At 45.7% G+C, this 70,389-nt stretch overlaps 4 protein-coding genes across 5 annotated transcripts; 1 reads left to right on the forward strand and 3 right to left on the reverse strand.

Annotated features, from left to right (window-relative positions):
- Positions 1 to 4,136: 4,136 nt before the first annotated feature.
- PGBD1 (piggyBac transposable element derived 1) lies at positions 4,137 to 33,550 on the reverse strand. 2 transcript variants are annotated; one of them, XM_030316864.2, is made up of 5 exons: positions 33,428 to 33,550; positions 28,955 to 29,355; positions 27,455 to 27,611; positions 9,415 to 9,511; positions 4,137 to 5,956 (listed from the first exon to the last, which is right to left on the reverse strand). In XM_030316864.2, exons 2-5 carry the CDS (start codon positions 29,339 to 29,341, stop codon positions 4,405 to 4,407), a joined length of 2,193 nt encoding a protein of 730 aa, XP_030172724.1. In that variant the 5' UTR covers positions 29,342 to 29,355; positions 33,428 to 33,550; the 3' UTR covers positions 4,137 to 4,404. The 2 variants fall into 2 exon arrangements, with proteins under 2 accessions (XP_030172724.1, XP_030172725.1); XM_030316865.2 differs by having other exon boundaries at positions 33,300 to 33,430.
- A 6,085-nt stretch (positions 33,551 to 39,635) lies between these two features.
- On the reverse strand, positions 39,636 to 47,231 carry ZSCAN26 (zinc finger and SCAN domain containing 26). Its single transcript, XM_030316886.1, has 4 exons — positions 47,078 to 47,231; positions 44,672 to 45,151; positions 44,232 to 44,349; positions 39,636 to 40,956 (listed from the first exon to the last, which is right to left on the reverse strand). Exons 1-4 carry the CDS (start codon positions 47,150 to 47,152, stop codon positions 40,055 to 40,057), a joined length of 1,575 nt encoding a protein of 524 aa, XP_030172746.1. The 5' UTR covers positions 47,153 to 47,231; the 3' UTR covers positions 39,636 to 40,054.
- Positions 47,232 to 54,567: 7,336 nt separating this feature from the next.
- NKAPL (NFKB activating protein like) lies at positions 54,568 to 55,773 on the reverse strand. Its single transcript, XM_030316915.1, has one exon. It carries the CDS (start codon positions 55,771 to 55,773, stop codon positions 54,568 to 54,570), a length of 1,206 nt encoding a protein of 401 aa, XP_030172775.1.
- A 6,602-nt stretch (positions 55,774 to 62,375) lies between these two features.
- LOC115514839 (zinc finger protein with KRAB and SCAN domains 4-like) lies at positions 62,376 to 69,696 on the forward strand. Its single transcript, XM_030317030.1, has 5 exons — positions 62,376 to 63,033; positions 64,754 to 64,901; positions 65,960 to 66,042; positions 67,018 to 67,141; positions 68,053 to 69,696. The coding sequence occupies exons 1-5, from the start codon at positions 62,608 to 62,610 to the stop codon at positions 68,913 to 68,915; spliced, it is 1,644 nt and encodes a 547-aa protein (XP_030172890.1). The 5' UTR covers positions 62,376 to 62,607; the 3' UTR covers positions 68,916 to 69,696.
- Positions 69,697 to 70,389: the final 693 nt, after the last annotated feature.

The following is a 70,389-nucleotide window of genomic DNA, read 5'->3' on the forward strand; positions in this document are numbered from 1 at the left end:
TTCAAATTTTCTGTTTCTTCTTGATACAGCTTTGGGATGTTACATGTTTTTAGGAGTTCATGCATTTCTTCTAGGTTGTCCAACTTGGCATGTAATTTTTCATCATATTCTCTTAATCCTTTGTATTACTGTGGTATCGGGTGTCAGCTATCTTTTTTCTGATTGTGTTTGAGTCATTTTAGGAGTCTGGTTTAAGGTTTATCGATTTTTGTTGATCATTTCAAAGAAACCATCTCCTGGTTTCATTGATCTGTTTTGGTTTTTTTATAGTTTTAATTTTTTTTTTTTTATTAAGTAGTCTTCATGTTCAGTGCAGAGCCCAACACAGGGCCTGAACTCACAACCCTGAGATCAGTCCCTGAGCTGAAATCGAGTCAGATGCCTAGTCTACTGACCCACCTAGGTGCCCCTGCTGTAATCTTTCTTACCTTTCTTCTACTGATGTTGGAATTGGCTGGTTTTTTTTTTTTTCTTCTTCTTCTTCTGGCTCCCTTAGGTGTAAGGTTAAATGGTTTTTGAGATTTTACTTTTGGTTGTAGGCTTGTATTGCTATAAACAAACCGCTTGTGCATTTCAAAGATTTTTGTCCTAAATGTTTTTATTTTCATTTGTTTCCATGCTTTTAAAAAAAATTTCCTCCATGATTGCTTGTGTGACCCATTCATTGTTTAGTAGCATGTTATTTAACCTTCTTTTATAGGTGTTCTTTCCAGATTTTTTTCATGGTTGATTTCTAGTTCCTCAGCATTGTGATGGGGGTGCAGGAAATGCATAGTATGACTTTGGTCTATTTGAATTTGTTGAAATTTGTGATCTATTTCGAATAGTGTTCTGTGTGCACTTGAGAATAAGTGCATTCTGCTGTTTTAGGATGGAATGTTGTAAATGTATTTGTTAGATCCATCTGATCCAATGTGTCGTTCAAAGCCACTTTTTCCTTGATGTTCTGTTTGGATGATCCATTGGTGTATAGGGAGTAATAAAGTCCCCTATTAGTATATTACTATGGCTACTTCCTTTATGTTTGTTACTAGCTTCTCTGTTTTGGTGATTATGATTATATAGTGTCCTTTCTTCTTGTAACAATCTGTATTTTAACACCTATCCCTTTCAGTTAGCGTTCTTGTATTTGGGGGGTAAATACCCCATAGTGCAATCCTTGAATCATAGGGCAGTTCTGTTTTTAATATTTTGAGGAACCACCGTGCTTGTTTTTCATAATGGCTGCACCAACTTGCATTCCCAGAAACAGCGCAAGAGGGTTCCTTTTTCTCCACTTCGGCAAGGACACTTATTTTGTGTTAATTTCTTGTTAATTTTAACCATTTTGAAAGGTGTTAGGTGATACCCCATTGTACTTTTGATTTGCATTTCCCTGATGGTGACTGATGTTGAGCCTCTTTTCATGTTACTGTTGACCATCTCGATGTCTTTTTTGGAGAAATGCCTGTTCGTGCCTTCGGTTTCTGTTTCATGGTGTTTGTTTTGGTCTTCTGCTTATTAGAGTATTTGTTTTGTTGGTCTTGAGTTGTAGAAGTTCTTTATATATTTTGGATAGGTCATTTGCAAATATCTTCTCCAATTTAGTAGGTTGCCTTTAAGTTTTGTTTTCTTTGCTGTGCCGAAGCTTTTAATTTTGATGTAGTCCCAATAGTTTGTTTTTGCTTTTATTTCCCTTGCTCTGGAGAACAATGCTGCTATGGTCAGTGTCCGAGAAATTACTGCCTGTGTGCTCCTTTAAGATTTTTAGGGTTTTAGGTCTCACGTTTGGGTCTTTAATCCATTTTTGAGTTTATTTTTGTGTATGGTCCTCCAGGGGCACCTGGCTGGCTCAGTTGGTAGAGTATGTGGCTCTTGATTCTGAGTTTGAGCTCCACATTGGGTGTAGAGGTTACTTTAAAATAAAATCATGGGGCACCTGGGTGGCTCAGCTGGTTGAGTACCCTAATCTTTTTAAAAAAAAATTTTTTTAATTTTATTTTTGAGAGGCAGAGACAGAGCACATGTGGGGGAGGGGCAGCGAGAGAGAGGGAGACACAGAATCCAAAGCAGGCTCCAGGCTCTGAGCTGTCAGCAGAGCCAGATGCGGGGCCTGAACTCACAAACCATGAGATCATGACCTGAGCTGAAGTCGGATGCTCAACTGACTGAGCCACCCAGGCACCCCAAGTACCCTACTCTTGACTTAGGCTCAGGTTAGGACTCCACAGTTGTGGGATCAAGTGCCACATTGGGTTCTGCACTAAGAAAACCTTTAAAAATATTTTAAGTAACGTCTACACCCAACATGGGGCTTGAACTCACAACTCCAAGATCAAGAGCAATACGCTCTATCAACCTAAGCCAGCCAGGCATCCCCAAAATAAAATTTAATTTTTTTAATTTTTAAAAAATTTATATCCAACTTAGCATATATCACAACAGTGATTTCAGGAGTAGATTCCTTAGACTGCTTTAGCTATTTGAGGTCTTTTATTTAGAAAATCTTAGGTTTTTTTTCTAGTTCTGGAAAACGCTATTCATATTTTGGTAAGGATTGCATGAAATCTATAGATTGCTTTGGATATTTATAGATGTTTTAACAGTATTTGTTCTTCCAACCCATGAGCATGGAATATCTTCCATTTGTGTAGTCTTCAATTTCTTTCATCAATGTTCTGTAATTTGCAGAGTACACGTCGTTCACTTCCTTGGTTAAATTTGTTACCTACGTATTATTTTTGGTGCAACTGTAAATAGGACTATTTCTTTCTGCTAGCTCATTGTAAGTGTATAGAAATGCAGTAGATTTCTGTGTATTGATTTTTGTATATTGCTTCCTTACATATTATCAGTTCTAGTAGGTTTTGGTGGAGTCTTTAGGGTTTTCCATACATAGGGTCATGTCCTGTGCAAACAGTGAGTGTTTTACTAATTCCTTACCAATATGGATACCATGGATACCTCTTATTTATGTCATGTAGTTGTTCTGGCTAGGACTTCTCAGTGCTATTTTGAATAAAAGGGGTGATAGCAGACCTCCTTGTCTTGCTCCTGATCTGAGGAGAAAAGCTCTGTTTTTCATATTATGTTGGCTATGGATTTTTCATATAAGGCCTTAATTATGCTGAGGTATATTCCCTCTAGACCTGCTTTGCAGAGGGTTATCATGAATCAGCCAATGTACTTTGTCAAATGCTTTTTCTACATCTATTGAAACAGTCACCTGGTTTTTATCCTTTCTTTTATTGTGATGTATCACATTGTTTTGTGAATACTTGACCACACTTGCATCCTGGGAATTAATCCTGCTTGTATAGTAGTGTATGATTTTTTAAAATCTGTTGGATTCAGTTTGCTAATATTTTCTTGAGGATTTTTGTGTCTGTGTTCATCAGATATTGGCCCTTAGTTTTTTTGTTTTTTTGTTGTTTTTTTTTTGGTGGTGTCTTTATCTGGTTTTGGCATCAGGGTAATGCTGGCCTCATAAAATTAATTTGGAAGTTTTCTTCCTATTCTATTTTTGGAATATTTTGGGAAGAGTGGGTATTAATTCTTCTTTAAATGTCTGGTAGAATTTTCCTGTGAAGAACTTTCCTGTGAAGTTGTGTGGCCCTGGACTTTTGTTTTCTGGGAGTTTTTTGATTACTTATTCAATTTCATTTCTGGTGACTGGTCTGTTCAAATTTTCTACTCTTTTGCTTTGGGAGGCTAGGTTTCTAGGAATTTATCCATTTCTTCTAAGTTGTCCAGTTTATTGGCACATATGTTTTCCCCAACTGATTTTAACAGGGGCTTTATGTCAGCTTTACTCCTAACTTCTTTTCCTGACGGTGCTGTCATTACCTGATTTGCTTCCTATGTCATCACTTTTCTCAGTTTTCAAAGGCACTGCTTCACTTCCAGTTTTTCCTCTGTAGCACTCTTCTTCAGCATGCTTGCCCGGCCCTTCTCTCCTATGCACCATCTGATCCAGTTTTATACTAAAGCTGAGGTCTTCAGCCTCTTATCACCTAAGGTTTTAAGATCATCTGTACATCATGAGCCCCGCCTTAATTTTTCAATTGTAGATTCAGCATCAGTCTTTGGATATTATGGCATTGCCTGAATTAAAAAAAAAAAACAAAAAAAAACAAAAATAAAACCTCCACAAAGAATTAAAGAGACACAATTTCCTTCTTTCAATGCACAAATTAATCCAAGTTATTTCCCACATGTTTCACCAAAATTAGTCATAGAAAAAGCTGTAGCACTCAGTCAATACAATTTTTTAAATTACTTCTTTGAAACTTTACATAGGTCATAGATACGACTTTTTAAAACGTTAATTTCATTACATCAGGTTTGCTTTGGAAGGGTACACAATCTGATATATACCTGTGATTTTATCTTGTTAATACTAGCATTATGCGCATTTTATCTGCCTTAATCTGATAGATTAGCATTGTTCTCCAAGTAGAAATGTGCAACATATCTCCGAAAATCCAAGAGGTCTAGAGAGGTATCTGGGTTACAGGCTCTGTGTAGCTGCCATGCATTGTTCATGGCTACGTCAATTATGTAGCTCACTAAAATTGAGTACCATTTTTTGCTTCTTATTCTCACCCTGTATTTGGAAATGATTTCATCCATTTTAGCTACACCTTCCTTGCATTCATCATACAATTTCACTATAGACGGTTGAGCTATCTGATGGATCTCCTCATCATCGGCACAACTTAGCTCACTGGCCGGTTCTATGCCTACGGCATTGGAGCACAGACTGATGATGCCATCTCCATGCCAACGACACAAAATTATCTCCTCATTTTCTTCGACTTGGAAATCGAAATACCCCTTCTTCATTTTTTTCATATGTTCTACATTCATAAGGGGACATTTTTCAGTCCTGTTCTCACGAATTGTTCCTGTTGCCCTCACTCCTTTCTTCTTCAAGGCTGACACCAATTTGACACTTGTAAAGAAGCTATCAAAACACAGGTGATAGGGATATTGGCCTCTCTCTAAAAGGACATCAGCAAAATGCATCACTAGATTTCCACCTAAACCAAGGTTAAGATCCTTATCCACCATCACAGATGATTCTTCTTGATGGGGCTCAAACCAAACCAGATAACCCTGTGTGGTTGTGCCACACCAAATTTTATAGCCAATTCTAATAGGTTTCCCATTCAGGAATTGGTCGCTATCAAAGCATTCACACATTGTCTTATCAAAATAATAGTGTTCTTCAAGGGGAGCATAGAGGAGGAAATTTCTATTCATTTGCTTTATGAGAGGCCTCAACTTTGTAAACTTATCTTTTTGATCTAGGTGGTTGTTATCTGCAAAATGTAGGTATGAGAAAATCAATTCAAATCTGTCCCTTCTAATTGCATCCTTGACTAGGTTCTGATCGGTATCAGAGATTTCCCAATACATCCCCCTTCTGGGACGCCTCACAAATCCACTCAAAAGCAAGATCCCAAACAGACACCTTATTTCCTGAACTGTGACTTCCAAGTTGACATTTTTCTGAGATGCATAATTATTGGTTTCATTGACAATCAAGCTGAATGTTTCGTCATCAAAAAATAATTCAAAGAGTTCCACTGGGTTCAACTTTTCACTTTTGAGATTCAAAAGTCCAGAATCCAGTGCTGACCAGCTTGGAAAGTTGGGTTTAAGATCTCTTTTGGTCCAATTCTTCTCTGGGACGTTTGATATCTTTAGCCTTTTTGGAGCAGGGTGGGCCTCAGGCTTGTTCTCTTCTTCTACATCTGAGTCACCAGAAAATGCAAGGCCTTGGAGCAGTTCACTCACTCGAGCTTTGTCCTTTTTTCTCCCTTTTCGGGTAATGTCTCCTGCAGCGTATTCCAAGGAGGAGATGTGCATTCGGGCCCACAAGTCACCTGGGTGACGGTCCTTCAGGGTGTTCATATGTACAACTGTCCTGTCAGTACAGACTGAGGTACCAGGTGGCTGGAGCATACAATCTCTGGAAATGAAAGAATTACCATATTATAAAATTCTTAGTCTTCCTCACCATGACATCATGAATCTGGTGACACCTAAGTATTCTTCTGCAAAGACTACCCCCTTCTCACTCCTAGGACTTTGGCCAGACCTAACACTGGGGGCCTCCCTCCCAGTAGCTGTTGAGTCTGAAACAAGGAACTGGGCAGCTGAGGGCAGTGCCTCCCCCATCTTCAGGAGCGAGTGGCAAACATCCCATGTTCCTTTGGGCCCAAGTTGAATCACCCCGGCCTCTACAGTGGGAGATGGGCCGAGTCCTCTGCTTCAGGGCTTCCCTGTCCAATTGAGCTTCCGTCAGTAACGAAGCTGAGGTTTTCCAGAATCCTTTTACTCCTGTAGCTCTATCAATTGACTCTAAACCTGGACCAGGAAGGAGGTCATTTACTGGGCTCCTTCACACCTCTCACAGGATTTCTGAACACGGAAGGATCTACATTCATCTGGTGGACACTCTGCTCTGGGGAGAAACTCAAACTTCCTGCCTTTGAACTGATTTTTATGGGGTTACAAGGAAGCAAGCTAAAGTTACCAAGATGAAACCAACAGGACATTAAACAGTCTAGTTCTAAAAGACTGAAGGGCAAAAAGCAGTGAAGGGAATAGAATTCACACTACATGTATTGACTCATTTCCTTAAAGCCTTCATCATCCGAGGTGTCTCCAGTGTGCTTGTCTGGCCCATTCAACACACCACCCATCCTAAGGTTCCCAAATACTCTCAACTGCAGGGACCCTCCTCGGCCCTGTTGTCATGCTCAATCGCTGCCCTCCCATCTCACCAACTCCTCCCTTCCCTCCCTACTTGTGGACCTCATGATCCATCACAGCAGCCCCTCTCAGGCCAGGATCATCAACCCCCTGCTGTGGTGTCCCTCCTCTAGCCCCAGACCAGCAAAACTTCACCCAGTGGAGACCCTGGCTGGTTCTTCTCAATCCACACCCCAGAGCGAGCAGGGCCGCAGATATCCCACGAGGGACACTGACGCTCCTTCCCTCTTGCCCCTTTATCCCCTTTCCCCACACTCCACATCTTGGTATCCGCAAACAGAGCCTTGTTTCCTACTCCAAAGAGGACCATTTCTCAGGCAGAAACCTGCTCATTGAGACGGTCTGCCTTCCATGGATCCTGTAGCTCCTCCCAGTCTTCTCCAACCCTGTCTGGGCACAGGCACATTCACTTCTCTGTCTGCTTCCTCTCCATCTCGTCTGCATCTAGCAAATTCCTGCCTGGTGCCCGAGTCTTGTTTCAGAGGTCAGTGCTCTGGGACGCCTCCTCCAGCATCCCAGGTCTCGTCCGGGTGCCTCTCCATACCCACAGCACAGGCACATGTCCCGCTGCACTGTGGTTCTGTCTGCTCCGCTGTGCCCTCACATGACCCACTGCAGGTGGGGGTCTCTGTCACACAGGCCTCTGAATACAAGTGATAAAATGCTTCTTGAATGAGTGGAAGAAAAAAATATCTAAGTTGGAAACTTCTAAAGATGTGCCTGGAAAATGGTCTTGTCAACCAAACTCTCTTGACCTCTCCTATCAGTTCATCCTGGATTCTCCAAACCAAGTTCTTGATGCATACCTCTGTCTAGTTCAGCTTGACCTGTGACACCCAGAGAAAGCTTCCCTAATTGTCTGCTTCATGACAGTGGCAGAGTCGGGGACTTTCCTGCCAATGCCCCTTGCCCTCTTCCCTTTAGCCAGTCAGAGACCCCGTTCTGGGGGCAGCAGTGCGTCCAGGTAAAGGCATGAATTGGTCTAAGCCAGGCATAGTAATGCCATTCCCCTTTCCTTGGTACCCCCCGTCCCCAGCCTCTCTTATAGCCAGAGGTGGTCACAGAAGTCCATTTCTGCCCGTGAGGAACGGGGGAGGGGGGGGGAGACCTCTCCTTTCGTGGTGCCAGGAACAAACAAGGGGAAAGATGCCCTCCTACCTCCTTTCTGTACTCGAGCTGCAGGGACCGTCATGGTCCTCGGTCAGAAACCAGCACACTAAGGACGGTAGAACAAGAGACCAAGAGCCTGGATCCTTCGGTTTGAGAACTGAGTAATGACAAATGCTGGAAGGGTGTGAACCCTCTACTGAGCCGAGTACAGGTGGGGTGTTCTTCTCAGAAGTCAAGTCGGCAATACCGAGCTAACTTTAGTAAAACACACGCTACGACTCGGAATTCTGTTCCTAGGTGTTTGTCCCAAAGAAGTTCTCGCACAGGGGGCACGTAGAGGCTGTTCCGTGCAGCAGTGTCCCTGCTGACGGGGACCTGGAAGCAGCTGGGTGACCATCTCTGGGGAAGCTGACAGGCCATAGATGTACGTTACAGATAGTATGTGGCAGCTGTAGGTAAAGGAGTAGATGTGTGCAGATAGCTCCTAAAACGTTATGCTGAGTGACAGAATATTCACAATACTATTTAAGTAGTTTAAAACATTCACATCAAAGTGCGTATTTTTTACAAACAAATATTGATAATGGGTACACATTATGGCCCTAAATGGTAGAAGAAGGAAAGGAGAGTTAGTAGTGGGGGGAAAAGTGGGAAACAAAGTGTGTAAGTGTGTGTGTGTGGCTGGGCAGGGGTAGTGGTGGGGAGATGCTGAGTCAGTTTCTGTTCACTGAAGTTAAATGTCTGACAGGCACAATATATTCCTATTTTGCAGTTAGAATGGTCACAAAACGTTTCTGGTAGAGCTTGGTTCGGACCTCAAAAGCTTTATGAAAAATTTCACTTTTCTTAAGCTTTAAGACGTTTCCATTTTCACTAAGATTTAGCCCCATTTCCCTGAGATGAGCAAGTGTCCCCCCACCCCAGGCTTCAAGCTAATTGTCCCATGATGTTTTCTTCCTCCTCTGTGCTCATCTCGGAGGAGCCAATGGCCTCACCCAAATCCAACCCCCTGCCTTTGATCAGGTCCTTCCCTCTCTGCTTTAGGAGTATCTGTGCTACATCTCCTTCCCTTTCCCCTTTCCTCCACATCCAAGGCTTATTAAGTACCTACTTAATTAAAGAAATCTTTAATTTCTGCTTCATCAGCTACTTTCCTGGTAGTTCTTGTTCAGGACTCTCCCAGTGCTCTTGTTTCTCCACTGCCATGATAGCCCTCACTCTTGTCTGAATTCTCTTCCTTTCCTGGCTTCTCTTCTCTGTAGCTCCACCAAGACAGAAGGGAACCCAGGGAAAGGTGGCCAGGCAGGGTAAACAGAGTCAGGATAGGATTCCTGGGGGCAACTGTGTACCAACCGAAGGTTTTGTATAATGAGGATACTGACCGGTCCCCTTCCTGGCCCGGGGCCTCCTACCATTCCTGAAGTGAGAGTAGTTCTCTTCCCGTATTCTTCCAGGGAAGCAGCTTTGACCAACTAGGTTCTCTGGTCATTCCAATTTGTTCTTACAGCTGCAGGATCAGTTCCACTTAACATGGACACTCACCTGTTGGGTGCTCCTGAGGCCTCAGCACCTTGCTGTATTTCTTCAAAAGTTTCTTGCTTTGCATTAAACAATCCATCTTTACTTACAGCTTCTTCAGCTAAAATAAGAATATAAATGTCATCATCTGCATTTTTCCCCCTCAATTCAATATCCAGAGGGAATAGGATTTTCAAATTAAAATAATCATCAGGTGCCCCAGAAGTGCCATCACAGCCAGTCCTACAAAGTGTGGCACAGCATGGTTAGCTGGAGAGAATGTCTAACAAAGCAAAGCAAATTTAGAGAAAATTCTACATGGACAATAGTATTCTCAGAGTGAAGAGAACTTCCTCCGATATGAAGAAGGGATCACGCAGAGGAGTTTGTGAGACTTCCAGACATGAAGAGCTGTCTGAAGACAATTACATGGAACCCTTTATAGGGAAGAAAATGGGAAGCAAAGCAGGACTCGTGAGAAATGATCAGAAGATAACAAGAATCATTAAGCTGACTGATGGGGAGGGATGCAAAATGGTAAAGACGGAGAAGTGTGCAGGCAGAAGCGGAAGGGAACGCAAGGGTCTGGAGGGAATGTGGGCTCCCCAGGGCCAGGTCAGAGTTAATGATGGGACAGGGGAGCAGCCCGAGGCTGTCACTACTTATCAGATGGAAGTCTGTAGCCTTCTGAGCTGAGTTCCCATAGAGGAGCTCTCTCTCCTCTGAGCCAGACTCAGAAGTGGCCATTCTGGGAAATCGGCAAAGGACAGCCTCTTGGGCTCTTCACTGTGGTAAGGACAGGGGTCCAGTTGTGAAGGGTGGTGGCTTCCACACTGTAGACCAGTGGTGCCAAGACAGGGACCATCCTTGCCTCTCTCCTGGGCTGTGGGGGTCGGCAGCAGTCCAGAGGGTTCTCTGGCTGGGAAGTCCCTTGTTCTGATCTCTGCCTTCACATTATAAGGACACCAGTCACCAGCCCTGGGGCCCTCCCAGATCCTGTACAACCTCATCTTCACTTACTTATACCCACAGAGTGTCTTTCAAAATCAGACCACACTCATAGGTACCTACAGTTAGGGACGCAGATCTTACATTGTTGAAAATCCTGTAAGTTTTACTTCCTATACAATTCTTTTCATAAGAGTAAATTAAGAACAGAAGACTCTGGGTTCAACAGGATCAGGAACCAGTTAGAATCCGCAGTAAGGGACCAAGTGAGGAGAGGACTCCACAGGCACATGTTTTGAGAAAACCGAGGTAGCAACACAGGACTTAAATTTTAACTAAATGACTAGGAAAATGATTGAACCACTGTGAGATCAAGGAAAAAAAGGGTCATCTGTGGTAATGTGAAGTTTTGCTAAGGACAGAATTCCCATTACCATCGTAACTGTGAGGTCTGTGCAGGAACACCAAGAATATAAAGGAGTGTGAGGAGGAACCTCCCAAAATAAAGCATCAGGCCCTGAGCCTCAAAGGAGTGGAGGCACGGTCTGCGACCAGGCATCTCCCTGCCCTCCCTCCCTCCCCACACGGTACAGAATTAGGCAACAGCCGGTCATTGAAACGAGCCCCTGCGCGAGGCATGCGTGGTCTGCTCTCGTCACAAGGGGAACGCAGGGGGCCGGTGCCGCCCCAGAAGCTCCCACAGGTGAGGACTGCTACCCACGTGCCCGTGAGCTGGGAGGAGACAGGAGTCCCGCGTGAGACCTGACAGCCTTGACGAGCGCCTTTTGTGGGGGCCTGGCCTGCACACCTTCTGTATATTGAACATCCCCCATCGCTGTGTCCACTTTGCCAGGGAGCCCACCATTCTAAAACTTCAGGGCCTGCCATCCACACAACTGAGTGCTTATGAACTGGTCAAGTGCTTTACGGTGATGCACTGGTACTTATCAGAGGAGGGAGAAGCTAGTGCTAAAGGAGAAATTAAGCTGAGAACAGATACAAGGCCAGGGGGAAACAGGAAAGTAGAAAAGAGGAAGAGTTGTGGTGACAGGGAAATAAAGACCCCCCCCCCCCCCCCGCCAGACACAAATACAAGTGACATTAGACGTGAGGTAAAAATGTTAGGAATGTGCCACATAGGAGCTGATTCCAGAACGACCGACAATAAGTGGGGGCACCTGAGGTGGGGGGGGGGGGCCTCAGCCAGTTAAGCGTCCGACTCTTGATCTTGGTGCGGGTCATAGGATCCAGCCCCGGGTCGGGCTCTGTGCTGGGCCTGGAGCCTGCTTGAAATCGTCCCTCTCCCCGACTCTTACACACCCTCTCACATAAAAGTAAGCTACACTACCCATGAAACTAATGTAACATTGCATGTTAACTATGCTGGAGGTAAAATTAAAATAAATAAAAAATTTCAAAGTCATGTAAAGTCAGGGGCACCTGGCTGGCTCAGTTGATAGAGTATGTGACTCTTAATCTCAAGGTCATGAGTTCAGAGCCTACTTAAAATAAAAATTCTAAAATAAAGGCACATAAAGCCAAACAGACCTTTGTTGATTGACTGCTTAATCAATGACCCATTAATTAACTTGCCCAGGTCCCACCGTTGGCAGATGGCAGAGCTGGAATTCAGACCTCCACCTATCCTCCTTCTTGTCTTTCTGGAATGTTTTCCTCCTGTCCTGGAGCCTGGGGACAGAATGCTTCTCTCATCTGAAGGATGCCGGGAATGAAAGTAGGCTGTGGGCTGCACGTGGCTCTCCCAGACCCTCCGTTCACATCACATCGTGCTGTCTGGTCTTGACCTTGATGGACAATCCTAAGGCCTTGGCTGCTGGGGCAACCACACCACTGAGGCAGGCACAACTCCAGCCTGCTCAGTTGAGAGAGTGAAGGATTCCAGTTTGGAGGCTAAGGCCTAAACCACTGCCCTTTAATGAAGGCAGGGATCACACCATTCCAATGCCGATATATTGTACCACAATGTGAAACCCTTGACCACTATCTCCTCCTAACTGCTCTGCTGCCTCAGCATCTAAGTTCAAGATAACAGAAAATTGGATTCCTTGGGTAATGCAAGAGGCAATTTTGCAAATCATCCTGAGCTAAGAAGAGGCACCAGAATACTACAAAATCAGTTACTGCCTACTGAGATTCTGTGGTCAAGTTCTGTATTTAAGGTTCACACCTGAATACTGACAGTAAGAAGAGGTGTGTCTAAAAATTCTCAGAGGAGGCACAGTTCCCTCTTTCAACCATCTGACCATCGTTTGGGTGCACGGGAGGGAGGGAAGGAAGGGTGGAATTTTCTGGTAAAGACAGCTAAGAACTATGTGAGTATGGGGGCTATGTCATCTGACAATGAGGCCATAGAATTGGCAGGCAGAGAACAGGACACAGGCAAGAAAGAACTGAAGGCCACGAACCAGTCCTATGTGGCCCCCAAAGGAATGAAGAGACAAACTCAGCAGAAGCCAGAACACTCATCAGCATCAGCTATTAACTGAGCTTCGACTATATGCACAGCAGTGGGCCTGGAGCAAAGGAGGTACAAGCTAAGGAGTTTGCTCTCGGTGGGTTGGGTTTACAGACTGACCAGAGAAAGAGAATGCAGACAAACTGGGTTTGCTGGCAAAAGAACGGGGTTAGACTGCTGGGAAGATGGCACTCACCTCGTTTCTCGGACACAACTACCTGACACTCACCAGAGTGTAAATGCCCCAGAAAGCAACCCGAAGGCTGGCAGAACAGAGCCCCAACTCAATGTAAAGAAGAGGACACATCAAAGAAGGTAGAAAGGGCGAAGATACAGTGAGGAGCTAATACCCACAGGACTCTCCCCGGGGTGGGGGCATCTGCAGGCACAGGGAGGGTAGACAATCACAGGGTTGCCCATGTGGGAAGATGAAGCCTCATAACATTTGGCTTTGAAAACCAGAGGGGCCGAATTTCAAGATTCTTACAACCAGCAGAACTTAAAATCTGGAATTTTAAAAATCACCGGGCTTGGGGCACTTAAGTGGCTCAATCGGTTGGTTCATCATCCAACTTCAGCTTGGGTCGTGACCTCATGGTTTGTGGGTTCAAGTCCTGCGTCAAGCTCTCTGCTGTCAGTGCTGAGCCGGTTTCTGATCCTCTGTCTCCATCTCTCTCTCTGCCCCTGCCCCACTTGTATCCCTGCCTTCTCTCTTTCAGAAATAAACATTTAAGAAAAAAATCACCAGACTCCGCTCTGGGAAAGAATGGAGGCCAAGAGAAAACTAAGTCCCTGCCCTTAAAGAGACGACACAACAGCCCATGGAGATTCAGCATAGAAGCAGCAGTTGGAAAAACACCTGGGGCCTATGGGAGGCAGAGTTCTTTGCTAAGCTCAGAGCATGTCTGCAGGGACAGAACCCTGGAAGACCACCCCCCAGGGACAAAGGAGCCAGCAGGTGCCATTTCTCTCCCCCAGCCCCCAGGATAGACACATGGAGACCTGCGGGAGCCAGTGCAGCAGTAACAGTCACTACCTAACTTACTTACACCTCACCCTGCACTTTGGGGGATGTGACCCCTCCAACCAGGCCTGCTCCAGCACCGTGGGTACCCTCCCCAGAGGACCGTCGAAAACCTTGCTAACACCACCTCTCCCCAACTCGCAAATGTGATGGATCCGCCTCTTCCGACCCAGCTGGCCTCAGTCCCCGTTCACAGAGGGCTGTGCAGAAAACCTTAGTAAAGCTGCACCTTGGGGATCCACCCCTCCACTGCACTTGTGGCCAGAGCCCGTCCAAACCGGGGCCACAGGCATGGCAGCATGCAAGCAGCCCAAGTGAGCCACCGCCACGCCAGAGTGACTCCTGCTCCAGGGAGAGGAGAAGAGAGTCCTACGTACCACTCCGGGTATAGCCCCAGCAGTGGGCCGGGGGCAGAGAGCTGGTCTGGTCTGGCTGCAGGCCCCACCACCAACGAAAAGTTTCTCAGGTGACAACACAGGGAAAGTGCCCAACAGTTTCCTGCTACTGCATCTCTGGCAAACACCTGGTCTGACTCCGTTCGTGCTCGATGCAGTCGCAAGCTGCTTCACTAACACCACAGGGATCCCAGAAGGAGTAGGGAGAGAAAGAGGGAAGAAAATTTACTTGAAGAAATAATAGCTGCAGACTTCCTAAACGCAGGGAAGGAAAAAGAAATCCAGATCCGGGAGGCAAGAGATTCGCCCCAAAAACTCAACCAAGGAGGTCCACATCAAGACACATGATAAATAAAACGGCAAAAGGTCACGGTAAGGAGAGTTTTAAAAGCAAGAGGGTCAGCTGGGAAGACGGCACAGGAGACGGACCTTACGCTCGCCACGCCCCACATGAATAACTAGAGAATATCCACATCAGTGTATATAACCTGGAAGTTACCTGAAGACTGACAGAACAAACTCACAACTAAAGACCCAGAAGAGAGCACGCTGAAGAAGGCAGGAAGGGCAAGGATGCGGTCTGAGAGAGAAACAGACCAGACCATGGCCGTCCGTGGTGGGGAGGGAGCTGGTGGCAAGATGATGGGCAAAAACAGGCCTTCACACAGGGAGTCCACAAAAGAGAGGGCAAATTCCCATAACATCTGCCTCTGAAAGTGAGAGGGGCCAAATTTCTTGAGTTCTTATAACCAGTGGGACTCACATCCTGGAATTTTAAAAATTGGCGGGCTCAGTTCTGGGAGAGCCCGAAGGTATTAAGACAAGTCCCCACCCTTAGCGTGACAAACAGCCCGTGCAGGTACAGCATGGAGCGAACAGTCTGAAAAATGGCAGGGGCAGACAGGAGAGTGGTTTGCTCAACTCGGAACATGGCATGGAGAGACAGGGGTTGTAGGGAGACCCCTCCAGGAACAAAGGAGCTGGCAGGTGTCACTTATCTCCCTCACCCCCAGCATAAAAAGCAGCCACCTGAGGAACCAGCTCAGCTCCGACACTCTAAACATGACTTCCTTCCACCAAGCCCCCACCCCTGCACGTGGTCAGAGCTGCCCTTTCTAGTCCTCCTCAGATTAGTCTCTGCACCCAGGGCCTCGGCCCGCAGAAGAGCTGCACAAACCCTGCCAACACATCTCCTGACAGTGCACTTTGTAGGACCTCAGTTCCGGCAGCGACCAGGGCAGGTCACCTTTCACAAGGGACCTTTCACACCCCTTATTAAAACACACCCCACTCCCACTAGGGACTAAACAATGCACAGAAGAGGCGAAGAGAAGCTCTGCAGACAACTGGCTCACGGAAAAACAGGCCAAGATTCAAAAGCAGAACACACACAAGAGACATAGAAAACACTCCCTGGAGCACCAGGCCTAGGAACAGGGGACACTGCAGGGCAGGGCACTACAGGACCTCTTCTTCACAAGTCTCTTATCCTTAGGAGCAAGAAAAGTAGCTAACTTTCCTATCACACAGAAACACAGAGAACTGGAAAAAATGAGGCGAGAAATACGTCCCGAACAAAAGAACAAGACCAATCCACAGCAAGAGACCTAAGTGAAATGGATATAAGTAATATGCCTGATAGAGATTTTAATAATCTTAAAGATACTCACTGAACTTGAAAAAAAAAGTGGAGGAGATCAGTGAGACCCTTAACAGAATGGCAAAAAAGAACCAATCAGAGATCAAGAACACAATTCATGAAATTAAAAATACACTTGAAGGACAAATAATCCAATGAAGAAATGGGCAAAAGACACGAATAGACACTTCTCCAAAGAAGATATCCAGATAGCTAATAGACACATGGAAAAAATGCTCAACGTCACTCATCATCAGGGAAATACAAATCAAAACCACAATGAGATACCACCTCACACCTGTCGGAATGGCTAACATTAACAACTCAGGGAACAACAGATGTTGGCGAGGATGCGGAGAGAGAGGAACCCTTTTGCACTGCTGGTGGGAATGCAAGCTGGTGCAGCCACTCTGGAAAACCGTATGGAGGTTCCTCAAAAAATTAAAAATAGAACTACCCTACAACTCAGCAATTGCACTACTAGGTATTTATACAAGGGATACAAGTGTGCTGTTTCGAAGGGACACAGGCACCCCAATGTTTATAGCAGCGATGTTGACAATAGCCAAAGTATGGAAAGAGCCCAAATGTTCGACAGATGAATGGATAAAGATGATGTGGTATATATAATGCAGTATTACCCAGCAATCGAAAAGAATGAAATCTTGCCATTTGCAATAACATGGATAGAACTAGAGGGTATTATGCTAAGCGAAATTAGAGAAAGACAAATACCATATTGACTTCACTCATGTGGAATTTAAGATACAAACAGATGAACATAAGGGAAGGGAAGCAACGTAATATAAAAACAGGGAGGGGGACAAAACATAAGAGACTCAAATACAGAGAACAAACAGGGTTGTTGGAGGGGTTGTGGGAGGAGAGATGGGCTAAATGGGTAAGGGGCACTAAGGAATCTACTCCTGAAATCATTGTTGCACTTTAAGCTAACTAACTTGGATGTAAATTTAAAATTAATTAATTTTTAAAAAATAAGCACATTGTGAAGAAAAAAATACACTTGAAGGAATAAATAGCAGGCTAGTCGAAAAAGAGGAATGAATTAACAAACTGTAAGACAGAATAATGGGAAGTAACCAAACTGAGAAACGGAGAAGCAAATTATGCAAATTAAGAATCCTTAAGGAATTCAGTGGTTCTACCAAGCCTAACATTCATATTATAGGGATCTCAGAAGAAGAGATAGAAAGGAGGGAGGGCTGCCTGGGTAGTTCAGTCAGTTGAGAATCCAACTCTTGATTGCAGCTCAGGTCATGATCTCATGGTGTGCAGGCCTGAGCCCCTTGTGGGGCTCCGTGCTGACAGTGGGGAACCTGCTTGGGATTCTCTGTCTCTGCCCCTCCCTCTCCCCTGCTCATGCTCTCTTAAATAAGTAAACGTTTAAAAAAAGGAGGGGGGAGAAAATTGACTTGAAAAATAACTGAGGGGTGTCTCAGTGTCTCAGTCAGCTAACCACCCAACTCTTGATTTCGGCTTGGATCGTGATCTCATGGTCGTGGGATCAAGCCCTGCATTGGGCTCCATGCTGGGCATGGAGCCTGCTTGGGATTCTTTCTCTCCCTAGCCCTCTGCCCCTCCCCAACTCGTTCTCTCTCTCTCAAAAAAAAAAAAAGCTGAAAACATCTCTAATTTGGAGAAGGAAACATATCCAGATAGATTCAGGAGGCACAGAGATCCTCCCAAGAATTTAACTCACGGAGGTCGACACCAAGACACATAGTAATTAAAACGGCAAAAAGTAAAAAAAATTAAAAAGGCAAAAAGTAGTGACAAAGAAAAAAATCTTAAAAGCATCAAGAGAAGAGAGTTGCATACAAAGGAAACCTGATAAGGCTATCAGATTTTTCAGCAGAAATTAGCAGGCCAGAAGGGAGTGGCCTGATATTCAAAGTGCTGAACGGGAAAAATCTGCAGCCAAGAAAACTCTATCCAGTGAGGCTATCATTCAGAATAGAAGGATAGATATAGAGTTTCTCACAAACAAAAACTAAAGGAGTCCACGACCACTAAAAAAGTCCTGTAAGAAGTATTAAAAGGGATTCTTTGAGTGGAAAGGAAAGACCATAAGAGTATGAAAAGCAAAAAAAAAGAAAATAAGTAAAAACGAGTATATCTGTAAAAATCAGTCAAGAAAGAGATTAGTAAAACATGACACCATATACCTAAAACTTGAATGGTGGGAGGGGGAGAGGAATAAAGAATGAGTTCAAAACTAAGTGACCATCATCTTTAAATGCAGACTGCTATATGCAGAAGAGGTTATACACAAACCTAATGGTAACCACAAATCAAAAGCCAGTCACAGATATGCAAAGAATAAAAGAAAGAAATCCAAATATACAAGAAAGAAAGCCAACAAGCCATGAAAGAGGGCAAGAGGAGAAAGGACGAAGAAAATCTATAGAAACAATCACAAAAAAGTAAAAAATGGCAATAAATACTTGTCTATCAATAATTATGTTGAATGTAAATGGACTAAACAAATCCAATCAAAAGACATAAGGTGACATAGTAGATAAAAAAACAAGACCCATCTGTATGCTGCCTATAAGCGCCTACTAAAGGCGGCTGCAGATTGAAATTGAGGGGATGGAGGAACACTTATGAATAAAGCCAGAGTAGCAATACTTATATCGGACAAACTAGACTTTAAAACAAAGACTGTAAAAAGAGACAAAGAAGAGCACTATATAGTCAGAAAGGGCAAAATCCAACAAGAAGATATAACAATTGTAAGTATTTATGCACGCAACATGGCAGCATCCAAATACATAAAACAGTTAATAACAAACATAAAGGAAATAAATGACAGTAATAATAGTGGGAGGGGGTTAACACCCTTTGTGCATTAATGCACTGATCATCCAAACACAAAATCATCAAGGAAAAACTGGCTTTGATGGACCAGATGGATTTAACAGATATATTCAGAACATTCCATCCTAAAACGCCAGAATACACATTCTCTTCTTTTTCTTTTTTTTAATGTTTATTTATTTATTTATTTTTGAGAGAGAGAGAGAGAGAGAGAGAGAGAGAGAGAGTTAGAGAGCAAGCAGGGGAGGGGCAGGGAGAGAGGGAGATAGAATCCCAAGCAGGCTTCAGGCTGCCAGCACAGAACCCGATGCAGGGCTTGAACTCACAAACCGTGAGATCACGACCTGAGCCGAAACCAAGAGTTGAATGCTTAACCGACTGAGCCACCCAGGCGCAACACACATTCTTTTCAATTACACACAGAACATTATTCCAGAATAGATCACATATTAGGCCACAAAACAAATCTCAAAAGATTCAAAAAGATCAAAGTCATACCATGCATCTTTTCTAACAACAATACTATATTACTAGAAATCAGGGCACCTGGGTGGCTCAGTTGGCTAAGCACCTGATTCTTGATCTCAGTTCAGGTCTTAATCTGAGGGTTGTGAGTTTGAGCCCTGCACTGGGCTCCATGCTGGAAGTGAAGCCCAAAGAAAGAAAATAAAAGGGGCGCCTGGGTGGCTCAGTCGGTTGAGCATCCGACTCTGGCTCAGGTCATGATCTCGCAGTCTGTGAGTTCAAGCCCCGCGTCGGGCTCTGTGCTGACGGCGCAGAGCCTGGAGTCTGCTTCAGATTCTGTGCCTCCCTCTCTCTCTGCCCCTCCCCCGCTCATGCTCTCTCTCTCTCTCTCTCTCTCTCTCTCTGTCAAAAATAAATATTAAAAAAAAAATTTTTTAAAAAGAAAGAAAATAAAATTAAATGAAGGAAGGAAGGAAAACAAGAAATCAACCACAAGAAAGAATCTGGAAAGACCACAAATAACATGGAGGTTAAATAACATGCTACTAAACATTGAATGGGTCAACCAGGAAACAAAAGAAATCAACAAGTACATGGAAACAAACGAAAATGACAATACAACAGTCCAAAACCTTGGGGATGCAATAAAAGTGATTCTAAGGGGAAGTTTATAGCAATACAGGTCTACCTCAAGAAGCGAGAAAAATCTCAAACTACCTAACCTTACACCTGAATGAGTTAGAAAAAGAACAAACAAAACCCAAAACCACCAGAAGAAAGTAAATAATAAAGATTAGAGCAGAAATAAATGATATACAAACTAAAAACACAATAGAACAGATCTGAGGGGCACCTGGGTGGCTCAGTCAGTTAAGCATCTGACTTCAGCTCAGGTCATGATCTCACACACAGTTCATGGGTTTGAGCCTTGTGTCAGGCAGGCTCTGTGCTGACAGCTCAGAGTCTGGAGCCGGCTTCAGATTCTGTGTCTCCCTCTCTCTCTCTCTGCCTCCCCCATCCATACTCTGGCTCTCACTCTCAAAAATAAACATTAAAAAACAAAACAAAAACAGATCAATGAAACCAGGAGCTGGTTTTTTGAAAAGATCAACCAGATTCATAAACCTCTAGTCAGATTCATTAAAAACAAAAACAGACTCAAAATCACAAATGAAAGAGTATAAATAACAATCAACACCACTGAAACACAAACCTAATAGACTATTATGAAAAACTGTATGCCAACAAATTGGACAACCTAGAAGAAATGGATAAATTCATAGAAACAAAGAAACTACCAAAGCAGAATCAGGAAGAAACAGAAAGTTTGAACAGACTAATTACCAACAAGAAGATTAAATTAGCAATCAAGAAACTCCCAACAAACAAAGTCCAGGACCAGATGGCTTCACAGGCAAATTCTACCAAATATTTAAAGAAGAGTTAGCACCTATTCTTCTCAAATGATTCCAAAAAGTAGAAGAGGAAGGAAGGCTCCCAAATTAGTTCTATAAGGCCAGCATTACCCTGATTTAAAAAAAAAAAAAAAAAAAAAAAAAGATAAAGACACTACAAAAAAGAACTACAGGCCAATATCTCTGATGAACAGATGCAAAAATCCTCAACAAAATATTAGCAAACCTAAGCCAACAATACATTAAAAACATCATTCACCACAATAAAGTGGGATTTATTCCAAGGATGCAATAGTGATTTGATTCAATATTTGCAAATCCATCAATGTGACATATCAATAAAAGGATAAAAACCATATGATCATTTCTGTTTTTAAGTTTATGTATTTATTTGAGAGAGATAGAGCATGAGTGGGGAAGGGGCAGAGAGAGAAGGAGAGAGAATCTCAAGCAAGCTCCACACTGACAGCACACAGAGCTCTGTGCGGGGCTCAAACTCACAAAACCGTGAGATCGTGAACTGAGCCGAAACCCAGAGTTGGACACTTAACTGTGTCACCCAGGTGCCCCCATACAATCATTTCAATAGAAACTAAAAAAAGAAAAAATATTTGGCAAAGTACAATATCTATTCATGATACAAACACTCAACAAAGAAGGTTTAGAGGAAACAAACTTCAACATAATAAGGGCAATATATGAAAAACCCACAGCTAATATCAGTCTCAAAGGGGAAAAACTGAGAGCTTTTCTCCTAAGGTGAGGAACAAGACAAGGATGTCCACTCTCACAACTTTTATTCAACATAGTACTGGAAGTCCTAGCCACAGCAATCAGAGAAGGAGGAGGAATAAAGGACATCCAAACTGGTAAGGAAGCAGGAAAACTTTCACTATTTGCAGATGATATGATACTATGTAGAGAAAACCCAAAAGACTCAACCAAGAAACTACTACAATTAATAATTCAGTAAGGTCACAGGTTACAAAATCAATGTACACAAATCCACTGTATTTCTATATAATGACGAAACAGCAGAAAGAGAAATTAAGAAAATAATCCCATTTACAATTCCACCAAAATAATGAAATATCTAGGAATAAACTTAACCAAGGAGGTTGTAAAACACTGAGGAAAGAAACTGAAGATGACACAAATGAAAGACTCACGGATTGGAAGTACAAATACAATTAAAATGTGCATATTATCCAAAGCAATTTACAGCAGCATTTTTTACAGAACTAGAACAAACAATCGTAAAAAATTGTATGGAACCACAAAAGATCCCCAAATAGCCAAAGCAATCTTGAAAAAGGAAAAAACAAAGCTGAAGGTATTACAATTCCAGATTTCAAGTTATATTACAAAGCAGTAATAATCAGGGAGCCTGGGTGGTTCAGTCGGTCGAGTGTTTGACTCTTGATTTAGGCTTAGGTCATAATTTTCCAGTTGGTGGGACTGAGCCCTGCGTCAGGCTCCATGCTGACAGCATGCAGCCTGCTTGGGATTCTCTCTCCCTCTCTCTCTGTACCTTCCCCACTTGCACTCCCTCACTCTCAAAATAAATAAATAAACTTAAAAAAAAAAACAAAAAACCAAACCAGCAGTAATCAAAACAGTATGATATTGGCACAAAAACAGACATAGATCAATGGAATAGAGTAGAAAGCCCAGAAATAAACCCGTGATTATATGGCCAATTAATCTTTGACAAAGGAAGCAGGAATATGCAATGGGAGAAACAGTCTTCTCAACAAATGGTGGTGGGAAAACCAGACAGCTCCATGTGAAAGAATTAAACTGTACCACTTTCTTACACCATACACAAAAATAAACCCCAAATAAATTAAGGACCTAAATTTGAGACACGAAACCATAAAATTCTAGACAAGAGCATAGGCAGTAATTTCTCTGACATGGCTGTAGCAAAATCTTTCTACATAGGTCTCTTGAGGCAAGGAAAATAAAAGTAAGATAAACTATTGGGACTATATTGAGATAAAGCTGCACAGCAAAGGAAATAACAAAACTAAAAGACAACCTACTGAATGGGAGAGGACATTTGTAAATAGCATGTCCAATAACGGATTAAAATCCAAAAAATACAAAGAACTTACACAACTCAACACCAACAAATAATCCAATAAATGGATAGAAAACACAAACAGACATTTCTCCAAAGAAGATATGCACATGGCCAACAGACACATGAAACGATGCTTAACATCACTTATCATCAGGAAATGCAAATCAAAACTACAATGAGGTATCACCTTACACCTGTGAAAATAGCTAAATTCAAAAACATAAGAAACAACTAGTGTTGGTGAAAATATGGACAAAAAGGAATCCTCCCACATTGTTGGTGGCGAATGCACTGGTACAGGCACTGTGGAAAACAGTATGGCGGTTCCTTAAAAAATAAAAAATAGAACTACCCTATGATCCAGTAATCGCACTACTGAGTATTTACCCAAAGAATATGAAAACACTCATTCAAAAGGATATATGCACCCCCTGTTTATAGCAGCATTGTCTACAATAGCCAAACTATGGAAACAGCCCAAGTGTCCACTGACAGATGAATGGATAAAGATGTGGTACGCATATAGAAGTATACACACACACACACACACGAATGGAGTCACACCAACACACACAGACACACACAGGAATATTACTCAGTCATAAAAAGGATGAAATCTTGCCATTTGCAGTGACATGGATGGAGCTAGATAGTGTTATGCTAAGCAAAATAAGACAGAGAAAGACAAATACCATATGACTTCATTCATGTGGAACAGAAGAAACAAAACAAAGGGAAAAAAAGAGAAAAACCAAAAAAGACTCTTAATTACATAGACTCTTAACTACATAGAACAACAAAAAAAGACTTTTAACTACATAGAACAGGGTGGCTCAGTCAGTTAAGTGTCCGACTCTTGATTTCAGCTCAGGTTATGATCTCAGGGTTTGTGGGATTGAGCCCTGCATAGGGCTCCATGCTGACAGGATGGAACCTGTTTGGGATTCTCTGTCCTCTGCCCCTTTCCCCGCTTGAGCTCTCACTTGCTTGCTCTCTCTCTGAAAATAAAACATCAAAAAAAAAAAACCAAACTACATAGAACAACAGACGTTTACCAGAGGGCAGGTGGGTGGGGGAATGGGTGAAATCAGTGACCAGGATTAAGAGTAACATTTACCGTGGTGAGCACCAATACACAAAATTGTTGAATCACTGTATTATATACCTCAAGCTGATATAAGACTGTATGTTAACTACACTGGAATTAAAAGAAAAGAAAAAAAAGAACTAGGTTACAGCTGCAGCTGTGTGACCTTGGGCCTGTCAGTCTTGCTAAGCCTCCCATTCCTTATCTGTGCCATGGGGAAAACATAGTCCACTTTACAGGGCTGGTGAAGATCAAATGAATGAACACAAAAGCTCTTTGTAAAACCGCAAGACCCCCCTGAGGTCATGTATTATTATATTTTCAGATCGGCTTAATACCAGCTACACAAAACTAAATGAAGAAGACATGATCATTCTAACCCAGAATTTATCCAAGACTGTAGCATCACTTTTTTTGCTCCAGACACAATGGATCACCATAGCATCTTTTCGCTGGTGTTGTTCCGTATCTAGAGGAACTAATAAAGCTTGCTGGAAAAACAGGCTTGTCCCTGATGCACTGTTGCGACCTTACCCCCAACTCCCCCCAACAACACATACATGCCAAACCCTTCAACTAAAAAAGCACAATGTGAAACAGGTCTGCTGACAGAGAAGGGGCTATATTGAGAAGGGGAGGATGGGAAAGAAAATGGAAAGGGGCAAACATAAAATGCAGTGAGGAAAGAAAACAAAGACAATGGAAAATCTGAGATAGCAAAGGTCAAATCAGACTTTGTGTTTGCTCCTTATCATCCTCCTCAGGTGGAAGAGCATTAGGGTTAAGCCCGAGAAAGAGGCAGAGGGATGTTTTCACATATGGGAAAGTTCAATACAAACACCACACTGATCTACTGCTGTGCATCCCTGCTCAAGACAGAACAGGAGGATGCAGGCTTCAGGTGCGGTCTATCGGGTGATACCTCAAGGTCCCTTCTACTTCTCCACCAACATGCAAACACTCAACGACGCATCTGACACTAAGACTATCACAACTGAGCATTGAGAGATTGGGAAAAATACAGTACTCGTGAGTTTTCATTTAATTCTAGTGTCCCATGACAGATAAGAATACCACACACACACACACACACTACAATTGCTGTAAATCATATTTTTGATTAAAAAAAAAAAAAGGCTGGGGCGCCTCGGTGCCTCAGTTGGTTGAATGTCCAACTTCAGCTCAGGTCATGAGATGTTTGTGGGTTCGTGCCCCGCATAGGGCTCTGTGCTGACAGCTCAGAGCCTGGAGCCTGCTTGGGATTCTGTCTCCCTCTCTCTGCCCCTCCCCCACTCACACTCTGTCAAAAATAAAACATTATAAAAAAATTTTTTTAAAAAGGCTTCTAGGGGCGCCTGGGTGGCTTGGTCGGTTAAGCGTCCGACTTCGGCTCAGGTCATGATCTCACAGTCCGTGAGTTTGAGCCCCGCGTCGGGCTCTGTGCTGACAGCTCAGAGCCTGGAGCCTGTTTCCGATTCTGTGTCTCCCTCTCTCTCTGCCCCTCCCCTGTTCATGCTCTGTCTCTCTCTGTCTCAGAAATAAATAAACGTTAAAAAAAAAAAATTAAAAAAAAAAAAAAAGGCTTCTATGGCACCCAACTTTTTAATGACAGTCCAAACTTTAATGCCACAAAACGTTCCCACGTGACTTCCCCATTCCTCCCACACACTCTTTCGCAAACAAACCCTACCCTCCAACCACACTGGTTAACTTACTATCCCTTGAAAATCCCAGCACAGGAGGAAGAAACGCCACTAGTCTGGGAAATTGGTCTAAGTCATGTACTGTCAGGTAACCTGGAGAAATGTGCTGGGTTTATAACTGATAGGTAGGCCTTTAGCTAGAGTCTTTAAATATTCGGAAGGAGCTAAAAGGATATATAAAAAAAAAAAAAAAAAAAAGCCTTAGAAAATGACAAAGCATGCTTCCGGAAGGCCCAGAGAGCGTTCTCATCTGGATAACACCTACCACAGCAGTGGTGCCTCCCTCTGGGGACACAGAAAACCACAAGAGGCCACTGTCCTGCCCACAATGCGGCTGGGGTCCGGTTTGTGAGCCATGTCATGCTGTTTTTAAGCATTCACTTACACGAAAGAATCTTACATCCTATGATCACTGTTACCTATTTGTCAATTACCATCCTCACCATTCTGACAACTGCCCACCTCTGTTCATTACCCCTCTCTCCTCTCCAGTCAAAACAAAACTGCTTTCAGTAGGTGTATATTCATCATCTCATAGGTAAGTAGGAATGTCTGCTCACTGTGGGGCTCCCCACTACCTCTCAACTTCTTCAGATAAACAAACTATTCTGGGGCTTCATGCAATGCTGGTTTTTCACAGCTGTAGAAATATGACAGAACCATCAGTCAAGTAAGCAGGGAAGTATCAAGTCCTATTCATGCTACATGATATGAGTAAACACCATAAGTAATATGAGCCGTATACATTTCATCTCCCTCTAGTGATTTATTATATGAACCGTTTATTCATTCTACACTTACTGTCAAAATATCAGTATTCACAGATCACCAATGTAGCGAATTTGGTAAACCATGGTAAACCGTGACTGGGGTAAACCACGAACCCTCTGAAATCATATGCATAATTTTGCATGCACCTACATTCTCCAGGGAAGAGAGTCAAGTTTTCAATAACTTCCGGGGAAAAACTAGTAGCACCCCTCATGAGAAGGTTAAAAAACACTGCACTGTGGAATTCTAAGGTCTCTTCTTTGAACTTTCTGTGTACTTCTGTCTGTTATCAATCCATCTGCAGACCTCAAACATTGTGCCAGATGCCTGCACAGAGCTCAACAATAAGCAACAGTTGGGATGGTTTCCTGGAGGTGAAGCCTGGGTATGGAAAGTGGGGGGACCCTGCACACAGAAGAATGCACTTCAATGGAGAACAGAGACAACCTGTTTAAGCCCACAGCTGCATTTAAAATGACTCCAGGAGGGGCGCCTGGGTGGCTCAGTCAGTTAAGCGTCCGACTTCAGCTCAGGTCACGATCTCGCGGTCCGTGAGTTCAAGCCCCGCGTCAGGCTCTGGGCTGATGGCTCAGAGCCTGGAGCCTGCTTCCGATTCTGTGTCTCCCTCTCTCTCTGCCCCTCCCCCATTCCTGCTCTGTCTCTCTCTGTCCCAAAAATAAATAAACGTTAAAAAAATTAAAAAAATAAAATAAAATAAAATAAAATGACTCCAGGTTAGACGCAGGGAGGATACTGAAGACAGTGTTATTGTGGGGAAAAAGGTAAATTTGTGGAAAGCTACCAAGTAAATATTGAAAACACCCACAAGTGTAGAATTAGACATGTAGAGCAAAGGTAAGTAGCAGAGAGACCTCCGGTCAGAAGGTCAGGTGACTTGAATTCTAGATGTTGCTCTGCCTCTGATGACCCTGGGCAAGTCATTAAACAGCCTGACTTTTGGTTTTCCCAACTATTGGGAGGGGAATTGGACAAGATCTCAGGATCCTAACAATCCCAAATGTTTTTAGAAGCTTGCTTAGATACAGGGTAGGGAAAAAATATAGACAGATAGATACACACACACACATATATAGACATAAACATAGATATATATATGTATACCTACCTATATATAAAAACTGAAAGACACAGATAAACAAGCGCCTGTCAGTGTCTGCTCCCAATTTCCGTACTACACACGCACTGGCACTCACCACTCACTTCTCCGGGGTTCTCTTGGCAGAGCTCTGGAGGTTCACACTTCAAGGCAGTTACCCTGGGCAGGAGCTGGAGGCTCTGACATTCTGAAGAGGCTCCCTGATACTCTGTCACCAGCGAGTGCATGTCCTGTCCCCGAGTATAGACAGAAGCCTGGGGATAAAAGATTTACCTTGAAAATGCATCCTGGTGGGAACAGGACTGAACAGCAGTTATGGACATCTTCAAGGAAATACCAGACAAGCCCCATTTAATCTTTCAAAGCAGCAGTAAATAAGAGAGTAGCAGACCGAGATGTCCACCCGTTTGGTAAAGAGGGACTGCACACCTACGGAGACTCGGACTGTGTTCTACGTGCTGGGGATACGCGGCAAACGAGGACAGTGCGGACCAAGCATGGCCGCCCAGAAAGAAAACCAAACAAACCCAGGTGGATGCTCACACTGGCGGATGGAGACTATCACAGGACAGCTCCCACAGGCTACTCAGGGGACTACCAAGGGGAAAGTGGTAACTTTAGGAAACAGACATCTGACAGACACCACCTTAAGCTCATCAGTAACGCAACAGCCCATCCCCATGTGCCTCCCTGATGTGATGCACTAAGGCAAACATATCTTGTGTGGCATTCTAGGCAAAAGGAACAACACGGACCTTATCAAGAGAAAACGTAAGACAAATATCAATGTCGTGGCAGACAAGGAAAGACCAAGTGGGGGACCTGGGTGGCTCAGTTGGTTAAGCGACCCACTCTTCATTTCAGCTCAGGTCATGACCTCACAGTTCGTGAGTTCCAGCCCCGCATTGGGCTCTGGGCTGACAGTGCAGAGCCTGCTTGGGATTCTCTCTCTCCTTCCCTCTCAGCCCCTCTCCTGCTTACACACACACTCTCTCTCTCAAAATAAATAAACTTTAAAAAAACAAAAAAAAGAGACGAAGTCACTGTTCCAGATTCAAGGAGACTAAAGAGGCAATTAAATGCAACATAGGTTGCTGGACTGTATCCTGGATCGGAGTAAAACAGCCACAGAGAACACTACGGAGGTGACCTGGCAGAACGCGAACAAGGACTACCCTGTAGGTGATAGTCCATAATGATTTTAATTTCCCAAAACTTGATCTTTGTATTCCAGTTATACAAAAGAACGCCCTCATTCATCAGAAATACACACTGAACACTGAAGCGTTCAGAGATAAAGAAGTGTAGTATCTGCAAATAACTCTCAAATGGTCGAAAAAATACTGCATGAGTGTGTAAGTGTGTGTGACACGCAGAGAGAGAGGAAAGGGGGTGGCTCGCGCAAGAGCAGGCACATCATGACACAGTGTCAACAGCTAGGGAGTCTGGGTGAGCAGCAGACAGTTCTCTGTACTACTTTCCCAGATACTTCTGTAAGTTATAAATTATTTTTAAAAATTAAAAAAAAAAGTTAAAAATTAATAGACAAACGTTCCCCACTTCCCCTCCCATGCCACCGTACACATCCTCTTCCAACCTGCTGTCCTGTGTCTTTCTCCAGATCCTCCAGCGCCGTCACCACCTCGTCCCCGCTCTCCGGGTGCTGTCCCCGCACCCAGGCCTGGAGCTCGGCGGGCAGGACGGTCACGAGCTGCTCCAGCACCAGCAGCTCCAGGATCTGCTCCTTGCTGTGCGTCTCGGGCCGCAGCCACTGGCGGCAGAGTTCGTGGAGTTGGGCCAGAGCCTGGCGGGGCCCAGTCACATCCCGGTAGGAGAACTGCCGGAAGCGCAGGCGGCACAGCTCCTGGGCGTGGCAGCTGCTTTCCCAAGAGCTGCACACCTGCTCCCAGGGGGAGTCCTCCTCCTTCACTGTCACACGGCTGTCCGCACCTTCAGGTGCGGGGCCTGGCACAGCTTCATCCATGGCGAGCCTAAAGACTTAAAGGAAAAGGTTCACTTAGCCCAGGTTCACACTTCAGAATGTTTTCCAAACGAACGTCTGAGGCATACGAATGGATCAGTAACAGCACAAAAACAGACATTCAGATCTGTGGAACAGAAGAGACAACCCAGAAACGGATCCACAAACCTCTGGCCAACTTATCTTTGACAAAGACTATCCAATGGAATAAAGACAGCCTCTTCAGCAAGTGGTACTGGGAAAACTGAACGGTGACACGCAGAAGAATGAACTTGGACCACTTTCTTACACCATACACAAAAATAAATTCAAAATGGAGGAAAGACCTAAACGTAGGACAGGAAGCCATCAAAATCCTAGAGAAGAAAGCAGGCAAAAACGTCTTTGACCTTGGCCGCAGCAACTTCTTACTCAACACATCTCTGGAGGCAAGGGAAACAAAAGCAAAAATGAACTACTGGGACCTCATCAAAATAAAAAGCTTCTGCACAGCAAAGGAAACAATCAGCAAAACTAAAAGGCCACCGACAGAATGGGAGAAGATATTTGCAAATGACGTATCAGATAAAGGGTTACTATCCGAAATCTATAAAGAACTTATCAAAGTTAACACCCCGAAAAACAAATAATCCAGTGAAGAAATGGGCAAAAGACATGAACACACACTTTTCCAAAGAAGACATCCAGATGGCCGACACATGAAAAAATGCTCAACGTCACTCGTCATCAAGGAATACAGATCAAAACCACAACGAGATATCACCTCACACCTGTCAGAATGCCTAAAATTAACAACTCAGGCAACAGGTGTTGGCAAGGATGCAGACAAAGGGCAACCCTTTTGCACTGCTGATGGGAATGCAAATTGGTGCAGCCACTCTGGAAAACAGTATGGAGGTTCCTCAAAAAATTAAAAATAGTACTACCCTACGACCCAGCAATTGCACCACTAGGTATTTATCCAAAGGATATTAAAATGCTGATTTGAAGGAGCACACCCACCCCGATGTTTATAGCAGTGTTATGGACAATAGTCAAATTATGGAAAGAGCCCAGATGTCCATCAACTGATGAATGGATAAAGAATACAATGGAGTATTATTACTTGGCGATCAAAAAGAATGAAATCTTGCCATTTGCAAGATTGGACTGAAGGGTATTATGCTAAGTGAAATTAGAGAAAGACAGATATATGATTTCACTCATGTCGAATTTAAGATACAAAACAGATGAACACAGGGGAAGGGAAGCAAAAGTTAATATAAAAACAGGGAGCGGGACAAAACATAAGAAACTCTGTTTTTTAAATTTTTTTTTTCCAACGTTTATTTATTTTTGGGACAGAGAGAGACAGAGCATGAACGGGGGAGGGGCAGAGAGAGAGAGGGAGACACAGAATCGGAAACAGGCTCCAGGCTCTGAGCCATCAGCCCAGAGCCTGACGCGGGGCTCGAACTGACGGACCGTGAGATCGTGACCTGGCTGAAGTCGGACGCTTAACCGACTGCGCCACCCGGGCGCCCCAAGAAACTCTGTTTTTTAAATGTTATTTTATTTTTTAAAATTTACATCCAAGTTAGTTAGCATAAACATAAGAAACTCTTAAATACAGGGGCGCCTGGGTGGCTCAGTCGGTTAAGCGTCCGACTTCAGCCAGGTCACGATCTCGCACTCCGTGAGTTTGAGCCCCGCGTCAGGCTCTGGGCTGATGGCTCGGAGCCTGTTTCTGATTCTGTGTCTCCCTCTCTCTCTGCCCCTCCCCCGTTCATGCTCTGTCTCTCTCTGTCCCAAAAATAAATAAACGTTGAAAAAAAAATTTTTTTTTAAAAAATAAAAAAAAAGAAACTCTTAAATACAGAGAACAAACAGGGTTGCTGGAGGGGTTCTGGGTGGGGGGATGGGCTAAATGCACAAGGGGCATTAAGGAGGACACTTGTTGGGGTGAGCACTGGGTGTTATATGTAGGAGATGAATTACTGGATTCTATTTCTGAAATTATTACTGCGCTATATGCTAACTACCTTGGATGTAAACTTAAAAAAATAAAAATAATTTTTAAAATGGATCAGTAAATTCGAAGAGCTTCAAAATTCTATGAAACACACTTGTATTTTTGTCCCCACTGTAAGTCATGCTCAGAAACTGAGCCTGCTTGCCTATACTACCAGTGAAGTTAATGAGAAGTACATCTTGAACCCTGAGGGGGGGTTGATCCAGGAGGTAAGGGATGTGAGGGAAGCAGAGTAAACAAGAAGATGCTTGAGCAGCCTACACTCCCGCTGGAGAGAAGAGAAGCTCATCCGTGGAGGAATCCTGACACACTCTCTCATCTGTGTACTTCCCACAGAATATCCCACCTTAAATGCAGGGGAGGCAGACTGTTTACAAAGTCTCCTGTCCTCTAAAACTTCGTATGATGAGATTCTGTCACTTCTGTCATCAAAAGGTGGAGTCTACTTGCCCTTCCCTTGAATCTATGCTGGCCTGTGACTTGCTTTGGCCAAGAGAATACGGGAATAATCGTTCTGCAAGAGGAAGTGCTTCCAGCTCTTGGCACACTGCCACGAGACTGCCATGCATAGGTCATGTGGATGGGAACCCAGGTGCCCCCAACTACAGCCCAGCGGGGCCTTGTTCCCAGCTGATTCAGCACCTGAGTGCAACCACAGGTAAGTCCAGCCCTAGAAGTGCCCAGTCAACCCACAAAATCAATGAAAAGCAATAAGCTGAGGTGGTTTTGAGCCACTAACTTTGGTGTTTTAATTTTTAATTTTTTTAATGTTAAGAACAGACCATTGAAACACATGCTTCAAGTTCTTCTCTCTCTCTCTCCTTACTTTCTCCTTGTATGATCTCATTAATCACAATTTCAGTTCTATTCCAGGAACACTCAAATCTCTGGCTGACTCCACCTGCCTTTTATTTTTTTATTTTTTTTTTTAATTTTTTTTCAACGTTTATTTATTTTTGGGACAGAGAGAGACAGAGCATGAACGGGGGAGGGGCAGAGAGAGAGGGAGACACAGAATCGGAAACAGGCTCCAGGCTCTGAGCCATCAGCCCAGAGCCCGACGCGGGGCTCGAACTCACGGACCGCAAGATCGTGACCTGGCTGAAGTCGGACGCTTAACCGACTGCGCCACCCAGGCGCCCCTCCACCTGCCTTTTACATTCCAGACTCACGTCTTGAAACGACACTAGGATGCCTCCAGCTTCCAGCCTCTCCTGGGTCGTAATTTCAGCACTTCCCAAACTGAAATCAAAGTGCCCTCAAAGCTGAACTCACTGTTTCCCCCATATTTCCATTGGCATCACCACCACCCTCCATGCATTCAGGCTTAAAACCAGCCCCTGTACAGTATTATTCTGAGTCCAGTCAATTCTTCCTCCAAAACGCCTCTAACAGCCATTACTTCCCTTTTATTCCCCTATTACCATTTACATGGCAATAAAATTTGCAATACAGTAATTTTCTGTGTGGTATCCCTGCCCCACAGTCCACTCTATTATGGGTTAATATTTCCTAAAGTACAGTTGGGACCTTGTTCAACGCATCTCCCCCACCAAAGAGTTTCAACTGCTCCTTTTGAACTAAATTCACACTCCCCAGGACCTGCCCTTCCCTGGGCTTTTACTGGTTTGTCTGTCACTGGATAGACATCTGAGCACGTCTTTATCCTGCAGGAATGTTAACCCCGGAATGAAAGACAGCCCTCGCCTTCGCAAACTCCGCATCCCCGCCACGCTGACTGCTCAATTTCTATCCGCCCGCTTTCTCCTTCGCGGCCAGGACTGCCCTTCCAGGAGGGCCGATTTCCCAAGTCCCAGCGCAAACACCTCCCTGAACCTCAAGTCCACACAGGGAAAGCCGCAGAGCGAGCCCGACCAGCCACGCCCACCCGGTCCCCCTTCGCCGGACGCCCGAGGACAGGGGCTCCCGTCCACACGGTCCAGCGCCCACCTGGTGCCCGGTCCGCGCGGCGGGTGCAGAATGCACCGAGGGCTCCCGCAGCCCAGCACACGCCCCCACCCACCCCCCGAGGTGGCCTCAGGCACCCCGGAGGCACTCGGCTGCCGCTCAATACGTACTCGTCCGACTACCGGTCAGTCCACCAAAAGCCCAAGCACCGCACTCAACGAAGACGTCACGGTCTCGCGAGCGCCAGCCTCCCAGCAGCCCCGAGGCCGAGTCTCCACAGCTCTTTCTTCCGCCCCACGGGCAGTCGAGTCTCGGCTTTTCTAGGATCGCGGTCCCGGCCTCTCTAGGATGGCGGCCGCGCTTCTCTCTGGTGCGCCGGGAGGACCCCGTCGCTCCTTCCGCCCCGCGCAGGCGCGTCCCGACGCCCCGCGCCCACCCTCCTCTCTGTAAATCTTTTCAATTAAAAACAAGACGGCAAAGGCAAAACTGCGACTGTTTAGGATCTTCTCAGGCTGCTGGTTAGACAGATAAATGAACAATTACAAAATAAGAAGGACAAGTTCTTAAAATTTAAGTATGCAGATTATAGAAACTCAAGTTGCATAGAGACTGTAAAATGAAAAGTGCACCATCCCTAAGGTCAACCATTGTTAATATTTTGTGTGTGTGTTTTCCCAGGACGCCACCAGCCATATAGTAGCACTCAATAAATATTTATTGAGTGAATATGGACCTATAGGATCACCATAGGATTTTGCACCTCAGCTTTTTCTGTTAAGATAGCTGGCAGATCTTTCCATACCAGCTTATTGATTAACAGCTAAATAATATTCCATTGCATGGATGCACCATAATTTACCTAACTGTCCCTGTTTTATGTGTACATGTATACACATATGTGTGTGTGTGTATATGTAGGTGTGTGTGTGTGTGTATACAGTAAGTAATGGTGCAGAGAACATTCAGTATCTTTACATGCTTATAATCCCAGGTTAAATGCCACACATTGGAATTGATCTGTTAAAGAGCATGTGCTTTTAAAATTTTATATACAGATCTCCTGGTTAATTTTTAAGGGCACTGCTGTTTAAAGTAAAAGAAAAATCTAACAGAAAAATCCAGAAAAATGTGAACACGGCTGTTTACAAAATCAGAATTATAACTGACCAATTAACATATAAAAAGATGTTCAACTTTGACAGCAAAAATATTTGGTAAAACCACTTAAAAGGTACCAGCTTGGCAAATCAAAAGAGTAATTCCCAGGGTTGATGTGGGTATGAAAAATGTGGGCATTTTCACAGACTGCTAACACGAGGTGTAGATTAGTATAACCTTTCTGGAGGACCACCTGGCAAATGAATCAAAAGCCTTAGAAAATGTGCCTATCAGGTGCTTGGATAGCTCAGTGGGTTAAGCATCTCTTGATCTCAGCTCAGGTCTTGATCTGAGGGTGTCATTTCAAGCCCTGCATTGGGCTCTGTGCTGGGCATGAAGTCTACTTAAGAAAGAGGGGTGGGGGCGGGTTGGGGGTGGGGTGGGAAGGGAAGAGAAAGACAGAAAAGAAAAAAAGAAAAGATGCTTACCCCTTTGCCTCATTAAGTCCAGTTACAGGAATTGAACGAAGAAAAATAATTGTACAAGTGAGCAAAGCTGTATGTACAAGGATGTTCACTGAAAGACTGTTTACGGTGACAGAATTATAAACTAAATGACTCACAATGGGAACATATATCAGAATATTGTGCCACCTATATTAAAAGTTATCTTCCATGAAGACTTTTGGTTATCTGTTTATCTTAATCAGGGATGTTTTTGTTCATTTGTGGGCAAGGTTCAGAAACCCAGTCAAACTAACTTAAAAGAAACATTTAACAGAAGGAAACAAGGGTATTCCCTGGACTCCAGGACCAGCTGGGAGCACAGTGGGCCTCAGAAGCTGAGAGCCAGACCTGCTTCTCCTGTCTCTGAGCCTTCATAGGATCCTAGCTTCAGGACTTGCCTTATTTCTTGCTGGGCTGGTTTGTTTCTATTTAGTTTTTATGTGATCATAAAAATGGTTCGAGCTCTAGATTAGTTTCTTATCCAAATGCCTAACAGAGACCAACCAGAATCTGATCCAGTATCAAACTTCTGGGGGTATCCAAATGACCACACCTGGCTTACAGGTCCCCTCTTGGTCCAATCCTCAGTGGTCAGAGAAGGATCACGTGGCAAGCTGCCAACTCAGGATTATGGCAGATCTGGACTAGAATGGACTGGGAAGATAAGCAAATTGATTGTACTTTTCTTTTACAAATAAAAATTGTTCATGATATTAAGTCCAGTGAGAAAAGTTAAGTGTTTCTATGCTTCAGTATCTCAAAATACATTATTAAGAGATTATATCTGGACCATGAACAGGATGATTTGCTTTCTTTATATTTTTCACAGTTTTTACAATTTATGTGAATTTCTATCATAAGTAAACATGAGTTAATTTATTAAGAATTTATGAAGATACAACATGGACAATTATGATATATTAAAAATCGAGCAGAGGGGCGCCTGGGTGGCTCAGTGGGTTGAGCGTCCAACTCTTGATTTCGGCTCAGGTCGTAATCTCATGGTTGATGAGTTCAAGCTCCACATCAGTCACCATGCTGACAGCACGGAGCCTGCTTGGGATTCTCTCACTCTGTCTCAAAATAAATAAACTTTAAAAAATACAAAAATTAAATTGAGCAGAAACCATCAATACTAATCACAATTAGTTTGTACATATATACACATACACACACACTGAATAGTGATTATTTTGATAGGTGAAAGGGTGATTTATTTTTCCCTTTCCTATTATTTCATGCTAGTTTTATAACAGCACATTTATTAATAACATTATGTTTTTTAAACCAGAAAGTGAGCAGGAAATGAAGACACACAAGGACTTTCATTCCACTACTGTTTGAATATTACAGGATACTATCCCAACAGAAATGCTGATCGGTAGAATTTGTTTTTCAGATTTGTTTTAGAGAGCTGTAATACAGCTCATACTTTCTGGGTTCCTGCAGTCTAAACAGACTTCCAACTTTGCTTTAAGAGTGTCTAAGATGTGTTACATTGTGGGGTGCCTGGGTGGTTCAGTGGGTAAGCGTCCAACTTCAGCTCATGCCATGATCTCATGGTTTGTGAGTTTGAGCCCCGCATGAGGCTCTGTGCTGACAGCTCAGAGCCTGGAGCCTGCTTCGGATTCTGTGTCTCCCTCTCTGTTTCTCCCCCACTTGTTCTCTCTCTCTCTCTCTCAAAAATAAATAAACATTAAAAAAAAATTTTAAAGATGTGTTGCATTGTAAGCAAAACTTTCATCAATACCTGTTATAGCATCTGCCCTTTGTTCAATGTTTCTGTATTTAATTTTTAAAAGTTTTTAAATGTTTATTTCATTTTTGAGAGCATGCGTGTGAATCAGGGAAGGGCAGAGAGAGAGGGAGACAGAGGATACCAAACAGGCTCCATGTTGACAGCAGAGAGCCCAATATGGGGCTCGAACCCACGAATCGTTTGATCATCACCTGAGCTGAAGTCAGACACTTAACCGACTGAGCCACCCAGGCGCCCCATGCTTCTGTAATTTTCAAGAATAGATGAGGAAAGCAGATTATTAAAAGATACCTGTATTGGGCACCTGGGTGGCTCAGTCAGCTGAGCGTCCAACTCTTGGTCTCAGCTCGGGTCATGATCCCAAGGTCATGGGATGAAGCCCCGGTTCGGCTCCATGCTCAGTGTGGGATTCTCTCTCTCTTCCTCTGCCCCTCTCCCCAGCTTGCTCTCTAAAACAAATCTGAAAAACAAATAAAAAATAAAATCTACCTGTATTCTACATTCGTGTCTAGGCGGTTATGGGTGTGCCCCGGGGGTACCTATGAGAACGCCATTTTTCCCCTGGGACCGTGAGAGGAATGAGCTCATTTGAGATGCCAGTGAATTTAGAACCTTTATAAATTTATACTGCGTGTACTATAGTATCACCAGAAAAAAATGCAGAAATAAAATTTCCAGATATTTAAGGGTAGATCATTCTTCATACTTCATACATTCTTGTCATTGTCACTGCTTTTTCATGGGAATAATGACGACATTCTCTGTTCTTTCCTTCTTAAACTGAACAGAATCAAACAGACTTAAACCAGGACATGGAGCTGAATGCTTACGTACTGACCTCAGCACAGCCCTCAAAACACACAGGGGAACACCCCTGATATCAACTCAATTTTACCCATAAAGGCAGAGAAAAAGACTTCCTGAGGGATGGCACAGGATTGTGTTTCCATGAAATACCAAAGTGCCTGAAAAGTTGCACTGTTTTTGGGGCGCCTGGGTAGCTTGGTCAGTTGGGCATCCAACTTGGGCTCAGGTCATGATCTCACAGCTCATGGGTTTGAGCCCCGCATCAGGCTCTGTGCTGCCAGCTCAGAGCCTGGAGCCTGCTTCAGATTCTGTGTCTCCCTGTCTCTCTGCTCCTCCCCTGCTCACACTGTGTCACTCTCTCTCTCTCAAAAATAAACATTAAGGGGTGCCTGGGTGGCTCAGTCGGTTAAGTGGCCAACTTCGGCTCAGGTCACGATCTTGCGGTCTGAGAGTTTGAGCCCCGTGTCGGGCTCTGTGCTGATGGCTCACTGCCTGGAGCCTGCTTCTGTTTCTGTGTCTCCCTCTCTCTCTGCCCCTCACCATTCACACTTTGTCTCTCTCTGCCTTTCAAAAATGAATGTTAAAAAAATAAAAATAAACATTAAAAAAATTTCTTTAATAAAAAAAAGTTGCACTGCTTTGGGGTCCCTGTGTGGCTCAGTCAGTTAAGCGTCTGACTCTTGGTCATTCAGGTCACAGTCTCATGGTTCATGAGCTCAAGCCCCGTGTCCGGCTCTGCACTGCTTGGGATTCTCTCTGCCCCTCCTCTGCACATGCTCTCTCTCTCTCAAAATATAAATAAATTTTTAAAACGTTGCACTGCTTCTCCTACAGATTCTGTCTTCCCCCAGGACATGGTACGTGTCCCCCAGGACATTGCTCTCAGTCGGCCTGCATACAGCCGGATGCAGGACGAAAGGAAGTGGGTCAAAGACTGCCAAGTGCCTGTTTCGGCCTTCATGCTACTCTTTCTTCTTAGTGACAGAAGGCTGATTTTCAGCTGGGCACCCTGCAACCCAGAACAAGACACTCTCCAGACTCCCTTTCCTAAGTTTTGGCGTGCGACATATGTACTTACAGGACGCTTTTTGCAGAAGGCTGGCTTAACTGCGAGGGATCTGGTGTTCCACCTGTCTGCATCTTGCATGGGATGACTGGAGCTTCGGCACCACCAAGGACCATGTGACCACCTCAAGGGCCGATGGTGTGCACTAGCATGTTGGAACAGAAAAGCAGAGGGAGGGTCCCTAGCGGTGTCATGGAACCACTTTATCAGTCCTGGACTGCTTATCTCCAGATTATTCTGAGAGAAAAACAAGCTTTCATGAAATCACTCCTACTTTTTTCCCGTAATCTATATGCAGCTGAACTAGATAGATCCTCAGCCACACACGAGGCCTCACTCCTGTGGCAGACTAAGAAGTCTTTCCCAGACACTACACCCTAAGCAGCTACTGCCGATCAGCAAGCAGTGACGATGCTTCATGAGTGGACTCCCTGAAGCTTACTATTCTTATCATTTCCGTGACATTTTGGTATTCACAGTACAAAGATCATGATCTCCTCCCAGCTGACTTTACGGTTCGCTTCCAAAGAATTCCAGAACAAGCAACATTTTAAAACTGCATTATCAGGGCGCCTGGGTGGCTCAGTCGGTTAAGCGCAAGACTTCAGCTCAGGTCACGATCTCACGGTTCGTGTGTTCGAGCCCCATGTCGGGCTCTGTGCCGACAGCTCAGAGCCTGGAGCCTGCTTTGCATTCTCTGTTTCCCTCTCTCTCTGCCCCTCCCCTGCTCACGCGCTCTCTCTCAAAAACAAACATTAAAAAAAAATTTTTTAACTGCATCATCAGTATTAAAGGAAAACAGTCTAATTTCTTTCCCCATTTCCTAAACAGTGTCTACGGAGGACCCACTTTCCTGACACTGAAGTTTGTATCAAGACAGTTACTACCTGGATTCACTCAGCACTGTTCATTCACATGACTTATAAAATCTCTCCCACAGTTTAACCTGGATTTCTAACCTGAATGAGTGAAGTATTGTAGCAAGACTAGGGGTGGGAAATAGTAAAATTAGATCATCTTTGCTTTCTAAAATGCTTCTGCAGATGGTGGGGGGGGGATGCCAGTAGGGGGTGATTAGTAAAACCACTGGGGGAAAATGTCCATCATTAAACCTGCACTTTAAGACACCTTTAAGAGTGGTATATTTCCAATTGTCATTAGCTTTATTTTACAGGCATTGTTGCTGCACCAGATGTAAAATTATCAACCTGCTCTTGTTCCGTTTAAGCCTATAAATCTGTGGATATGTGACTTGCTGCTGACTTCAAAGCCCTAACTCAATCATGAGGCTCTCTACTACCTGGAGATGCACAATCAAGCATTTACCATGTTAAAGGCTCAGAGAAGTCCTGCAGTAAAGAATGCTCTTGTTCCCATGGTACCCTCTAGGGTCAGATCTCTATGGGCCAAGGCTGAGACAAGTGGATGTGCACAGCCTCCCGTGTGGCCCCCCCACCCCCCCGAGTTCTGTGAGGCTAGAATTGGCCACAGTGACTCTTCCTGACGTGCTGTTTGCTTGTCGACATCCTGTCTGTGATGGTCTCCGCAGAGAGGACGCCCGTCAAGCCATACTGTCTTTGTGGTGATATCTCTGATGCTGAAAAAGCCCCGACCTCTGCCTGAAGGCTTCTCCGCATTTGTTACACTCATAGGGTTTTTCTTCCTTGTGGATCCTCACGTGCTGAGCCAGGTGGGAGTTTAGGCGGAAGGCTTTCTGGCAAATGTCACACTTGAACGGCTTCTCTCCGGTGTGAATCCTATGGTGTCGAATGAGGTCTGAAGTCAGACTGAAGGCTTTCCCACACTCATTACAGCGATGGCTTCCGGAGTGGCTGTGGGTCCTCTGGTGGTGGGTGAGGAGAAGGGCCTGGCTGAAGGTTTTCCCACACTCCTGGCACTCGCAGGGCTCCTCCTGACTGTGGATTCTCTGGTGCCGGTTGAGGTGGGAGCTGCGTCGGAAGGTCTTCCCACAGTGGATGCACAGGTAAGGCTTCTCTCCAGTGTGGATCCGGAGGTGTTCCAAGAGGCCTGTGTTCTGGCTAAAGACCTTCCCGCACTCTTTGCACTGGTAAGGCTTCTCGCCAAGATGGATTTTCTGGTGTCTGACAAGGTGTGAACTCCTCTGAAAGGCTTTCCCACACTCGTGACACTGATGACCTTTCTCTCGAGAGCGGGTTTTCTGACGTCCAGTAAGACCAGTACTGTGACACGCCGCAGACTCACAGAGCTCCCCTCGCGTGTGTGCGCCTTCGTGTGTGACCAGGTCCGAGTGGCGGGTGAAGCCCTCCCCACATTCTGAGCATTTATACTCGGGCTTCTCCTTGGGCTCGACCCGCTGCCTTTCCAAGTGAGATTCCTCAGAACGAGGCTCTACGGCTTCAGATACTTTCCTGGCTGATTCCTCTCCTCCACAAGAGTCTGTCTCTACAAATACCTTCCCGTTCTCAACCCTGGTCTTCTCACCTGAAACATTAAACATATATCACCAATTACTTGGTTTTTGATGCTTTGGGAAAGGAACTTGCATTTAGGAGGAATAAATTTAAATTTTTTTTTTTAACGTTTATTCATTTTTGAGACAGAGAGAGACAGAGCATGAATGGGGGAAGGTCAGAGAGAGAGGGAGACACAGAATCTGAAACAGGCTCCAGGCTCTGAGCTGTCAGCACAGAGCCTGACGCAGGGCTCGAACTCACAGACCACGAGATCATGACCTGGGCCGAAGTCGGACACCCAACCGACGGAGCCACCCAGGCGCCCCTAGGAGGAATAAATTTAAAGCAAGCCGTGTATGCTGGTAGAAATGCTGTGGTTGTGTGTGTCTGCACAGGACATACGTGCAAGGGGACACAAGAAACTGTTAACGGTGGCTGCTCGGGGGAGGATGGGGATTGTGGTAGGAGGCAGCTTATTCCCATTGGTTTGAACTTTATATGTGATATACACAGCACACAGTTAGCAAACAAGGAAACAGTCTTAAAAGGCCTGCCTATACGTTCTTCAAAATGGTTTGTCAGCTGGAGTATAAAAAAATGAGGTCAGGGCACCTGGGTGGCTCAGTTGGTTGAGCGTCCAGGTCATGATCTCTCAGTTCATGAGTTTGAACCCCGCATCGAGCTTTGTGCTGACAGCTCAGAGCCTGGAACCTGCTTCAGATTCTGGGTCTCCCTCTCTCCGCCCCTCCCTGCTCACGGTCTCTCTCCCTCCCCCCCCCCTCAAAAATAAATAAACATTTAAAAAAAAATTTTTTTAAAGTGAGGTCAACTGAGGACCTTGGGGCTCACAAGGGAAAGCACCAGAAATGAAGAAATGTGGACACAATGCCCACTGTATCACTGTTTAGCTGTGTAATCTTAGAAAGGTGATTTAAACCCTCTGGGCTCAGTGTCCTCCAGTGAATCAAAACCACTGGACCACAAGACCTTGAGGGTGACATGAAGTTGACAAAAGTGTCTTGGACTTTCCCGATACCCTTGGACAGCAGCAGCTGCCTTCCTGTGCAGTTCAACAAGACAGGGGACCTCGGTGCTGGGATAATTAGCTCACGTTTCTGGTACGTGAAAGACCGTAAGCAATGTCTGCCGATAACATCTAAGCTCAGGCCCGCAGGCACAGGCGGGTGAAGAGGACAGGAGTGAGAACAAAGATGCAAAGCGAGAACGACAGGCAGGAGCCATTGTAAGCAGCAGGAATAACCAGCCAATGCGAGTTCATCAGTGGGGGCCACAGAAAGCAGCAGGCAGTGTAAGGTGAGAGCATGCGAGCGTCAGTGTGATGTGGATGACTGGTAAGGAGCCGCCAGAGACCGCGGGTCCCGTGTGGGGCAGGAAGATTCAGCGGGACAAGCCACTTTGTGTGTATGGGCCCTCTGCAGGAGGGAGGCCGCCCACAGGGGAGGGAGGGGTTACAGGAAGACAGGAGCGATCCTTTACCAGCCATGATATAACGACATAAGCACTAAACAGAGGGGAATGTCTTGAAACCAGAAAATAACTTGAACTTTGAGTGTAAAATAGCATTTTCAACAGACCCAGAGAGCAAGGAACAGCGTCAAGGATCTACTGTGACTGCATTTACTTGTCGCATTTCAAATAGTGCCCATCATGGATGACAGGGCCTAAATTCATTTCCGCAAGGCTGTTCACAAAAGTCAGGCCCCTCTCTTTCAGCTACTTTGCTCAGCAAATTTCCATTAGGCGGACCTTTGAACAGACTCAGAAATTGAACAGGGGAGGTGGAAAGAAGGTAAGAGAAGGTTTAGAATCACAATCAGCCATTCATCAAACATTTACTGAGGGTCTGTTCGACCCAGGAGCCATAGCAGACTCAGGAAACAAAACAATGTCCTGCCCTTTTCTGGCAGGAGGAAAAAAAGACATGAACCAGCAACGATACGACGTGGTCAAATGGGAGAAATCTTGGAGCTCTAGGAACACAGGTCCTTTTCCCCAGAAAAGTCGTCCAGGTTTGGGGGACCTTGGGAAGGTTGAGAAAGGGAGGTCTAAGGCCCTGAAGGATGAGTACGAATTAGGGAAAGCGAGGACAAATTACTCCAGACAGAAGAAACGTGGCAGGAGAAACTCAGAGGAGACAAACAGCAAGGAGCAAGTGGGAAACAGAATGTAGCTCAGCATGAAGGGGACCCACGGTGTGATAGGGTCACAGGGGGAAAGACAGTCCTGATTTGTCCAGGACTCAGGGGACATGCAGTGTGATGGGGCCACGGGGGCACAGACCATCCTCATTCGTCCAGGACTAAGGGGACCCATGGTGTGATGGGACCACAGGGGGATGGAACGTCCTGATTCATCTGGACTAAGGGGACCCGTGGTGTGAGGGGGCCACAGGGGAACGGACTCAGGGGTTTCCCAGGACACAGAACCGTCAGTGCTAAAAGTCTCAAGCAAACTGGTAAAGTCAAGCTCATAGATGTGAGGCTGAGAAGGCAATAGACACCACTACCAGGGAGGCCTCTCTCACTGCCTGCTGGAAGTCATGCAGGTGGTAGGTTTCTTCTTGGTTTTATTTCTTCCTTTTGATCATGGAATTTTTCAAATGATAAAAAAAACACATGTAGAAAGAATAGCATAACTCAGCTCACTGAAGGGTTTTAGGGACGGGAACAGCGTTAATGAATCTAACAGTGTAAATGACGGAGAAGGAGCAAGAGGTAAGAATCCCAGCGAAGCACTGAGATGACACAAGTAGCAGGAAGCAGGATTGTAAGGCCGGACAGAGGGGGAGAAACGTAAGCAACAGAAACAAGAAAGGCGGATTTCAATGACGAAGACAATACAGTAGAGTAAAAACCAACCTAGGTGACATTTGGAAATAAAAGTGATAATCATACAGTAATTTGAAGGAGAGAAGAAAAAATGAGCAATGGAGCACGGGCTGGGTGAGAAACCAGCCGTCCTTTCTTTATTCACCCCTGCAGTGAAGGAGGGAAGGAGAAGGCCAGGGCAGGAGAAGTCCTGTTTCGGCTGAACACAAACACCATGGAAAGGATGGGGGGAAATGTGGGGGGACGAGAGTCCTCCAGTCCTGACTGTGGCAGCGACTGCACCACGGACCGTCTTCCTGTCTGAGGACACAAACGGACCAAACTCTCAGAGTGAACTCCACCACGTGGACACCACACCTCGACAGAGCCACCTCAAGACAAACACGACAGCGGGGCCTCGGAAGGGACGCCGATGCCCACCTCTCGCCCGCCCCGAGACGCAGCTGCTTCCTACCCTTGTCTCCTTCAGGCTCCAGAACGTCACGCTCCAGCTGGGCGCGCTGCCCCCGCACTGCTTCCACCGGGGCTGCCGCCCCCGCCAGCATCGTCTGCTCTTCAGCCTGGCCTGGGTCCTAGGGACATGCGGGGACATGCAGGGACAGTTAGGGACCTGTGGGCTGAGGAGGAAAGTGCTGTTCAGAGAGACACTCCCACGTGAGAAGGAGGAGGAGAAAGCCCAGGGGACAAAGAAGAGGCTGGGGAAGCAGCACGGCCGGTCCCTCCCAGGGGACAGCAGGTGACGCCGTGGGACGAGCCAATGGCTCTGAGCACCGGACAGCAAAGAACCCGAACAGGAGCTCTGCAGGCCCTCCCCGGGTGCCCAGCTCATGCCCTCGCCTCCGGCCCCAGGTCCCAACTCCTGCTTTCCTGCAAAAGGGCACATCTGGTCCTCACCGCCTGCTTTCCTGCGTCTCCAAGCTCTGGCTGCAAATCCTCCAGAACCACCACCACCTCGTCCCCGCTCTCCGGACGGTGCTCCCGCACCCGAGCCTGGAGCTCGGCGGGCAGGATGGTCAGGAACTGCTCCAGCACCAGCAGCTCCAGGATCTGCTCCTTGCTGTGCGTCTCGGGCCGCAGCCACTGGCGGCACAGCTCGCGGAGCCGGCGCAGCGCCTCGCGGGGCCCTGTGGTCTCCTCATAGCGCAACTGCCTGAACTGTTTGCACAACGGCTCCCGCCCCAGGCCTGTGCCGTCTCCCGGCGGCCGGACTCCCTGTTCCCCAGTAGAGTGGGGATCCCCCTCCATGGTCCGAAGCACCTCCTTCTTCAGATTCAGAGGCGCTGGGGAACGGGCGCCGAGCGGCGCTGTCGCCATCCCCAGTGTCCGCGTGTTTGCTCTCTCTGCCTCAGAAAACTTCCTTTTGATGGTCTCCTCCTGAAAATGTAAAACCAAGAGTCACGGAAACAATAACAGTAGTAGGAACAATAATAACAACAGCAACACGCCTTGGTTGGGCTTATACATTTGCAATAATCGCTATCAAATTTTCTTTCTCTGAAGCAACCATTCCTAAAAATGGAACACACATACAGAATGAGAAAACTCTGTTCTACGGAAGATTGCCGGCTGACAGAGCAGGAATAACACATCTGAAAAATCACCATTTTGCAGCTTGACGAAATAACCAACTGAATCAAGGACCACATGGGCAAAGGCACTGGGCAAAAGAACTGGGTGCAAGGGCATTCTCACGGTCTCAAAGAATCATCATGCTAACTGTGTATTAATTACAAAGGGAAATAAATGGAGATGTCTGGCAGCCACAAACCTAATCAAATGAGCAAGCCTGGCAACAACAACAGACAACTACTGACCTTCTGCCTTATCACTTATGCAGCATTTTCACTAAATATTTAACATGAATCTAATAATGAGGAGACTTTCTGATAAATCCCAAAGGAAGCTTATCAAAAAAAGACACGGACTCCTCAAAACAGTCGATTTCACAAAAATAAAAAGTATTGTTCTGGATTACACAGACATCTAAATGAATTGTGAAAAATGGCTCCTGGGTTTAAAAAGAGCTATAAAACCAGTTAGGCTCCAAATACAGCTTGCTGTTATACAGTCCAGGATGTGTGCGTGGTAAGTCCCAGCTAACACATACATATATGTTTTTTTCTTTTGGTCAAAAAATGGACCTAAGATACAAAAAGTCAAATCCAGAGCACCTGGGTGGCTCAGTCGGTTAAGTGTCCGACTTTGGCTTAGGTCATGATTCCCCAGTCCGTGGGTTCGAGCCCCACTTCTCGCTCTGTGCTGACAGCTCAGAGCCTGGAGCCTGCTTCGGATTCTGTGTCTCCTCTCTCTGCCCCTCCCCCACTTGAATTCGGTCTCTTTCTCTCTCAAAAAAAAAAAAAAAATTAAAATTTTCTTATGACTAGTGAACTTTCAGTTCCTCAGACTTTCAATGCTCTCCTGTTCCTGGGTCCTCCCACGTCTTACTCCTTCCTGGAACACTCCTCACCGTCCAATTTTCTCATTTGTGCCCACACACCCTTCATGTCTCAGCATCATGAAACAATAAGCCAGCACAACTGTTGCATGTACTTTTTTAAATTTTTTAATGTTTTATTTATTTGGGGGACAGACAGAGACAGAGCATGAGCAGAGGAGGGGCAGAGAGAGAGGGAGACAGAATCCGAAGCAGGCTCCAGCCTCTGAGCTGTCAGCATAGAGCCCGACGCGGGGCTCGAACTTACGAACCGCGAGATCATGACCTGAGGCGGTCAGACGCTTAGCCGGCTGAGCCACCCAGGCGCCCCATAACTGTTGTATGTACTTTACGGAAGTTATGCATCTAATCCTCACACAACTGCATCAAGACACGAGTGCAAATTTCACTCTACAGAGCCAGGTACCGGGACACGGACAGCTAAATAACTGACGCAAGGTCCCAAAGCTCAAGCTCAGATCTTTCCTTCAGTAGCTCTTGCAGCCGCAGGCCAAACCCTTGGGCTGATCGTTGCCTTCTTTCTCACAATGCACATCTGCTCCAACAGCAAAGCCTGCTGGCTCCACCTTCCGGGTAGGTCAGCAATCTGGCCGCTACTGACCACTTTTCTGGTTCAAGAGCCCCTCGGGTCTCATCTCATCGTGAGTCCCCAACTACAGATGCCCCCCAAAACCTCCACACCACCCCGCACACTGAGCCCCGCCCACGGTGGCCTGGGGGCCTGGCTACTCCTCCGGAGCGTCAAGCAGGCGGTTCCCTCTGCCTGAAAGCTCGTCCCCCAAAGGCCACATCGGTCTCACCGCGTCCTTCAGGTTTCTGCTCCAGTACCAGCCTCCGAGGCTTACCTTCGATAGGGATTTAAAACTGCGCTCAGGGGACGACGCCTGTGCAGCCGACGCTGTGCCCAGTTCAGCGGACATCTCCCGCCCGGCTCCTTCGTCGCCGAGCGTTTCCCTGCACCCGGGGCCCCACCGTCCCCCGGTCTCGGCCGCAGGCCCTCCCGAGCCCCAGCACTGACGCTACGCACCCGACAGCCGACGAGCAGGCGCAGCCACGCTCCCTCCGGCACCGTCTGCGCTACGCGCCGAGCGCCGACACCCGCTCCCCAGCGCGACGTCGCTTCCGCTCTAGGCACGCGGAGGACCGCGGCTCGATGGTGCCCGGCTCGACCCGCCCTACCGCGGTGTGCAGGTGCGCGCGCGGGCTTTTCTCTTTTTTAAGCCGGACTTAATTTCCTTCAAATAAAAACAGGCTAGCCCAGTTCAGTGTTTCCCTGACGAGCCGTCGTTTCCACTTTGCTGCTTCATAAATTAAACACGGAAAAATTAAACACGGTCACATACTTTTCCATTTCTCCCCGATTTAAACAGTCGTTAAACACAATGGCAAAAAAAAAAAAAAAAAAAGGTCAACGCATGGGGTTTTTCCCCTTTTTTCATAGTAGCAAAGATCTGAAGATTAAATTGAACAATGAAAATGTATTTGAACTGGAGTATTTAAGGTAATGAAATTTAAGTCTATTACTGTAAAAGGATAATCTACAATACTTTGCAACGAATGTAGGTTTCAGGGGAAAAAGCATTAGATATCACTTTACCAAAAATTCTACAGAAGAATACAGAATATTCCCTCTTGTTCATTTTACCAAAAACTGTATTTAGAGTCTTTGAGTGAGATAAGTCCTTTTAAAGATCTAAACAAACGTCTGATTAATTAATAGTTTTGAAAAAGCATTAAATATCATACTAATCATTGTTTTATGACAGGTAATTTATTCAGTGTCTTCAGCATTGAAATGATCAGAAGAAAAGAAAAAACAAAAAACACCTTTCATTGTGACAAGGAGAGTTACCCTTTCCTCCTTGGGTGCCAGAAGCTTGGAAGTATCTTTTAAAGTAGCAATGAAATACGTTCACTTTAAACTTCCTAAGGCAAACAAATCCAATGAATGCAAATATTTTACTAATTAGAACTTAACATTTTTTCTTGAACAGAAAACTCATGTCTGATTTTCTCTCTTTCTAAAGAAGGGCTTATATATTTTACACCAATTATATAAGGGATAACTATAAAATTTAATTTAAAAAGGAAGTAAATAGGAGTGCCTGGGTGGCTCAGTCACTTGAGAGCCCAGCTCTTGATTTCAGCTCAGATCATGGTCTCACGGTTTGTGGGATCAAGTCCCATGTCACGCTCTGTGCTGGCAGCATGGAGCCTACTTGTGATTCTCTCTCTCCCTCTGTCTCTCTGCCCCTCCCCCTCTCATATTCTCTCAGTAAATAAGTAAATAAACAAACAAATAAATAAAAGTTTTAAAAAAGGAAGTAAAGATCTTAATTCATTTGCTGCCCCTTTCAAACTCCTACGATGACTGGCTTCTTAAATGTCACTCATAGTATCAAGGCTCAGATTATTGGCATTGTACTGAATATCCCATGAAAACCAAAACCAGTAATGCACGCTAACAAAGTATTTTTACAAAATTCAAGGTGCGCATTTTTAATTTAAGTAGTCTGTATCTTTTGGAAGGGGTAGATGTAGATGAGAATAAATAAAAATGCTACTTTTACCAGGATAGTCTACATGTTGCTGATAACAAAAATCAATTTTCATACTTGAGATTTTCATTTTCCAGAATTATCCTTAGTTTTGTTTTTTTGTTTTTATATTTTTTTAATGTTACTATTTGTTTTTGAGACAGAGACAGCACATGAGCAGGGGAGGGGCAGAGAGAGGGGGAGACAGAGAATCTGAAGCAGGCTCCAGGCTGTGAGCTGTCAGCACAGAGCCCGACGCGGGGCTCGAACTCACGGACCGCGAGATCGTGACCTGAGCTGAAGTCGGACGCCCAACCAACTGAGCCACCCAGGCACCCCCAGAATTATCCTTATTTTTGTAAACAAAATGGTGGTCTGTATGTTTTCGTCAGGTCCATTCTTAAGATATTCAAAATAAAAGTTTCCTTTTCTATACGATCACTAGAGGCACAATTGCATTACAAGTCATGCTACCATGCTATAGCATAAGATTAGCAGTTATCTTTTTGTAATGATGCTTTCTGCATTTCTCTCTGCTTCCACCCATACGGCAAGATATTATTATTCTGAAATTTTTAAAGTTTATTCATTTATTTTGGGAGAGGGAGAGTGCGAGCAGGGAGAGAGAGGGAGAGAAGGAGAATCCCAAGCAGGTTCTGTGCTGCCAACGAGGAGCCTGACACAGGGCTTGCTAAAATCAAGAGTCAGATGTTTAACCAACTGAGCCACCGAGGTGCCCCATCATTATTCTGAATTTTAAATAGAAAATTATGTGACCAGTGAGTGGTACAAACAACCAAAAACCTACAAATGAGTCCAATAAATTTAATTCATAGTTTAATATTAGGAAATCTATAATTCTTTTCAACGTGTATTTATTTTTGAGAGACAGAGAGAGAGCGCACATGCTCAAGAGAGAGAGTCGGGGAGAGGCAGAGAGAGAGGGAGACAGAGGAATCAAAGCTGGCTCCGCACTGATAACTAAGAGCCTGACACAGGGTTTGAAGCCATGAACCTCGAGATTGTGACCTGTGCCAAAGTTGGACACTTAACAGACTGAGCCACCCAGGCGCCTGGAGATCTATAACTTTAAACCATCTTATTAATAGGCAAATAAAGAAAAATCCTATGATCCCTAAATGCTAATAAGTCATTTAATAAAATTTGACATGCATTTCTGATTAAAAGGGGAAACTCCTAATAAAATAGGAATAGATGGATACTACCTTTATGTGCCAAAACCATATACATCTCAAAAAAAAAAAAAAACCCTCCCCCAAGACTGACTGTGAAATCTTAACAAGGATTCTCATAAAAATGCCTCTGAATTTGTTAAGAATAAAAAGACAGCTATTTGCCAAATTAATAATTTCTTACTCCCTAAGTTGCTTATAGCTATAGGTAGAAAATATCTCCTCATGTGCTAAAGAAGAAGGAGAAGGTGAAGAAAAGGAGAAAATCTACCGCGAAATCCTCATTAGAACCCCTTATTCCAGTGGAGGAGTTTTTATATCTCGTGAAACACTATTTTACATAATCCCCCAAAGTCATAAAATAATGGCTCATGGTAAAATTAATGATGTCTCACAAAATTTATGGATTGTAATTAAACAGCAGTAGCCAATCTAATTTGCTTTCTTGGGCTGTTTCTCAGTACTGAATAAAACTAAGTGTAGGGGTGCCTGGGTGGCTCAGTCGGGTGAGCATCTGACGATTTCAGCTCAGGTCATGATCCCAGGGTCATGGGATTGATCCCCAAGTTGGACTTCAGGTTGATCTGGAGCCCGCTTAAGATTCTCCCTCTCCGGGGCGCCTGGGTGGCTCAGTCAGTTAATCGTCCGACTTCGGCTCAGGTCATGGCTCAGGTCATGATCTCACGGTCCATGGGTTCGAGCCCCGTGTCGGGCTCTGTGCTGACAGCTCAGAGCCTGGAGCCTGCTTCAGATTCTCTGTCTCCCTGTCTCTCTGCCCCTCCCCTGTTCATGCTCTCTCTCTGTCTCAAAAAAATAAATAAACGTTAAAAAAAATTAAAAAAAAAAGATTCTCCCTCTCTCTCCCTCTGCCCCTCTCCCCTTACTCTCTCTCTTAAAGTAATAAATAAATAAAGTAATAATAATAATAAAAAAATAAAAACCCTCAGTGTAACTCTGGTGGTTAATTCAAGCTATTTGATCTGTTCAACTGGCTCCTTGAGTAGAGTTTAGTAAACAATGATTCTGATGGTTTTTGAAGCCTAAATATGACACAAATTTTTTGTTGTTCTGTTTTTCTTCTATTCCACAACCCATAACCATGTACTCTGGGCAACACTACTTAAAAAGGAAAAAAAGTTCTACTGCCTTTTATTAGCTCCCCTGAGACAACATGATCTGTAATCAAATTATAAATCTCACAGTCTTGTTTTAAGGCAGATATATTGGCAGGACCCTAATAACAACATTAACCAGGAAGTCAATCCTACTGATGGCACGGAATACTGTCATGGGAACTCTGCTGTGAGCATTGCACTGTGTGTTGCATTGTGCGTATTTTATCATTTTGGCAAAACCCTCTAATTCTGCCTTGCCTTCTCAGAAGGCACAGCTCCTCAGCTGCATCTTTCTGCCAAGTGAAAAAGACAAAGATATTTAATTGGCTAGTATTAGGGAATCTTTAGGCCTTAAAGAACAATATGATCAAGTGTTTCCCAGAAAAGCTATTCAGAAGGCAGACAAGAGGGGAAATATTTTCAAGACATGTGAGAGAGAATTTATTATTTGAAGAATTCTTATGATTAATAAGACCAACAAGCCAGTAGGAAAATGGACAAAGCCTATGTGAGTACTTCACACACACACACCAAAAAAATTATAGGACTCATATATATACGTATATATATACATGTATATATACATGTGTGTATATATGAAAAGATGCTCAACTTTGCTCTTAAATGAACATAAAAAAATAAAATGCCACTTTTCACCCATCAGATTGGCAAAGATCAAAAGGTTTAGAAGTACGATATTGTTGATGATATAGGTGTGAGAACTGGTAAATTTTATTTGGAAAGCAATGTTGCAATCCTATTAAAATGTAAAAACACATAGAACTTACACGTGACATTCGTAAACTTTTCCTGAACACCCTTTTTAAAATTTTTTTTAAAAATGTTTATTTATTTTTGAGAGAGAGAGTGAGACAGAGCGTGAGTGGGGGAGGGCCAGAGAGAAGGAGACAGAATCGGAAGCAGGCTCCAGGCTCTGAGCTGTCAGCACAGAGCCCAACGCGGGGCTGGAACCACGAACCGTGAGAACATGACCTGAGCCGAAGTCCGACGCCCAACCGACTGAGTCACCCAGGTGCCCCTCCTGACCACTCCTTCAAAAATGTCCCCCAATTACTGTCTCTAGTCCTTTATTTTCTTCACAGCATACTGCAATTAATACATATTGTCTGTTAGTTTTTTAAAGGCCTGTCTCCTCCAGTAGAATGTAAAATTCTGTGATGGCAAAGATCAAACTTAATTTGCTCTCTGGTTTACAGCCAGCACCTGGCATAGTCCCTAGTATATAAAAAGCACCTATTAGGGGCACCTGCGTGGCTCAGACGGTTAGGCATCTAACTCTTGGTTTCAGCTCAGGTCATGATCTCAAAAGTTCATGAGTTCAAGCCTTGCATCAGGCTCTGCACTGACAGCACAAAGGCTGCATGGGATTGTCTCTGCCCCGCCCCAGTGCTCTCTCTCAAAATAAATAACTTAAAAAAAGAAGACACTATACACATTTAAAAAAAGAAAAGCACTTAATAAATATTTTCCTTTTGATCCAAGAACTCCACTTCTAGGTGGCCATATCCACAAAGATTTTCACTATGATACTGTGTAATTGCAAAATATAGGAAACATCTTAAACATCCAATAAAATATGGTCCTTTCATTCAATATATTATAAAGTCATTAATTAAAAAGAATAAGATAGATTTATATGCACTGATTACAACATCTCCAAGATATATTAAGTGAAAAATGCAAGGTGTAAGTCCATGCATGTAATGCTGTATGGTTTGTTTCTAAAAATAGAAATATACATATGTAATACTGGTTTTTAGTAGTGTTGCCCAACCCTCTTTAGGGAAATTCTCAAGGTAGTGTGGTCCGGCGTCAATGTCATCTACTAGGACGAAAGTGCCCTTCCACATCACACTGCCTGTGAGATTCTAGAACCCCTTCACCTTCGGTTCTGTGGGGTTTAGTAGGGTCTTGAGCCTTGAAAAGGGAGTTTACTCTTTTTTTCTTCTCCTTCTCCTCGCTTCTACTTCCCCTTCTTCTTAAGAGATACTTCATGAGCCAGGGAGAGGGGCAGACAGAGAGGGAGAGAGAATCCCAAGCCTGACATGGGGCTGACATGGGGCCCAAGTCCTGGGATCATGACCTGAGCTGAAATCAAGAGGTGGAGCGGATGCTAACTGAACTAACTGAACCACCCAGGTGTGCCACAGGGCCCCCTTTTCAAATGAGGTAGTTTGCCTAGTGATGAAATGAAATCTTAAAATTCAGGCAGATGTCACTGGATAAAAACAAAGGTTTATGATAGACCATGAGTGGAGCTCACTCTAAAGTCTTCTTCAGTACTGGTGCTAGCTAGTCAACTCTGTTGTCCATGAGGTCCCTCCTGATCTGATCTCCTTTTCATGAGCTCCACCAACTGCATTCTTCTTTATACCTGCTCATTTCTTTCCTTGTCCTCTTAGTCTAAGGTGGCAGCTAATCCACTCTTCAGAAGACCCCAAGCACCATGGACCTTCATCTTTTCTTCTTTATATCTATTTTATGGATAAACCCTATGTCCCCTCCAATCAGATATTCCCCAATATTCAAAACCAAGCTTCAGCAAAATTTTGGCTTGAAAGCACATGTATTGGTTTTTAGAAATCATTCACAACTATATTTGGCATTTTTTTGGTTGCCTATCTGCCTTCCAGTTCTTCCCCATGTATGTAGCCTATAAACTGACTATACCTACAGCTCCAGGAGTGGGCCTATTTCCATGGCAACAGTACATTTTTTTGAGAGTGGGCATGTAACTTAAGCTAATCCAATTAGGGTGACTCTCAGGACTCTTATTTGGAATGCCAAGACAGAAATGTTCTTTCTTCAGAGGTGGACCAGGAAGTATATAATCAAATCCAGGACCTTTGGCAGCCTTTTTATTATTTAAGGGAAACTAGCCTAAGGAGGAAGATGGCCCATGATGAAGAAGAAAGCCAGAGTCGCAAGAAGCCACACACGAGACCCATTCTCCCGGAGGACTTTGCAATTTCATGAGCCAGTAAATCTTTACTCTTTAACACCAGCTGTTAATTGCAACCAGAAGTCTACATTCAATTGAATCCTCTCTTCTTTCTGGGGTTCTTCTGGTCTACCTTGGGGCAAATGAAGGGCTCCATAAGGCCCTTCAAGAGAGAGAGAAATCAGAGCAACAGGGAAAATAACCCTCAGGTTAATCTCTCCAGCCTTTATCCTGAAATATGCTTGCATAGACACAGAACTTATGAACAGACATAAAAGACCTCAAAAAGATTTCTTTGGGGAGAAGAATTAGCGACTAGGGTGAAAGACCTTTTATTAACTTCTACTATAGCACTTGAATATTTTTTAAACCATGTGCATGTATTAAGTTAAAAATAAATACAGATCTCAGCAGCTTTTTCTTGAAGGACTTTCTAACATCATAGATACAGTAGCACCGTTAAGTCTTTTCATATTGTTTTGATTACATAAAATTGTTGTTAAAGTCCCACTGTACAACACAAGGTCCTTACTTGTCATCTTTCCCTCTTGTCTTTCTGTACACCATCTCTCGGAAACTAGCTAGCATCTTATTCTCTCTCTTTCGTCTTTCTTCTTGGTTAAAGGATGCAAGAGCTCTCTTCTCATCAGCACTGTAGATCTGGTTCTCTTTACGCAGTCGTACAGCCTCCATTCTACGATGCCTCCTACCACTCATGACATAACCTGAGCATTCAAATGAAGCAATCTCTTCACTTGTCAGCCCAATTTCACCTCTTCGTGGGATTCGCTTTCCAGCTTTCACATACTCAGCCATTGCTGCACCTTCACCTGGGAGCAGAGCATGGCCATAGTTCAAAGGTTTCTCATCTTGAGAGATATGTATTACAGGTGCTTCTGGGCCTATTGGATCCATGGTATCTGTAATCTTTGACTGCTCAATCCAGGTATCTTCTGGCAACTCCCCTTCTGAATCTTTAAAGCTTGAATCACTGGATTCTTTCTTAGTCTTCTTATTCTTCTTTTTCTTGGTTCTTTTTGCTCTGTGTTTCTTCTTCTTTTCCTTCTTCTTGGCTTTTTTGGCCCTCTTTTTATCATCAGAACTAGAATTAATGTCGGAGTCTGAATTACTCTCACTATTATCAGAATGTTTCCTATGTTTCGTTTTAGACTTTTTCTTTCTTTTTTTCTTGCTTTTTGAACGACTGGTATTCCCGTTTTCTTCGGAGCTGGAATCTGAACTGCTGGTCTCCTGACTCTTTACCGCTTCATCCTCCACTGGGGTATGTTCATCAGAATCCGGCTCAGGAAACTTTGGAGAGAGCCCCCACACCTCAGGAGCTCCCAGCTCCCCAATCCTCTCTCTCTCTTTCAGCCACCTCTGACGATAGCTCTCCTCCTTCTTCTCATACTCTTTGGCCCACTGCAGGTCGCCCGCATAGTGGTGATGGAAGCGGTATCCGCCAGAGTGGACGGAAGAGGACGAGAACGCGTAGTTGCGGGGCCCCGAAGGCTGTGCCCGAGACTCAGATCCGCCCAGCGGACTCGGGTCGCCAACGCCCGACACCCCCCACGAAGGCCTGAGGCCCTCGCGGCCGCGGGAGTGAGAGCGGGAGCGGCCTCCACAAGGGAAGCATCCGGCCAGCGCGGACGGCGGGCTCCCCACAGAGCTGCGTCGCCGCCTCCGAGAGCCGGCGGCGTCCTCGGGATAGCGGGACTGGGACACCGGGGCCATGAGCCACGCCTCCACCGGCGACCAAACGGCCAACGCCGAGCAGTGGCCACGGAGACTGCGTACGGCCGGCACTTCCCGCCCACGCAGGCGCCACAGCAGCGGTGCCCACGCAGGCGCGTCACAACGGTGCCCGCAAGGCTTCCGCTTCCGGTGGGTTGGTAGGCGAAGGCGTGGCGCGAGGGCGGATGGCGTCAGGCCGTAAGGTTTCGCTGGGGCATTTGGTGGAGGTGTGCCGCTCCTCTCGTGGTTCCGCTTTGCCTGCGCTGCCCTTGGCCCTCGGGGACACAAATAGAGGAATTTGCGCCAGTGACCCTTATACTGTTCAAACGTCTCCTACTCCTCTTGGGTATTCGCCTTTAACCATCTTGATACCCTTCAAGTCTCCATGCTCCCCTCGGTCCTCTTTATCGTCACCCCTTGGTGGGAGCCCCTTACTTCTCGTGCTCCTTTTGTTGATCCCTTAGAAAGGAACCTGTCCACCAGTTTCATGGCGGAAGCACGTTTATTGACTTCAAAACCCCACTTGTTCCTACTGGAAGCAAGCACCAGAACTTTTGGAATCAAAAAGTTTAAGCCCAGCCTCTGAGCCAAGTGAAGACCAGAGGCATGATTTTAATTCTTAAAATTCACAGACGTTTCTACCCCTGAAATGCAGGGAAGCATCCAACCCAGTCTTGTAGATGTCTCCTAATTTGGTTAATTTCTTCAGGAATTTTGTGGTTGGGAACCAGTTTATGCATATACTGTGTTCACTGTCTGAAATGGCTAGCATTTCATGCAAGATCATTTCCCTCTTAGCTTAAAAGGTACATAGGCATTACCATCACCTTGGTTATCTGTAGTTAAGTTGACCTCAGTTATTTAACAGACTTGGAAAGTGACAGAAAAACTAAATCAGAATTTAGGTATAAGTGCTTTCCTGATTCTAAGACTCTAAATGAGGTGGGAAATTAAATCGAATAAGATAAAATTAGATTTTTATATATTTATCAGCAAGATGCATGGAAGTTGGCAAACTGCAAACTCTCAAACTTGGTATCAGTATTCCCATCGCCTATCACTTCCTGTGCAGATATACTAGGTATCTCCATGCCAGCACGAAGGCATTGACCCCGTGCCGCTTCATCTGTGAGATGACTGCAGGAATAGGACTATATCCTGGAAAGCCCTTCCAAGCTAGCTGCTGACTCCTTCCTCCTGGCCGTCTACGTGAAAAAGTTCAGACACTGGGCTCCTACCCTGGAGTATTACAGTGGCTACAAGACCTCTGATCTTCACCCCTTGATCAACCAGTTGAACATCCTGCTGATTTTGTGTCCTTGCAATAAGCTGGAGACTCTGCATTCCAAGTATTTTCACCAGATCTTCTTTGAAGTCACCAAAATCTCTCCCTTGGACGTTTTGAAGCTGAAGGAGATTTTGAACTATGCTAATTCTGAGGCTGAGAATTCACGCCGGCAGCAGCCAACAGGGCCAGGCAGGCATTTAAATAGGCTATATTTATTCTATCATTGAATTTGTCTTTCGATCACTTTTCTCCATTTTTATTCTGTTTGTCTTCCCAAACTGATAAAATTGTAAATACTTACGTTTTTTAATGAAAGAAAATAAAGTATTATAGTATTTGATTAGAAACTGAATAAAAGTTAATTTTGTTAAAATATATAATTAAATACATTTTTGTGACACAGGTCTTCTAACAGGAAGAATAAATTTTTTAAAATATTTTTAATGTTTATTTTTGAGAGAGAGAGAGAGGGAGACAGAGTGTGAGCGGGGGCGGGGCAGAGAGAGGGAGACACAGAATCTGAAGCAGGCTCCAGGCTGCAAGCTATCAGCACAGAGTGTGATGCGGGACTCGAACCCACGAACTGTGTGATCATGACCCGAGCCGAAGTTGGATGTTTAACTGACTGAGCTACCCAGGCGCCCCCCAAAACTTTTAACACTTACTTATTTTTGAGAGACAGAGAGAGACAGAGCATGAGCAGAGGAGGGACTGAGAGAGAGAGAGAGACAGAATCCAAAGGAGGTGCCAGGCTGTCAGCACAGAGCCTGACACGGGGCTCAAACTCTCCAACTGTGAGATCATGACCTGATCTGAAGTTGGACACTTAACTGACTGAGCCACCCAGGCACCCTAAGAGTAAAAAAAATTTTTTTGAGGAATAATATTTTGCTAAATTAGAGTTCTACCATTGTAGAGTGAAAGCAGCTATAGACAATATGTAAATGAACATGAATGTGTTCTAATAAAACTCCTTATAGACACTGAAATTTGAATTTCTTTAATTTTCACATATCACAAACTTTTATTCTTCTTCTGATTTTTCCCCTATAATTTAAAAATATAAAACTTCTTGCTAAGGCCATACAAAAACAGGCAGGGGAACAATTTGGTCTGTAGGCAGTAGTTTGTTGACCTCTGATTTAGTAGAGAAAGCAGTGGTGTAAAAAATATGACAATAGGAATAAAAATAAATGCCTACCATAACTTTTCGTTGTGAGAGTCTCTTATTTTCTTAATTTTACTTATAGATGAGCAAATATCCATTCAGATAGAGCACAGAAATGTATTGAAAGATCTTTCTCAAAATTTCTCAAAATTGTTTTACATAAATTTCCCCCAAATATTAAAAAAAAAAACTTTCAAACCTACAGAAAAGTTAAACACTGGCATATCCTTTACCTAGATTCACTAATTGTTAAGATTGTGTTTCTTACTCACTGAAAGTTAGACATTATGATGCTTCACCCGTAAATACTCCACTAATCAATCTCTAAGAAGGACATTCTCCTTCACAACCACAATGCCATGATTATTCTAAAGAACTTTAATATTATCATTAAATATTAGGTAGTGTTATCTAATATGCAGGATATGTTCAAAATTCCTCAATTGTTCCAATAATGTCTTTAATTTTTTTTTAAATTTATGTTTTTTTTTTATTTTTAAGTCTCTGGCATCAAGCAAAATGCCTAAAATTGGGAGAAAATTTTATTTATTTGTTTATTTATTTATTTATTTATTTAATATTTATTTATTTTTAAATGTACTTTTTTTTTTTTGTCTGGTTTGGCTTTATTTTTTTTTAATATATATGAAATTTATTGACAAATTGGTTTCCATACAACACCCAGTGCTCATCCCAAAAGGTGCCCTCCTCAATACCCATCACCCACCCTCCCCTCCCTCCCACCCCCCATCAACCCTCAGTTTGTTCTCAGTTTTTAAGAGTCTCTTATGCTTTGACTCTCTCCCACTCTAACCTCTTTTTTTTTTTTCCTTCCCCTCCCCCATGGGTTCCTGTTAAGTTTCTCAGGATCCACATAAGAGTGAAACCATATGGTATCTGTCTTTCTCTGTATGGCTTATTTCACTTAGCATTACACTCTCCAGTTCCATCCATGTTGCTACAAAAGGCCATATTTCATTTTTTCTCATTGCCACGTAGTATTCCATTGTGTATATATACCACAATTTCTTTATCCATTCATCAGTTGATGGACGTTTAGGTTCTTTCCATAATTTGGCTATTGTTGACAGTGCTGCTATGAACATTGGGGTACAAGTGCCCCTATGCATCAGTACTCCTGTATCCCTTGGATAAATTCCTAGCAGTCCTATTGCTGGGTCATAGGGTAGGTCTATTTTTAATTTTCTGAGGAACCTCCACACTGCTTTCCAGAGCGGCTGCACCAACTTGCATTCCCACCAACAGTGCAAGAGGGTTCCCGTTTCTCCACATCCTCTCCAGCATCTATAGTCTCCTGATTGGTTCATTTTGGCCACTCTGACTGGCGTGAGGTGATACCTGAGTGTGGTTTTGATTTGTATTTCCCTGATAAGGAGCGACGCTGAACATCTTTTCATGTGCCTGTTGGCCATCCGGATGTCTTCTTTAGAGAAGTGTCTATTCATGTTTTCTGCCCATTTCTTCACTGGGTTATTTGTTTTTCGGGTGTGGAGTTTGGTGAGCTCTTTATAGATTTTAGATACTAGCCCTTTGTCCGATATGTCATTTGCAAATATCTTTTCCCATTCCGTTGGTTGCCTTTTAGTTTTGTTGGTTGTTTCCTTTGCTGTGCAGAAGCTTTTTATCTTCATAAGGTCCCAGTAATTCACTTTTGCTTTTAATTCCCTTGCCTTTGGGGATGTGTCGAGTAAGAGATTGCTACGGCTGAGGTCAGAGAGGTCTTTTCCTGCTTTCTCCTCTAAGGTTTTGATGGTTTCCTGTCTCACATTTAGGTCCTTTATCCATTTTGAGTTTATTTTTGTAAATGGTGTGAGAAAGTGGTCTAGTTTCAACCTTCTGCATGTTGCTGTCCAGTTCTCCCAGCACCATTTGTTAAAGAGGCTGTCTTTTTTTCCATTGGATGTTCTTTCCTGCTTTGTCAAAGATGAGTTGGCCATACGTTTGTGGGTCTAGTTCTGGGGTTTCTATTCTATTCCATTGGTCTGTGTGTCTGTTTTTGTGCCAGTCTTTAAATTTTTTGATGTTTATTTATTTTTGAGAGAAAGAGAGCCGACAGAGCACAAATGGGGGAGGGCACAGAGTCTGAGACACAGAATCCGAAGCAGTCTCCAGCCCCACTGTGGGGCTTCAATCCACAAACCAGGAGATCATAACCTGAGCCGAAGTGAGATGCTTAACCGACCAAGCCACCCAGGCACCCCTCAATAATGTCTTTAAAATGGGATTAAAATTCAGTCAAGTTTCCTTAAATGCATTTTATTGTGATTACTTATTAGTCTGTTTAATCTAGAATAGTTTCTCTACCTACACTTCTACATCCACTTTTTAAATATTCCTTGACACAGTTTTGCTGAGTCCAGGGTGATTGTGTTGTAAAATGTCCGACAGTTTGAATTTATCTGATAATGTCCTCATGATTAGATTTAGGGTAATTCTGTTTGGCAGATCACAGGGGTGGAATATAATTCTTATGGTATCTCAGCAGTAACCATATAACATTAGTTTGTCACAATCTATACTTATTACTAAGAAATTCCTAACACACAAGTTATATAGAACTCTGAGGACAAGCTGGAATTAAACATCCCTCCAAATTACATTTGCTTATGGCCTTTACAAATATGCGGGTCACCTTTACTCACCAAGCAACAAAAGCAGTCATTCACTAATGACACTTACATGACCTGACAGTCCCCTCCAGCTGCTCATATTTGCACTTCCACACAGTGCTCTGATTTACATTTTACAGTGTTTTTACAGCAGTTATCTCATGGATATGCTCCAGATTACTGAAATGTATGTTGGGAAGAGGAAACAAACAGTTGTATTATGACTACAACCTATGTTTCTTACCCTGATAAAGGCAGGAGCAATGGGACTAAATGAAGAACAGCTGACCCTTGAGCAACATGGGTTTGAACTGCAGGGGTCCACTGGTACACGGCTTTTTTAAGAGTTGACAGCAAAAGGCATAGGCATTTACTTTCAAATGTGCACCCCAGTCTACACAGGAACCAATGTAAGACTGGAGAAGCGGTTGCACCTGCTGCCCTTGAGTACCAGGGGCCCCGGGGTGAGCAGCTGCCAGACCCTAGGACTGGGCAGGGGTGGAGGTAGCTGAGTGTGCCCACTGGGTAATCATGCCCAGGCCAGGAGATTAATAGAAGAGATAGACTGAGGAATTAAAACTCAGGAAGGTACTACCATGATATTTTTTCACTTAAAAAACATCTACCAAACTTACATTCTGAGTAGAAAGCAGACTCACTGACATCTCAGTCCAGCAAAATAACTGCTGTCACTTCTGGCTTAAAATCTAGCCGCCTTTGGCTCAAAGGAATCTCAGGGCTTCCTACCGTTTTAGGGTAGGCCTAGCTTATTACAGGTTAGCCATTATTCTAAGAGCTTTACATAAAAAACCTCACCCACGGCTCCCATCCCTATCTACTATTACTATCCTCAGTTATAGATTCAGAAAGTCAGGCACAGAGAGGTTATATAGTTAACTGCGGTCACTCAGCTAGTAAATGGTAAATAAAGCCAGGATTAGGAGCCCAGGTAATGTGGCTTGAGAGTGTGTAGCTTTCACTGTGCTAGAGTGTGAATGGGAACTGGAAGGAACAAGAAGACAGCGACCAGGAGTGAACAGGGTCCCCTGGCCAAAGACACGGGAGTGTCTGGAAGCAGGGGGCAGCACAAGCCTGGCTGCCCGAGGGGAGGTCACAGAAAATGGAAAGTGGTAACTGGTGGGGGCCGTTGGGGATCTCGGGTTGCTTTTGCAGGAAGGATCCCAATGCCGCTGGTGGCGGTTCACGCGGACAAGGTGTTAAGGATGCATGGAAGTGGGGACGAAGTCAGAGGCGGGGAGGGCCTTCCCGCCGGCGGGCCTCGCAGGAGAGGCGGAGCTGGTCAGGCGCAGGTGCAGCCGCTGCTCTCCCAGCCTGGCCCAGTGACGTCCGCGGCCGCGGGGGAAGGCCTCAGGCCAGAACTCTGAGGGCCCAGCGGGCCCGCGTTCGCTGCAACGTGAGACGTCGGCTTCAGCCAAGCATTAGCCACAGCCCCCCGTCCTCTCTCGCGGTCTCGCCGGCGGCGGCCCGAGAGCCGAAGGGTTAACGGGCCGCCACCAAGAGACGCGTCCTAGAGGGCCCAGGAAGTGGCTCGGCCCGGCTTCCGGCCCCGCGCTCCGGCTCTCCCGTGCCGAGGGCGCCCGCGGATTCCGGCCGGCGGTGTGGAGACTGGCCGCGGGGCCCGGGGCGGGCGCGGAGGACGGCTCCGGCCGCGGGAGGCCGAGGGAGCGACTTACGCACCAGAGGAACCGCCCCGAGAAGCGCGGCCGTCCGCCAGCGCCAGGTCCGGGATGGCCGGGGAGTCGAAGGCGAGCGCGACCTTGGATGCCGGCACTGCAGAGGAGCGGCCGGGGCTGCTGACGGGCATCCTGACCGTGAAGGTGGAGGAGGAGGAGGAGGACGTCCCCACGGCCGCGCCCGGCAGCCCGGGCCCCGGCCCCGAGCGCTCGCGCCGGCGCTTCCGGGGCTTCCGCTACCCTGAGGCCGAGGGGCCCCGCGAGGCGCTGCGCCGGCTCCGCGAGCTGTGCCGCCAGTGGCTGAGCCCGGATATACACAGCAAGGAGCAGATCCTGGAGCTGCTGGTGCTGGAGCAGTTCCTGACCATCCTGCCCGCCGAGCTCCAGGCCTGGGTGCGGGGACAGCACCCGGAGAGCGGGGACGAGGTGGTGGTGCTCCTGGAGCACCTGCAGAGACAGCTGGAGGCGCCCACACCGCAGGTAGAGGCCCCGAGCCCGGTTTCTAACCCAAGTCTCGGGCCGAGGGCGGGGCGTGCCGTCAACATCGGAACTTCTCTCTCTCTCTCTCTGCCACTCGGGTGGAGTCCCTGGGCCCCTCCTCGTAACAGAAGTTTTAGATACATGAAGGATCACAGAAGAACTCGATTATGTTGAAATACATTGCATTAAACAAATTAGTGACAACGTTATGCGTGCGCTTTTTAAAAATGTTGCACTAATCAGTAAGACCTGGGCACAGGCCCAATAGCCCGGGTGCGGTTTCAAAGTCGTTAGAAGCATGAGTGACTCTGACACTGTTCGTTGTGCCGTAATGTGGTGTGAACGCATCTGCAATTTTTCTTTTTAAAAAATTTTAAGGGGCGCCTGGGTGGCGCAGTCGGTTAAGCGTCCGACTTCAGCCAGGTCACGATCTCGCGGTCCGTGAGTTCGAGCCCCGCGTCAGGCTCTGGCCTGATGGCTCGGAGCCTGGAGCCTGTTTCCGATTCTGTGTCTCCTTCTCTCTCTGCCCCTCCCCCGTTCATGCTCTGTCTCTCTCTGTCCCAAAAATAAATAAACGTTGAAAAAAAAATTAAAAAAAATTTTTTTAAGTGTTTATTTTTGAGAGAGACAGAGCATGAGCGGGGAAGGGGCAGAGAGAGAGAGGCAGACACAGAATCCAAAGCAGCCTCCATCCAGGCTCCAAGGTGTCAGAACAGAGCCCGATGCGGGGCTCGAACTGGGCCACCCGGGCGCCCCAAAACATCTGCAATTTCTATTGGTGGCGAAGTGCCGTGGCTTTTGCCACATGATCGCTCCTTCAATTTCTAATAGAAGGAAAGGCCACGTTCCCTTAGGGGCTGGTAACAATAAAACTACTCCTTTCCTATTCCAAGTTCATGGGCCACATGGGAGGAGTCCAAGGACCCCAGGCTAGAGAACACCCCGGTGGAAAACAGGTTGATCTCCCCGCCTCTTGCTTTGCCAGTCTGTTGTAAGGTGGTGTCCTCTGTGCACCAGTTAACGTTCCTTCAGGGGCCTGCAGCCGGAGCCTCCTAACCACTGACCAGGAGATCCGGGTCTGCACTGGGGCCCACTGCCCGCGAGCCCTTCACAGTGAAGGCGTTTCAAGTCTCTTAGCTTCAGCCTCCTCAGTCATTACAGAAGGTGTGGGGAGTTCTGAGCTGCACGTGAGAAAGTAACTTGACAAGTGCAAGTTGTCCATAAATGCATGGAAGCCACCTTTTAGTGGGGACAGACCGTGTGTCCCGCGTTAGGTGATTTCACATTCTGTGATCTTCTTTCTTGGTTCTCAAAACCAGTAACAAAACCCTATAAATGAGAAAAATCTTACCCTCACTTGTCAGATAAGATAGGAGTATTTTGAGAGCCAGCACCGGTTCCCAAAAGTCTTTGTAAAAGCACAACGTATACAGTGTGGGAGCACCTGGTAATGGCAAAGAGCACGGGCTCTGAGGTCCCTCTGCCTGAGCGCCCATCCTAGCACCGCCACTTATTAGCTGGGTGACCTTGGGAAAACTGCTTACACTCTGTGTGCCTTCGCTTCCTCATCGGTGAAATGATCACGGTAACGGTACCCACCTCAAGGTTGTTGTCTGTGTTACCTGAGTTAATGTTTTTCGTGCCCCTGGAAACTGTGAGGCACATGGGAAGTGCTCCAGAAATGTCTGACAAATAATGAAAACGAATGAATAACCTCTAGGTCCCAGGTGGTGACCAGGGCCAAGAGCTTGTCTGTTGCGAGATGGCAGCACTGACACCTTCCCGCGGATCACGGAGTGCCCAGTTCCAGCCGGTGAGGGCTCTGCTCAAGCATGAATCTCTGGGATCACGGGCCTTACCAGGCACAGGTGAGTGTTCTCTTCTGGGCGCGTGAACCTGCAGACTTCGGCCAGCTTCATGACGATCATCTGATAGGGGCGCTGACCGAGACGTTATTTGGCCATCACTGACGGACTCTACTTTGAGACTGAAAGGGAAATTTCAAACGGTGGTTTGGAAAGAATCGGTTCCCCATTCATTTAACACGTAATTATGCCTCCTACGTGGTAGCCAGTGTGGTTGGTGCTGAGGACCGGCCGCTGGTGAGACAGAGTCCTTCCTGGTGGCACTGGGGTTTACATTCGAGTGGGGAAGACAGCACATACACACGACAGTACAGCTTCCAGTAGTGGTAAGTGCCAAGAAGAAAACGAACAGACTCTGTAAAGCCCGTCGGAATATCCCACAGACTGCAGGACTACCGCGGATTAGAGTATCAATGTCTAAACCCTCGGTCTCTTATGAAAAGAGCAGGATTTACTCCACAGGACTGGCTGTATGTCCTGCGGTGTCTTCTCACGTGCCCTGAACGTGTCCCAAGACACACAGCACTGAGACGCCGGCCAACACGCAGTCCTGACTTCCAACACAGGCTCTAGCTAAACCAGCTGTTTTGTGCTCCGTGTAAAGTTTCCCTCCTCCAGGGAGACCGCCGGTTCTTCTGGACGCCGAGCAAGTTCTGTACAAGCAGATGCCCATTTCTGCCTTCTGGTTCCAGCTTTATTTTGACTCTAGTTCTTCCAAACCAAAGCAGAAAGCCCGTACTGACCCCTAAAGGCATTTTAACCGAAATCTTACTTTTCTCCCCTTCGCAAGCAAAACCCAGAGCATCTTCAGATGAAAAGCTTGTTTTATGTGGTTTAAACTCGCCATCCCTTCCAAGGACCCTGCCGTTTTTGCATAGATTTTGTGTGTCGGCAGAGCACAGCACAGGTCTCTGGGCCCCGGGACTGGAGCGGGTAGGGATCGGGCCTTTGGGGAGACACACGCTGTACGAAGTTCCAGGCCCAGTGTTTGAGCTTGGATTCCGCAGGCCAGGGAGGCTGAGTGCCAGGGACGTCTCACCCAGAGCTTCTTTCCTTCCTAGTTCTCCAGGGTCCTGGGCTTGCCCCGGGAGGGCGCTGCAGAGGAGACGCAGTGGTGGCGGCCAGGCTGCCCCCAGAGCCCCAGGTGAGCCGGAGCCCCTCCCTGCCCTTCGCTACCGGGGTGCATCCTGGGAGGGTCGCCCCCTCCCCGTCTGCATCCTCCAGCCAAACGCCAGATGGGACGTCAACTTTCTCGTGTATGCTAGTGTCGTCTGTCGCCGTCTGACTTCCTGGTGCCTAGTTGGGAGCCTCGTCCTATTTCATGACTAGCTTCGGTGCCGTTTCCCAGACCCCTACTCCGTGTCCTTGGCCAGCCCCTTCTTCAGTGGGGTCTTCTTCGTCAGTAAGGGCGATTCTGCAAAAGCAAACTGAAGCTTTTGTTGCGACGGTGCTTTTGTTCCGAAGGTTTTCTTTGGCTCTCCTGCCCTGTTACCGGGGGGTAAGCACGTGGTCCCTAAGCTTGCCGGGACGGATACGGCACGCCCACGTGTCTCAACTAGTCACACGACCGCAACGGTCTGTACTTAAACTGGATTGAACTTCTTACCCGGTCCTTCACGCCCTGGAGGCTCTGTGGTGTCCACCGGCTTCCCTGACTTTCCTCACTTCAGACCCACGTTTCCCTGTATCTGAATAACTGTTAATACACACGAGCCACCATCACTAGCGGGGGTCAGTTCCGGTCCTGGCAGTGGCGTGGCCTTCGTTTTCCCAATCTTTTTACCTTCTACCCTGGTGTCCAGATTATTTGTGTGGCGACCAGGGTGTCCGGCTTATGTGTGTGGAGACACGGGCGACTGGCGTATTTGTGTGAAGACAGCGGTGTCTGGAGCACTTGTGTGGAGACACCTGTCCTCACGTGCTGTCACTCTACTTCCGCAGTGGTTTTGTTGATGAAGCCGTCACTTAAGACCGGGAGAAGTAGCGTTAGGTGCCGCGCCGGCTTGGTCTGCGGAGCCTTCAGGGACTGGCCCCTCGCCGCCTGAGCCCCTCTGCGCAGCACCCGGCTCCGGGAGGGACTCTGGGTAAGAGGAACTAGGAGGCCCGTGTGCCGTTTCAGGGCTTGCTGAAAACGGAAGACGTGGCCCTGGCTTTGTCCTGTGGCTGGGCGCAGCTGGATTCCTCTCGGGGGAGCTTCCACGGAGATGAAGGGCGGGAGAACCCCGGCGGCCTGACCTCCCCGGGTAAGACTGACGGGGCCTGGTGCGTCGTAGGCCTTCGCGGCTTCCTTTGTCGGTTAGAACCTACTGGGCTGTAAGACGCTGTCTGAATTCTGTCTGCGTGCAGAGCCACCGTTTCTGAACCCGGCTACTAACCACGTGCGTGACCCGATCTTTAACCCTCCCGGCCCGGCTCCCTTCCCTTTCCTGCTGCGTCCTGGCCGGGTTAAGTGGGACACGGCAGGTAGAGCCCCGAGCACAGGCCTGGCTCATAGTAGGGCTGTCACCGTTGGTCCCCTCTCTGTTGCTAGTTCCGACACAGGACGAGAGCTGGGGTGTCCTCAGGAAATGGGCCGTGGGACTGTAGGGCGAGAGCGAGAAGTGAGCTAGAGATCGGGGTGCAGGACACACGGGACAGCCTGACCCGTCTGAGCTCGTGCAGCTCGACCGTGGTGCAGCAGGAGCTCTGGCTCAGATCTGTCAGCACCGAAGCCCGTCGTGTCGGGGCCCCCGTCTTCGTCTGGGATAAGAGCCGAGAGGACCGTCCCTGACTGACGATCGCTTTCTACGTGCCTGCTCTCCTTGTGTCGCACGGGACACTTCCAAGTCCTCGCGCGTGCCTGCTTACCGCTGCCATCTGCCCAGCCCTCCTCGAGTCCAGCCCCAGTGCAGGGCCCTGCCTTCGTCCTCAGGACTTAGAGCCTCTGCGAGTGTCCCCAGCACGGTCCTTCCCACCCTCCTCCACCCCCCGTCACCCTGCTTCCAATGACCCCAGGCCCGTTCTCAGTCTCCTTCCTCCCCAGCACCCGTTCTCCCCTTCGTCCCCATCCTCGTTCTTGTACGGAAACCCTCATCCCCGCGTATGTGGAACTGCGGTCACAGCTTTCCTGCGTGGCAGGGCATCACTGACCACGTGTGGCCACTTGTTATTTCAGGTGGTGAAACAGAGGCCGAGATCCGGGCCCTGCCTGTGGACGAGGTCCGGCCAGTCCAGGAGGCTGGGGGAATACCACGCCCCCTGCGGGAAGACACTGCCCAGATTCCTGAAGGCACCGAAGCTGGCGAACAGGAGGGCAGGTTCCCGAGAAAGCAGAAAACCGCCACAGGAAGTAGGCGGCACTACTGTCACGAATGTGGAAAGAGTTTTGCTCAGAGTTCAGGCCTGACTAAACACAGGAGAATCCACACCGGGGAGAAACCCTATGAATGTGAAGACTGTGGCAAGACCTTCATCGGGAGCTCTGCCCTCGTCATCCATCAGAGAGTCCACACTGGGGAGAAACCCTATGAGTGTGAGGAATGTGGCAAGGTGTTCAGTCACAGCTCAAACCTCATCAAACACCAGAGAACCCACACTGGGGAGAAGCCCTACGAGTGTGAGGAGTGTGGGAAAACCTTCAGCCAGAGTTGCAGCCTCCTTGAGCATCACAAAATCCACACGGGGGAGAAGCCGTACCAGTGCAACACGTGTGGCAAAGCTTTTAGGCGGAATTCACATCTCCTCAGACACCAGAGGATCCACGGCGATAAAAATGTGCAGGATCGTGAATGTGCAGAGACCTGGGAGAGTCAGGGGAGGGTGGAAAGCCGGTGGGAAAACGTTGAGGCTCCCGCGTCTTACACATGTGACGAGTGTGACAGGAGTTTCACTCGGAGTAGAAGCCTTATCGAACATCAGAAAATCCACACTGGTGAGAAACCCTATCAGTGTGACACATGTGGGAAAGGCTTCACCCGAACTTCATACCTTGTTCAACACCGGAGGAGCCATGTTGGAAAGAAAGTTCTATCACAGTGAGCCACGTCGTACATGCCAGAGTTGTTCGTTCCTCACAGAACTGGGCTGAGGCTTTACTGACCGCTACATGCCATCTTGTGTTAGAAGGCCGAGTCTGGAGGGATGCATTGTCTTCTACATTCTAGAAGGTGGCTGGGAAACAGCTTGTTTGATAGGAGGCTCTGGGAGAGTTGTCTGGCAGAGGTAGGACATGAAATGATTGTTCTCACCTACTGGACTGAAATGGGCCTCCAGACTGGCTGACCACCTCCAGCCAGCACTTGATGACGTCTCCTGGCGAGATGGCTCTGATGTGGGGGCTGCTGCTGTGACCATTTTGCCTACAACGAATGTTTCACCAGTTGGTCAGATCTGTGCCATATTATACTCCCCACTGTGCCTTGTGTGTAGGTGCTATAAACGTTTATTTAGTACACCAGTGAGGTGACCTCCATAACTCTGAAAATCTGATGTGGTCTAGATTTCTGAGGACTTTCTAAGGCTATTTGTGTTTGTGTCTAATTCTCTGAGGTTCTAGATTCTGGGTCGGTCTAATGTATTTATTACCAAATACATAGGGTTGTCAGACTTGGGGTGGGAGAATCCATATTTCTTCACCAGCATAGTACTTGTAAGAATGCCTTAAGCAGCTTCTAATTAGATTTGTGAGATTGCTCCATCCATGTAACTCCATTCTTTGGTCCGTATTATATTTGTTCACATTAATTTTGCTCCTTTTATGGGATAAACCTTTCACGTTCTGGTAAATAAATGAATTGATCAAGTCAGATCAAAATGATGATGAATTTTGATAGAAGTCCTGTGATGTTGAACAGCTTGTTTCTCACCTCTTAGTTATCTTGGGCCTAACAAAGTGCTAAGGCAGCATCTGTATGCCTCTCTCCCAATTCAGAGCCAAGTTGCACCACAGCTTATACCAGCTAAGCTTCCTCCAAGTTAGAGGAGTCATGCCAGATATTTATAACAAATTTCACTCATGTTTTCAGAACTGGTGCGTTGGTTGGGGATAGGAAGATAGGGTCAGAGGCAGCCAGTGAGGATGGGAACCCAAGTGTAGACAGAGAAAATGTATCTGTTCAGAATCACATTGGGAATCCTACTCCACAATATCCAAAGTATCAACATGTGAAGCCACAGTAAGAATTTTGTGATATCTCTTGTTTTCACCCAAATCACCTTCTACAGAGTTCTTCAAAGACTTAACATCTTCCTGATGCCACCAGCATCCGGCTTTTCCAAGCTGTGCCAAAAATGGTTTCCATTTCTCATGGATCTCAGACCATGTTTTGTTGAGTCACCAACGTGGTATTCTCTGGGTTCGTGCTCTGAAACACCGCAAACTGACTAGAGACGCTGCAGACCGTGGGGCTCTCCCTGTATCACTTCTCTGGAGTCTTTCATTGTCTTCATTTCAGCTCATTGGAGTCTAATTTAGAACTTCTGTAGCTTTCCAAAATTCTATGGACTTTCTCCA

The sequence above is a fragment of the Lynx canadensis genome, chromosome B2, assembly GCF_007474595.2.
Source record: "Lynx canadensis isolate LIC74 chromosome B2, mLynCan4.pri.v2, whole genome shotgun sequence".
In the NCBI taxonomy this organism is placed as follows: Eukaryota; Metazoa; Chordata; class Mammalia; order Carnivora; family Felidae; genus Lynx; species Lynx canadensis.

What these genes read in the sequence shown, in the direction of transcription:
- PGBD1 (XM_030316864.2), bottom strand. Translation starts at nt 29,341, where the DNA reads ATGGATGAAGCTGTGCCAGGCCCCGCACCTGAAGGTGCGGACAGCCGT. An exon ending in AGAAAGACACAGGACAGCAG is followed by an intron (nt 27,612 to 28,954) that starts GTTGGAAGAGGA and finishes TTTTATCCCCAG; the next exon opens with GCTTCTGTCTATACTCGGGG. An exon ending in GCCTCAGGAGCACCCAACAG is followed by an intron (nt 5,957 to 9,414) that starts GTGAGTGTCCAT and finishes TTTCATTTCCAG; the next exon opens with AGATTGTATGCTCCAGCCAC.
- ZSCAN26 (XM_030316886.1), bottom strand. Translation starts at nt 47,152, where the DNA reads ATGTCCGCTGAACTGGGCACAGCGTCGGCTGCACAGGCGTCGTCCCCT. An exon ending in GAGACGCAGGAAAGCAGGCG is followed by an intron (nt 44,350 to 44,671) that starts GTGAGGACCAGA and finishes GCATGTCCCTAG; the next exon opens with GACCCAGGCCAGGCTGAAGA. An exon ending in GGAGCCTGAAGGAGACAAGG is followed by an intron (nt 40,957 to 44,231) that starts GTAGGAAGCAGC and finishes TTAATGTTTCAG; the next exon opens with GTGAGAAGACCAGGGTTGAG.
- NKAPL (XM_030316915.1), bottom strand. Translation starts at nt 55,773, where the DNA reads ATGGCCCCGGTGTCCCAGTCCCGCTATCCCGAGGACGCCGCCGGCTCT.
- LOC115514839 (XM_030317030.1), top strand. Translation starts at nt 62,608, where the DNA reads ATGGCCGGGGAGTCGAAGGCGAGCGCGACCTTGGATGCCGGCACTGCA. An exon ending in TGGAGGCGCCCACACCGCAG is followed by an intron (nt 63,034 to 64,753) that starts GTAGAGGCCCCG and finishes AATAACCTCTAG; the next exon opens with GTCCCAGGTGGTGACCAGGG. An exon ending in GGCTGCCCCCAGAGCCCCAG is followed by an intron (nt 66,043 to 67,017) that starts GTGAGCCGGAGC and finishes GTGCCGTTTCAG; the next exon opens with GGCTTGCTGAAAACGGAAGA.